This window comes from Anopheles moucheti, chromosome 3 (assembly GCF_943734755.1).
Source record: "Anopheles moucheti chromosome 3, idAnoMoucSN_F20_07, whole genome shotgun sequence".
NCBI lineage: Eukaryota > Metazoa > Arthropoda > Insecta > Diptera > Culicidae > Anopheles > Anopheles moucheti.
Window position 1 is genome coordinate 6,225,400 of NC_069141.1, and position 67,429 is coordinate 6,292,828.

Genomic DNA, 67,429 nt, shown 5'->3' on the forward strand with positions numbered 1-67,429 from the left:
CCAACATCCCAGCTCGAAGTTGCAATTTCCATCCTCGGTACTCGTTGTTATGCATTGCCATATTCATCAAAGTCAGCCAAGATTTACTCAACCGGTTCAGCTTCCAGCGGACAAGGTGCAACAACAATGCGCCACGCTGATTGTGCAAACAGAGGAGTTTCTGTTTGAATTTAATTTTACTTCCATCATATGCAAGCGGGTCGAAGACGGGCTTGTCTAAACAACGATCAGCACTGGCACGTTACGGGCAAGATTTACGACGAGAGTATAAATATGAAGAGCACACTGCAGATGCTTCAGTTCGCAAGATTATTATTAAGATGCAACTAAAACTGGTCTTCACGCTGATTGTCCTCGGAGTCGTCTGTCTACTACAGGTCAGTAGTTCATTCTCTCGCCCTGTATGGGTGCCTTAGAAAATTCATCATTCATGCACTCGGCTTGGGTTAACATTCTCTCCCTAGACAACACCTACCGAGGCAGCCGCGAATCATGTGAAACAGCTAATGAAATTATTCCGAGATTTGGACTTTGATTGGTCGAAGAAACCTTTCTACCTACACCGAGCGAAGTATGGTGTGCAGAACCAGCTGCGAAATCCACTCTGCACGAAGGCAAACTCTTTCCCAAATGAAGCCAAGGTACGTAACGGGACGACCATGTTCTAAATTGCTCAAGTTCATTTTCGAAAATGATCAAAATATATTTTTTTCTGTTCCCATCTTTCGTCCCTTTTCTGTATCTACATAAGCTTTCCGACGAGTGCTTGAAGCAAATGGTCGCCAAGGTAAATGATCTTGAGGATACGTTCTATGCCGGGTTCAGTTATGCCTGCCAGGACCATGACCAATATTCAATGGAGTGTCTCGAAGCGGCCGAACCGGCATATTTGAATGGGTTGCAGGATCTTGCTACAGCGACGGAGAAATGTCTGCTGCAATAGTAGACGACGCAGAAATGGATTATAAATTTATTGAATAAAGGAATTGTTGCTTCAATAAATCGTTCAAGCCTACACGAGTGGTGTATATTCAATATTCGGAAATGATGTATTCTTGCGAGGCGCTTTGATCATAGTTAATTTAGTCGTCATAATCATTTCAATAAGTATCACTTATAGAAGTAATTTGTGATTTTCAATCGTAAAATTGGTCGTGTAAAAGTAAAGTTAAACAATTCTGAAAACTACTCCTATTTTTTAGAAGAAGTGTTCAGGTCTGTATTTGCAATACACAATAAACGAAAGGCATAGAGGTATGCATTTGCCAAATCAAATAAGTTTTTAAAAGGTTTATCAACCACATTTATGAGCAAATTAATGATGGCCAATTTTTCTTTTATTTATTTCATTATTGAGAATTGCGGTTTTTCGCCTAATTGTCAGCCATGGACTGAAAAGTATACTAAAGTATTCACAGGTCAATATTCACAAGACTAAAAAGTATTTTCTTCGAGAAGATTATAATTGCCTACTTTATAAAAATAATCTGTTAAATATTCCAATGGAATCGTGTCATGAAATATTTATTTGTCATAAAAATTAGCAAGGATATACTAGTAGGGCAGTAGTAGCAATAGTAACGATAATGCTCAACGTTTCGCATCGCAACTCAGCGCATCGCACCGTTTGCTCCAGATAAGTTCGCTTAGAATAAACATTTACAGTAATCCTACATATATTACAATGCAGTTGAGCCTATATTTGAGAAACAAAACATTATGCATTGATTACATTATGTTTACACAAGTATTATGTACAAATCTGTCACGAAGGTCATTTAACTTCCTTTACTGCACTTGCGACAACAAACGATACATACAAATAAACTCAGATAAAAATGGTTGTCTCGATGAAGGTCTCTCATTGTATAGTAAAGGCATAGTAAAAAAATGCAAGCTAAACTCATTTGGCTAATTGCTTCCATGGGGCTGATCTGGCTGATTCAGGTGTGCTTAGCTAAATTTTCATTTTGTTCATATTTTCTTACATCATCCATATGCAATTGCTTCTCTTGTTTGTTCAGCTTTCAACAATCGAAGCCACAAGATGGCATGCAACCCAGTTGCTACCCTACTTCCGGCGTTTCAAACTGGACCAGACAAAGAACAGTGTCTACAAGCACAGCGTAAAGGATGCCTTACAGATGCATCTGCGTGCTCCTCTTGTGCAGAAAGCGTTATGTTTGCCTAAAGGCACAAAGGTAAGTACACGTACAGCGTGCATAATATTCCATTCGCATCCGTATCTTAAAATCTCCTTATTCTATTTCATTCAGCTTTCAACAGATTGTTTGAACCGCATGGTTGATAAAGCTAGACAGCACGAGAATAGATTTTACGCCAGATTCACTTACGCTTGCAAGCAACATGCGGAATATTCAGCGGCTTGTTTGGAATCTGGCCGACCGTTGTATTCTCGCGCCCTCCGGAACCTCGTCAAGGAAACGGAGAGCTGTTGGAAAGTGTAAATTTTGAACGAGGTTGTATGCTTCCCAGTCCCAGCCCAGAAAGGAATGATTTAATACCCAAATACCGTTTTACCAATGAGTGGCGGAATAATCGATTTTGGGGAAATATACATTTATTCTTCCCTCTCTCTTGGGACAGGAATGGTTTCGTTTATTTAATTTCTTCTTCACAACGATCCGGTGTCCCGGTTTTTGTGACAGCTTTCCCTCCCGCGACCGATACCGAAAAGAGGTGGAATTATTGAAACAATGCTATGTCAACATGCTGCTTAACGACCCATCTTGAACACGTCACCGAAAAGCTGAAGATTCGCTCGAACCAACTCTCTAATAATACGGTGAAATCCCTTGAGCCTCAACCACCCGGAGCCGGTTGATTTGGGTTTGGGTTGAAGTGCACACAAAAAGGGTTCCTGTTATGTTGTTCTAAGCGACTACGGGTTCTGTTACTAACCGGCTTGATGGTGCACTTAAAAAAAATACTTGCTATAAACCGGTTCAACTTGTGAAGGACAGAGTTCATCCGGCTGGTCCGCTCCCACGGATGGTGGATGAATGCAGGAGAGAAAAAAAAAACATATCTTGGAGTTATTAAAACGTAACGCCACTGTCCCAAACTGTGGAAAGTCCATTACGCCATTGTGATGCCTGCCGCACAACGATCCTTTCTTTTGTTTTTTAGTAAAATGCTTGGATTCAGGCCAAGGGTCAGTTTGCGATCGACGAGCTGGAGCCGTTGGAGTGCGTAAAGTGACGATAAATAAAGCTGCAAAAACAAACTCCGAACATAATAATGGGCGATAAAGGCTTTCATTAAGGGAGTAATGAAACGACATTTATTTACTTTTTTTCCCCGGCTCTCTGCTACAATAAATAGGGTGGTTGGGAAGCTTTACCGACGCACGGAGACGACGTTTGCAGTGAAACAAAAAGTTATTATTTATTTGGGGGGAAAATTCAAATCGACCGTTGGTAATTGGAAGCAGTAGAATATGTTTGGGATAGGATTGAACTGTATTAACAGTTTGAACATAAATTATAAAGAAATTTGAATTTCAACATTTGCACAGCAACAGTACGATCGAGCCGATTTCCATAAACGGAATGTATGTTATCGTAAACACTTAAGGATTAAATTCCGTGCCGGATTATGCGTAGGCGAAAGGATCTTTCCACATTCGTACAGTTCAAACAAACAGAACCAACGTCCCTCCATAATGGAACATCCCAATCCCGAATTGACCACACGTGGTCGAAATTTGATAAGGATCCAACCCTGCCAGCGACACAAACTGTTCCGACGAATCGGAACCGTATTTTATCTCGCATGCGAAGAAGATGGACCCACCCAGGGGGTTGGATCTTTTGAATTTTACATTCGACCATTTACCGGGTACACGTCTCGGGAGTCTTTCGTCCAAACCCACTCCGGCAGCATTCGGTGGAATAGTTCCATTGAGGTTTGATGCTTCTTTTTTTTGCTGCTAGACTACAGAAAATAGGTATAAACACCACGCTGTAATCAAACTCTGGGGCACTTTTGTGGCAGAGAAAAGGATACTTTTGGGATTGGGTAAGCCTCGTGACGGGGATGAGGGAATTTTTGTCCATCCCGGGCTAGCTGTCTTTATCAAAGGGTACTAGTGTGGTCAAGGATGGGCAACAAAAAGTATGAAAGGAAAAAAATCATTTTTCCCTGCAGGAAATGATGTCTTTGATCCAATCATAGCGTCGCCCCGCATTCTTCACCCTTATAGAATCAACTCTTCCCGGTTCACCCTGCCCACGTTTGATGGCATTTTGTGTTTTGCCATTTTTGCTCCAAGAAAGCATTAAATGAGAGCGCACTATTTATAGCTGCAGCCATTTCGTGTCAGTCGTCCGGACATTTCTGTTACATTTGAGGAGAACCGGTTTGATGTAATAATATGATGCTTCCAGGAATGAAACCGTGCGAGAATGGTGCATTTTTTCATAGACTGTACATAAATACGCAACAATTACAATGACAACGACGTTGGTTTGGTGTACAGTTTTAGCAGAACGCGTCAAAAATAGATGTGTGTCTGCTCAACTTCAGCCTCGAGATATGAAAATTGTTAGGATGTTATTCAAAACTATGTTATACTTGAGGGCAAATTTTCCATTTGGAGTTTACTTTTTTCTTATGTTTGAGTTTTTTTGGGTCGAAAACATTTATTTATTCCTAAAATAAATCGTATACTTCTCGAAAACGTGGAAATCATAACTTGTGACACAAAACACAAGAGACGTACAGAGTTATTTCTGTAATTCCACCTCTCCCTTGTGAGCTTTTCCGTATGTCTTATTTGATTGCAAACAAAATTTTGCATTTTCCGATGCCTCTGATCTGCTGTTTACTTTGATAATCTTTTTATTATTTTTAGTGGCAACTTCCGTCCACGATCTCTAATGGACATACGGGAATGCGGGAGAAGTTAAGCAAGATTTATCTTCCGGATCGTTATAAAAATACAAAACCTTCTCCCGGGACAGTAGTCACCGACTATCGCGATGATCACCAGACTGACTCTCAGCCCGTGCTGGCTCGGGTGGCGTTTTCGCGGATCATCATGAACACTCCATGAATAATTCAACGGTTTTTTGATAAACCTCTGTGCTTTTTGCGTTTTTGTCCCACATCCCTTTTCGACACCGGTGGCTAACGTCCCAGGCAGCTTCCACAGGAAGCAAACAAAACTGAAACGAAACAAATTCGCGAACCCGCCAGTCCCGTGCTTCCGGTATGCTTAGCTGCAGGTGGTTTGTAGTTCTGTTCGCTTTGTCATTTGCCCGAGATCGTCGTATCGTGCTGCCGGCCAGGCACACCATGCACTCGGAGACTCGCCGTCGTTCAGGGATAAAAGTTACTGCTGAACTTTGGTGACTTTGGCGTGTTGAAGGAGAGATGGCAGAAGCGGAGATGTGGAAAAAGAGAAAACTCAATCAAAATAATAACTCCAACGCAGTCGAGAAGAAGGTCTAAGTTCTTCGGGGGAGTAAAACATTCTTTTTGATGCGTTTAGCTGATGACAGAGTTTTAATTTACCTAGCATAGGTCTTTCAGCTGTTGGGATATGCATAGGCAATGAATAAGTGAGTGCCGGGATGGTGACGGGAAAGGTTTTCCACGGATGTTTATTCTCCACGAGTGCGGGTTTTAAACAAAATAGTCGTTTGGCAGCACATGACAGGCAGCACGTTCCGAAGTTGTAATAAAAAGTACATGCATGCTAGTATACTTTGAGGCGTTATGAATAACGTGAGCTCTGCGTCTTAGAAGAGTTACAATAAACGAAAAATAAATAATTCTCTTAACAGTAAAACAAACATTTAAAAAAAAACGCCTTTCATCCTTTATCTCTTTCCCTTCCGGTGTACTCAATGTCTCCGAGCAACTCCCAGCCCAGCTCAACTTTTGCGTCAACTCAACGTACACTTCCGCACGAATCCCACGGGACGCAACCCCCGAGTCAGCCTTGCGGTAAATATTTGTTGCCATTTGTGTTTGAAGAAACCGTTGCAATCTTTACGCTCGGTAGCAACTTTTCCCGCCCTCCTCCCACAGCAAGCAACCCAGCGGCCAGCAGGGATCAACAAACAACAAAAATTGTGGACGGAAACTTGCCTCCAGACCCGGCACGTAACTTCGTCTCGCGTTTTTCAAAGAAGTTTATTCTGCGTAAGGAAACTTCGAGCCTTGGGTGCTTCTGTTAAATATCCCGTCCTTGATGAAGTGCGTGATGAGGGAAAAAGATTTCTCTTTCTACACCTTCGGTCCCATCCGCCTGAGTTAATAAACTGGCGTGGAGTAAATGGGCGCACTAGCGGCGTGCGGTGAGAGAACTGTCAGACACTGTATCTTTCAGCGAAAGGGAAACAGCTCATCTGCTGCTGAATTTTGATTTAATTAAAGAAATCGCTTTAAAATGGAATATAAATTGGTTCATTTTCGGTGGGACGAGCGGCACAGATGCTAACAATCAACGCGATAGCTCGATTGCCTGGAAGCTATTTAGCCGATGCGTGACGCAAGTTTAGCATAAACGTAAATAAAATTGTCTAAAATGTTTCCTTATGAATAATTTGTTTTGTGAATTGGCTACATTTAGGGAGCACGAAGTTTTTTTATTTTAAATTACTATGCATTAACAACAATTGCTTGATCAAGTCTAAATTTCACATTGCAAGCAACTAAATAATTGCTACATCTAACTAGTATGTGGGCAAAATAAATAGACACATGACAGGCCCTCCTATTGGGATGTTGTAACTTTCTATCCGCCTGTCGGAATCAAAACTTTTCAACTATCCACAGGTATCGATTTTCTATTAGAACACACACAAAAGAATACACCCCTGTCGCTGAGGAACAAAAATGGCACAACACATCTCCCTTAGAAGCAATCCAGCCCACTAACACTCAGAGGGGATGGAACGAACGAGCGAAGAAATAAGAACAAGAAAATTAAACAAGCGTAAAGAATAAGAAACATGCAGTGGGAGCAATGAAAAAAAAAACAATCTCCAAAAGTCAACTCCATTCGTACCACTACGGGGATCAGTTTTCAGATTATTTTCCACGATTTTTCCATTCCACCTTCTCCACCACCGCAGTGCCGTTGCCGGTGAATGCCAAAGATCGCCCGCAGCGAACGATGTAAAGAATCTTGTCAAATTTTCCATCTTTATTACAACATTCTTAAGCGCGTAACGAGCGAACGCAGCGAATGTTCGGGCACGACCCAGTTGGTGATTTTAATTTCGAGCACGTCCCATGTGTCCAAAGCTCTGGCACACGATCCCTGGAGGATGGTGTGGGTGTTGATGTGTGTTAGTGCATGTGTGTATGTGTGTGTGTGTGTGTTCTGTGTCGTGTGAGTCGTCAAATGAAAAAAGCAGGAGCATTTCTATTGTCAAAGCGTTCCTCCGGGGAAAACGCTGTCGAAAGGAGAGGAGAAGCAGCAAAAAAAAACTCATCATCGAGAAAACTGTTAAGCTCAACAGACAAGTTTCAATTCTGTGTCAACTCGTTTTCGTTTGTCTTCTATTTTTTCGCCGCCTTTCGAATTGATGTTTTGCCTTCAAACTTCTTTGACTTTGGTCAACGGAACAGGACGAATTTGCCAACTCGCCCATGTGTGGGTTGCTGTTTGCGGATAAGGTTTCATGGTTTAACCAACCGGATGACTTCTGATCAACATTTTCGTTTTTTGGCAACTCGTGAAAGAGATGATATCTTCACTTATTTATTCAACAACCGAAACTTTGACACGCACGAGGATTCCAATATCCCGTTTAAGAATGTTATTTATACAAGACTACAATACACGCAAGACACAGAAACAAAATAAAAATACGAGTCGCTTCAGGACTGTCCATAGGCTCACGGTAGCGTGAAGCATCACTCAAACAGCTTGTTTTTCTAATAACAACACTATTATTTCGCTCGAAGCTTTAATGAACTTGAGGGCTCACCCAAGCGTGCGTAAGACGGACTGGACGAAGCACCGTGAAGCAATATTTGCAATCTTCTCTGTACGACAGATTCGATTACTTTCACGTCAGAGAGATCAATTCATATGGAAAGACAGCTGTTTTCCGCATAAATGATCAATTGCGAAATTGAGCTTAATTTCGAAGCATAACAGAAGACGTTGATTACATTTGTAGCGTAGTTTGATCAGCAGCAATATGTTACGTTTCAATCATCGTAATTTATTTCCATTCCAACACAACTTAACCTTGCTACAACTTTCATATGTCTACTTCCATTTGTAGGGAGTTCTTCAAGCATGTCAGCTACTTCAAAGCACTCTCAATAATAACTTGAAGCTACACATTCTACGGTGATGTTTGAAGACCCTTGAACATGTTAGAAGAACTTAAATCGATTAGCTCAATAAAGTATCTTTAATCTTCGCTTGCCATGTTCGCTAGTGGCGGAGTCATGTATATCCTTAGCTACTTTCCCTAAAACCCCTTTAAATAAAGCTTTAATTGAAAAGCATGTGCCTGGAACACTTCAATTATTTGCCACAAAATTCATTAAAACACAAGGAGGTGAAACATCTATCGTTTGCAACGTGCTCGTCCAACTCCACCCAATCAATTTGTAACACAAAGGCCACATCTCCCACCGATAAAATAATGAGATTTTACGCCGTCTGTGAGAAGCACTAAAAATACTTACATCCCAGCAGAAGCCTCGAAAGTGGCTTCGGATCGTTTGTAGATTGCGAGGCAAAAATAAAGGATGGAACATTTACAGGAAAGCAATTTTTCTCCCGAACCGATGGGCACCGGTAGGAACATCGGTCTCTACGGGCGACCCACCGGTCAAACCGCAACCTATCTAATTGGCTTCCACCATTGAAACAGTTGCCTTGAGGTTAACCACATACTCGTTTCTGCTTTGTGCAGGTGTTTGGGACAAATTATAGTCCGGGGCCGCTTACCAGCAGAGGAGACGCGTTCCCGCGACAGGTCGACTAGTGGGAGAAATAATGCCAACCGAAATGAGATCCTAAGGATAATGGTCCTGGTGTGATACGAAGCCAACCTTCCAAGAACACACCGCGAGAATGGAAAGTTCTTTTACCGTTCGGGATTCACACAGCGGCTCACGCTTATTCAACCAACCCTAGGTGGTAAATGGTGCCTGGGAAAACCCGCACAGCAGGCAACAACCACGACCACCGCGAATACACAGCTCCACAGGAAAAAGAAAAGAAATTAATATCCAACCCGATAGCAACTACTGTTGTATGTTGCGGTACGACAGGTTCCAAGACCGTCACCGGGTCATCGTCATGTAAGCGCTTCTGCCCGGGACGCGTAAAAGTATTTGCGATTGTAATGAGAAAAGTTTGCCACATTTTATCGCGAGTCGAAAAGTTTGAACGCCCGTAAGGATGATTCGCGCGTATCAATTCGGCACGGTTTCAAAGAAGAAGTGGGATGGTTGATAGTTGGATGGGGGAAACGCTTTGAAACGTACGAATATTTATTGTTCAAAGCGGTGGAACTGAAGTTGTTTCGAAAATTCTTCGCAGGTGGAAACTTACGCAGTGAACGATTAACGCGCGCAACTGTATCGAACTGAGATAGGGAACTGTTTCAAAATGGATAGGGTTATTTTAAGGTGACAGTTTGGAAACGATGACATTGTTTGAAAGTTAAAATAAAGTTATTGTAAAAGTAATTTTATATCTATGTACCTATGTTAATTAATATTTAAAATTTAAAATTGCCTCAATGACTCATAATAGCATACCTCACACCAGTCCCACCATTTTCTTCTTATTCCATTGCAGTCAATTTTCCATTTTACATTCAACATATTAAGCAAGCAGTCGGTAGAATTTCTACATCAAGAAAGTTGTACGATTCAATCCGAACTCATCATTAACCATTCATGGCATGCGTATAAAATTTTTCATCCAGAATCACTTACACCCCCATCTTCCACGGGCGCAACAAAAAAGAAAACAAAAAGCACAACCAAAGTACACATCCAAAGGCCACGTGCTTCAGTGCTGACATGATGAGAGAAAATTTATTTGCATGTCCATGTACTTTATCTTCGTCACCCATACACTCTATCCAGTATCTCTTTCCGGGTTTTCACCTATTGGCCAATGGGCTCCATCCTTACGGAGAAAAGTGCAAGCACCTATATAAAAGGGAAAGTATCGTTACGTGCGGTACATTATGAAAAACAAAGCAAAAGGAAAAGAAATGAAATGGCGCATTGAGCAAATGTGAAATCATAAACATGCCAGCAGCAAAGGTGGCTTATATTTCATTCAATCTTTCCTTTTTCTTCCAGCTCGCTTCTCACCCACTCTCCCTCAACTGCTCGCCGTCCCATTTCGGAAGGAAAAGTGTCCTCTCGAGAGTGTCCTGCGGATAAACCATCGGGACCAGAAAACCAGCAGAAATGGACCACGAACCTCACGCTCGCTTTTAAAACACGGCTAAGCTCAACCACTATCCTTCCAGTCGCATCCGTATCCGCGAAGCAAAGCGTGGCGCGCTGGGTCCATTTGGGATGGTTGTTGAATTTTTTATAGCTTTAAATAAAAACTTGCCAAAGGGACACCTTCGAAAATGAACGCGTGTCCTAAGGACGGTGGCACTGGAATGTGAATGGTACACGCCCGTTACACTTATTATATCCGGGAAAAGAACGTTAGGAATTTCATCGCAGCTTAGGCGCAAGCTTAGCCTGTTCTCTTCTCCATCCTATCTCCGAACTCGTCTTATCCCGGGCACGTTTGATTCTCGTCCTGGTCCTTGTGAAGCCGTTAAAGCTGGTTCGTTTTTTTGTTTTGTTTTGTTTCATCCCGTCAGGTTCATATTTTCCTTCGCCCATTCCGTCCTAAATGGATCATGCTCGTTGAGCGTGAAGAGCTTTTCCTTCCTTTCAACAGTCGTTAGCTCATTTTTCACTCAGCCTTTGGACGACAATTAGAGGCTTTCAGGGTAAGGCAAGCCAAACATTTAGCAAACTGGACAAAAAAAAACTTGCTCCACATTGTATCGACGGTGGTAAAAATCCGAACCAACAAGCAAACCATTTCGGTTCAATTTCAAAGCAATGATTAAAGAGTGTCGTTTGTGTTTAATCGCCCAACGTTTGTTCCCTTTTTTTCAATACGTTGTCTTGTATTTTTTGTTTTGTAAAATTTTTGTCATGAAACCGTTGGAAGACATAATTCCCGAAGGAATTTTTCTGTCACGGTTAGGTATGCAAGTTGACGATGATTAAAAAACATAAAACATCGGGCTAGCACGGGATGATTGTTAAGCGGTGTCGAAAGGAACGAAATGGGTGGCTGTATCTTTATCATGGAAGAGAAATACGCTGGGAAGGAAAACATCATGCTGGGATACGGTGCTTCTCAAACATCTAAGATGAAAAAAAGGAGGACATCACGCTTCCGTGAACATGGAATTGACAGGCCGAAAAGCATGCTAACGAACGAGCGAAATTAAGCCGCACATCAATCAGACCTGGAGTACCATGTATCGGTGTTGTATGTGTGGTATGTTTTGGTAGGTGTTTGTAAGAACACACCTTTTTTTTGGTGGCTTAACTGTGCCCCGCTTATCCAGCATGTGCCAATAAGCACTGGGGAGAACGCGTGTAAGTAAGATGAAATATTGCAAGCAAACGAATCCAACGAACAGCTGAGTACACGAAGAGAGAGAAAGAGAGTGAGCGACAAAATATGTAGGCACCATCGTTGCAAGGACAAAATCTTCATTCAACGTGAATTGACAAGACGAGCGGAGGAAAAAAAAATACATTTACGCACACAATTCATTTCTATGCTTTTTTGTTCGTTTGTTGGGACCGACCAGGATCTGCTGTTAAGCGACGACGGGCTAAAAACGGATGGCGTGACACTCGTACGTATTATGATGATGCTTCGAAATGATGTGTAACTGTTAAAGGATAGAATTTCATCAGCCGGAACTGGAGCAACACTCTCTATGTCAGTAAACCGATGACACAGTTACTATGCTGGAAGGCCATGTACCGCTTCCTGATTTTCAGAATTTTGTATCTACTTTATCACGGTTTTTTTAGAAAATGCTACAATTTAAACACGTTTAGCACGGAAAGAGTTGATTTTCAATATAAAAAATGCGCCCAAAATGTGTTTAATAACAATATATAACATTTACATACATGCAGGCGTTTAGTAGACAAAACAATGCAATGTCAATTACAAAGATACCTCTATAAGTAATTTCACCATACAAAGGTTGGCTTCAAGTCTAAGAATAGGAGTTAATAATGAACAAAGATGAGGGATAATATTGAGAAAAGATACAAAATATAAAAAATTCAATCAAATGTCAAATTTCTTTCCAGATTTTGTGGTAAAAATTCGATTGGAATAAAATTCAATTGACGAGTCTGTCGATAATACTATTATGAATACATTTCCCGCTTTCGCCAGACCTTTTCAACCGTTGGAAGTATAACTTCTAAATCTCTTATCCTTTTCCTTAACTGTTCCACGACCATAAATAATAATGAATCCACGTCATTACTCCGTTATCAGTACGCAGGCACCAAGCAAAAATTCTCATCATTTTTTAACACCTCGCGAGCTTTCGTCGAACTTTTTCTTCAGCCCTGTGCGCGGGGTTCTAAAAATGAAATCCCCACAAAAAAGGGGTTTACTCGAGACGAAAATCTCGTTTATGGCCGAACGCCATCATTGACGCACGATACCCGCAGGATACCAATGCTTATCGTGGTTCTTTTCCTCCCAAAAAAAACTTCCAATACCCAAAGCTCACCTACCCAAAAAGGATCGACACTTGCTCCGAAGTGGAGCGTTCGCTTCACTCCGCTTTTCGACCAAAAACCACATACACACACGCACTCAGCGCAAAATGGGTGCGAATGATGACGATGGGCGATGATGATAATGCAACTTCCGTTTCTCAATTTGGCTTTTGGGGTTCATTTGCCTCGAAACGGGACCAAGACGAAACAGCCTATCTGGTTTGTGTAATGTCAGAAAAAAGGGAAACAAAAACCATGCTACACGCTCTCTTATGTGCGCGAAAAAATGAATCACATCCTGCGATACCGGTTATCCGCCTCCATTTCCATCCGTTCTTCTACTTGGGATGGGGAAAAGGCGAATATCCTTCGTAGTGTGCGGTCCCAAGCAACACACCACCGCCAAAGTCAATTTGAACGTTCGAGTAGATGGCAGACGGTAAATTGGTTCAGGTATATGCGAGCAACCAGCTCTGATCTGAGCTACAGCCTCCCGACCAGCCCGAAAGCAGCAATCTGATGGAACAATTTAGCACGCTCGTAACGTACGCCTTCCGGGCCGCCAATCAGAACGCGGGTCGCTAATCGACGGAAGCCACGCGATGGGAGTTCATATATATAAACGCACACTGTAGTTGAATACTATCGCCGGGACTGGGGAGATGAATCTTCACCGTGCCTTGCGGCGCTGGCTACGGTTACGTCAGATGAGCTACGAAGTTGCAGTTTTCCATGCGTGACAAGTGTGGAGCACGTGACGATGTCAATTACATGGCCGAATGTGCAAATTATCGATCGCGGGACGGGCAGATTCTTATTGATGAAAGAGAGCCTAAGCAAGGCCAGGGTTGGTAGCAGCTAAGCGTTGGTAAAGGCAATTAAATTTCATGACAATTGGAAAAAGTCGTGAAAGGCGCATGTTCAGTGACTTACTGCGCATTGGAATGTGATTCAGATTGGAAGCAGTGTGCTTTGGAAAATAAATTACACCAAATAGTAGTAAATCTAATAAGTTTTAATAAGGGCATATAAAAACTTATATGCATAACTCAAGACTTTCTTATAAATTGATTGATTCCTTTATCACACAATATCAGCAGCATCATTAATGATATACTAACATCTGACAGCAATCGACATAGTCGATATCGTCAAATTACATCAGCGAAGTTGCTAACAGGGTAATTTACTTATGCAATCACTATTGTACGATTAAAAATTGTTGGAAATGATAATAAATTCAACTCACTAACTGAATAATTCCTGAAGACATTCCCGCACAAGAGTATACAAATTGATATACTTTTGTATAGCAATCTAGTAATTGTAGCTAATAATAAATTATACCTGCTGCTGTATCACCACGATTAAAAGACTCTTGTACCTCATGTTTAACTTAATCCTTCATCCTTAAACTACATGTAGTTAGCACTTTAAACTGCTTTAAAAACATCCCACCTTCCCCAAATATAACCAACGCGTCATTCCAACAATCGATAACTCGACGAAAGCACCTCTAATGCCGGCGCAACTCCCGAATGATTGATGGCGATTATACCGACTGTCACACGGTTTCCAAATTCCATCGCCATCGAACAAAGCACAGCTTGTTCAAAAGCTAGAATCCCATCTACCCCTACGCACCATCTATCGTAGCACCATCCGTCTGCATCTGGCGCACGTGCACGTGGTGTGCCGAAAGGATATCCGTTTTGATCTCGCACTATGTCACTTGGACGAAACATCATCAATCCTACCAAACGATGCACCACAACTGGAATGTGTAGAGCGTTCCAGCAAAACCGGCCAAGTTGTGCAACAGTGCGTCAGTTAGCGTTTAAAACCATTCTGCCGATGCCTCTAACACGCACCGAGCTGAACGTACTGTTCCGGATGCACGTACCAGCAAACGTATCAGCGATGATAAATTATGTTGAGCCACTTGCACAGCGCTCCCTCCAAAAGCCTTCATTTGCCACACCTATTCTCGCACCTCAGATGGCAGAGGACAGTATTATTGGTACTAAACCGAAACCCAACCACCAGGACGCGAGAATTCCAACGTTCCGCACTTTTTTTACGATCCGTAGGCCTGAGCCTGTACGGTATGCAAATTATTTCCATCCTAAAAACCTGAACCTACTGCAGGACTCCGAAACCACTGTACCGAAGTCGAAAAATGTGTGCTCGAACCAACTCTTACCAGCCCTTGAGTTAGGCGGCTTCCGGTAAATTTCAGCCTCACCTCCAAGGCATTGTGTATGCGTGTGCCGCAGAACACGGGAAGGGCGAAAAAGCGAAACAATTTCAGGATCAGGAATTTCGCTCTCACACACCATTCATTTACCGCCCATTCCACTCATTCGATGCAACACGGAAAAGGCGGCAGGGCTCCCGGAAGCGGAACAGGGAATAATCTGGCTCACCTCGGAAGAATCGTTTTGGAAAGCTCACCATATCTTTGCACCTTCCACGGTGTTGAGGCGGAAAACTCGGCTCTACGCCTGGCCGGGAGCAGTGGAAGCGGCAAGGCAAGGATAATGAAATTCCAATTTAGCGCTTTATTCACCACACTCTCATTAAATCGCACCAGGTGAAGGTGTGACGCGCGTTTAAAATCCTTTTTCCAACTCATTTCTTTTGTTGTTCTGGATGCTTCACGCCGGCCCCCTGGTAAAACGGTGGAGCAGTTTGTGATTTTATTTCAAACACAAAAACCAAACGAATCACAACTTCTGGGGTTCGTTGGGGTTCGTTTCGTGGTATACATTTTAGCTTCCAGCCGAAGGCACCAGAAACGACCAGGAAGTGACGACCTAAATGACCCACCACGGTGCCCCAGGTGTTCCGTACCGGAAGCAAACCTCGTAACCTTGTAGGCGCGCTGAAAGTGTTCCACCATTTTGTTTCGTATTTTTTTTTTGGGCTAAACCACACAGTCACTACGAAGACCCGGGAGGTACATTAAGAGGTAAGAGCAAACATTAACCTCCTGCAAAACCTCTAACAGCAATGTTGTTGCGTTCGAAAGAAAGCCACCGTTGAAGGAAATGAACCTTCAAACCAACCTACCCGAGCAGGAAACGATAACCGATCCGAGCGTTGGTGCCGTAAAGATTCACTTTAATTAATCCAACGTATACAGCATGATACGTCCTATGCCACGTGTGTGGCATGTACTCTACCCCAGCCTGGCACAAAGCTGCAAACGGTGTGAAAACTAATCGGAACGATCACACCGTACCAACGTTCGTATCGAATGTGAATTCCGTTGACCAAAGCTCGACTTTTGTCCGGATTCTTAGCCTGCTTCGTACGTGATCCACTTTCACGACAATAACCACACGCACGCAGGATTAAAGGATGTGCCAAACGGCGTAGGCTCATTTCCGACACGTATCGTCGCTTTTTTGGAGAATCGAGCAGGAGCCTCACTTACGGGTCGGATACGCGCCAGGAATTATGTTAATGGGATAATCCAGCAGACAGTATCGCTGTAGAAGCGGTATTTTCCATTTGTTTGCCAACATCGGTTGGGGAGTGAAATCTTTGTTGCGTACGGAAAAATTAAATCTCTTGCTTACTCGGCGTAAATTTTCGGAACTATCGCTTGATTGATACGGAGCAATGATGTTGCATGTGTGGTGATGTTGATTTGAATGTGATGGAAATGAGCGATATATTCATATGGCCAAAAATACAACGTTTAAAGCTATTATATTTGAAGAACCACAAGACCCAAGAAGCTATCAATATTCGTGTGGTTCAATAAATCAAAAAATAGAATAGGGTACAATTTTAGAAACTGGAGACTTTTCATAACATGAAGAATTTTTGAATTCTCAAAGTTCCTCGCAAATAACGATCGTCTGCATCTAATACATATGATAACTTATTTCCAATTCACATGGAAATAGGGCTTATGGCTTGGAAATAAAGATCTCCGGAAACATCCTTTAGGCCTGAGTGAGAAGGGAACCGGTTACAATTAGGATGTGAATAATAAAGACTGAGCCTAAAAATTCCACACTATTGAAAATCTTAAATCTCCAGTATACAATTTTAAGGATTCTTGAGCTATTACCCAACATAAATAACGCCCTTCATGCATTTCTGCATTTTACGATAGACACTATCCTATAAATGCATGAAAATGTAAAAACAATGTAATCGTACTAAAAGTATCATGCCATCTAGTTAGATTCGTAAAATACTACACTTGTTTGCATTCCAACAGACATCTTTTTTCCTTCGCCAGTCAAATTTGGAAGAACTTTGGAATACCATCGCTCAACAAAACTACCAGCACACGATTATCTTCCCCATTTTATTGGTCCAATTTCGGGAATAGTCGTGTTTACATTACGCTGTAAAGAGCTTTTAAAATGGTGCTTTGTTTTTATTACACCCGACGATTGTACGAAGGCAAGCAAAGCACATTTCACTTTCCCGATGTTATTCCATTTCCCGAATGGTGAGAGCGAGAGGGAAATTCCATAAACGTTTTTACATTAAAACAATAAAAAAAACAGCAGAAACTTTTTCACAACAATTCAGAGAATGAGCGTGCATGGGTGTGTTTGGATTTTGCTACACGAATAAATAGTTACATTAGCCACTCGTTTGTCGGCGTTTGGGGCTTTTTCCAGCGATTGGGTTAGTGTAAATGGTTGTAACCTTTACCCTACCCGAAAGCTCCACCCAAACTTCATGGAAACGATAAAAGTTAGGCGCACACAAAAAAAAAAATAAACGCATGTGTCCCTGGAGTGAAGATGAAACGGTTTGCGAAACATGAAGCCAACAAACCAGATCCGTACGAAATGATTCCGGATCAATTTGTATCCATTTTGGATGAGTTCAACTTATCAAACCCATTTTATCGGCCCGCATTCGCTTAACGAGAGGCCAGTGAAAGTTCAAAGATGTGTGCACGGGGCCGACGGCGCACGCACGCTGGCGTTAAATCGCAAATCGTCTCTAATTTATATCAGGTGCCAGCGTGCAGCTTACCGGAAACGATAGTAATAAAATTATCTACTAGCAGGTACAGCCCCTTCTAGGAAAGCCTTAATTCATATACAACCCGGAATCATGATTACGATGATGATATCTACCATGATCCGAGTGGGGCGTTGGGATTTCAACAGGGTAAAGGTAACGATCGTCTCCGATGTCTCCCCGGCTCGTAGCGGTTCTAAAGAAGGTCGTATTAAAATTAATTTTCAACGTAACGAGCCAGTAAATGTATTGAACGTTGTCGCAAACCTGAAGGCGCCCCAATAGCGCACCCGACTCAAATATCCTCCCCTGGAGGGTGTGTGTGTGTGTGTGTGTGTATGTGAGGATGAGACTTATCGAGCCCATTTCCCTCTCCCACACACACACACAAATCGGTCTGAAAACGACCGGACTAAACTTCGCTCCGCGGCCTGGACGTGCCGAGGCGGAGACCTATAAAAAGTGTATTTATTTTATCATTACTCCTGCCAGCATCGTTCAGCCCTGTTTAGCGAACATCGGGGTTGTTATTGGTGGGATTTTGGGCCAACGTGCTGAAATGTGATCCGATCAATAATGCTTTTCGTATGGCGTTAGCGTCCGGGGATTAGTGGACCCATCGTTTCGTGTTATATTTTTTTATTATTTTGTGACGACAGGACTACGGACGCGTTCCTCCGCAAGGACGCAAATGGACGTCCTTACCCATCCATCGTTACGCAACGGCGGTCCACAGTATCGCCCAATTTTCTTCTCTTCCTTTTTATTTCCTGTGTCTCGCCTTTTAGCAAACTCGCTCGCTCGTACGCTGTATTGTCGACTTGAGACGCCTGCCTGGGAAGGTTGGTTCCCTTTCGCCGACCATTCTTCATACAGATCGCTTTATCAAACTGACACGATTGAATTGGAATACATTTGCCACGTATCGATCGGGACGCTTTATAGCGTCCGGGTACGATGGGTCATTCATCCATTCGGCACTCGTTTGTGTCATGAGGTGGAATGCGCATTCCACAGTACAGTGTCTTCCAAGTCCACCATCGTGGCACTGGTACGGATACGGCCTATTTCCTTTGACCCATTCGTACCAGACTCCCCAGTGAAGTCGAAAAGTGAAGTACAAAAAAAAAAGAACTGCGACAAGTCTTGCGGTTCTTGCTGCTTTTTAACCATCCTTTCAATCTACAATTTTCTTCTTCATATATCCAACCTTCTATCGGCGCTTTCCCTTCTGTTTCTTTGCAGGGAAATCACAGCAGAGGAAATCGATCCCGAAGTTCAACTTCGGGCACGTGCACGTTTTCAGTCGAATCCCCTCGTTTTTTTTCAGTATCATTTACATGCCTGTGGCTAGCCTTGGGCGCTGAACTGGATTTTAGGTCCAGCTGTCTGCATCATCCCGCGCCAGACAGTTTGATCGTGCGAAGCTGGAAACTGGAAGGAATTACATAACACCTCGGCACCCGACCCCCCCTTCCACGGCATGTCCATAAACCTTCTGGCTATCCAATTACGATAGCAGATCTAAGATTAAATTAGGCTCGATGCTATCTTCCCGACGTTAGACATCCGACGATTGCTCTCTGTGATGCTCGCTACAGCTTCTTATGCTTTGCACCCATTGCCTTGACTTTTCACGCACAAAAACACACATCATTAACCTAGTTTGCGCTCGTGAACGATTCCATTCTTTTGTAAGCTTTTCTTGAGGCGTTTTTATGCCCAGTTTTTTTTCAAAAGCTCACGAAACAAAACGAGTAACAGCACACATCACCATCATCATCGTTGTTGACGATACTTGGTCATATGTAGCGGCGGCATAATGTTGGACATCGAATCAACACTGTCCCTCGGCTCTACCAACACATGCTAGCGCTCGAATTCCAGTCCAGTGAAAAACGATATCCAATTACCGAGTGGGAAGCAAACCATATCCATCATAATTAATCTTGCCAAGTTGGGTTACCGGTGTGGATTGGACTTCTTTTTTTCTCTTTGATGCCGGCAGGACATGATTGCAATGCACCGTGTCAGCACAACGGTTGGCATCAAACAACAATCATTCGTTTCAACGGCAAATGGATCCACGGATGATGTGGCCTTCCATTGCCTTTTCACACCCGTGCCGATTAATGTGTGTCTGCCATGTGGCCATGGGTTTTCTCGCCTTCTTCCTTGTACGTGACAGCTATGGGAAAAGCGAAAACATGAGCCTGCTCTTGAGTGGAAAACAATACGTCCCACGGATCTGCACTAGCTTTTAGTTGGATTAGATTTCTGTTTGCGAGGGAGTGCGTGGTTTGTGCTTTCGTACGGCTGTTAGTACGGCGATAAACGGACGCTAATGGTTAAACAAATTGGGCGTAGTAGTTGTTATTGCCCCGCCAAAGGACGTTGGAAAATAACGTTGTACAATTTTCCTCAATCTATGTCGATTTAAAATATAAATAAATATTTATTGATATGATACTATCATGAGACTCCTTTAGAGTAGAATTATGTTACACGAATCTATGTTCAGCATCATTAATGTAACGAGGTCATGCTCGCCAATATTGAATTCCCATTTCAAATATCCGATGCTAGGCAAAGATGAATGGACAATTCTCAAGGCCTTTGAATGTCACCTACAATATTTGCCAGAGCGACGATGTTCGTCTATGTCCTCTTCAAACTCGGGACTAGAAGATGTTCAGGAGATAAAAATTCAGGAACTTTAACTTCAATAAGACTAACCAGATCCTGTCGTGCGCTGATTTACTTAGCTACTCTCTAATGTAACAGAAATCCTCCAATCGAAAAGGCGCTTAGCGTACAATTAAAGTGAATCGTCATCCTCCAGAATCATCTTCCAGAATGGACAGAATACACTATTCAAAAATCTTCCAAAGGAACCAGATAAATAACAACAGTTTTTAATAGTTGGTTAGATTCTTGTGTTGGTTCCGTTAGCCACCAAGAAATAAAATTCATATTTCCCTGATATATGAAAAAAATATAAATTATAACGAATTATTTTTTAATTCTACAAAAATAAAACCATTAAAAATTTAAACAGATTCTGATAAACGTAATACAGCTTAGGCAAAGCGATGCCTATTCATAAAAATGTATGAATAATTATAGTACCCAAGAAAATGACGCATGTAAATTGAAACATCACTGAAATACAAGTACCTTTCGATTCCTCTAAAGCTCTGCCACGTTATAGGTGCCCTGAAGTCAATTTTTGAATATTGCAAACCATATATCATGCGTATTATTTTTCTCCATAAAGTTCCATCCATTCCACTGGCATTGTTATTCTAAGCATCATTGGAAATTTTATTCTTTTCACCTTCACTACATCAAATATTTCAATTATTACTGCGAATATTCTAATGCGCATTGTTACCGATGTAAATTATATTTGCTGCTCGAAAAATTCAACATGTGCATTACTCACAAACGATACACATGTATTCCAAGAATTTCTAACGATAACACAATCTCTGATCAAATTTCCTCGAACTGCCAAAATAAACACCACTACCCCACTTCCATAAAGGAAAACCCACGGCAAAACCCGCGAGGAATGGAAAACAGTTGCGAAATTGTCGACATACCTTACTGCTCGCTTCAACAGAAGAATTGGCCGGATTGGGCTCCGATCTGGGAAGATCTCGTGTGTTCGATGTTTCTCGCCTGTATGTTGCCAGTTACCGATTCTTCTCGTACGTATCGCAATCGAGCCAAAGCGGCATTCACATCAACGGAGTGATTTCGTAAAATTTTACCACTTCTTACGAACGAACGCGGCACCGCTAAGCGTAGGATAAGCCTTTCATTTGTACACTCCCCGAACGGGCGGTACGCACAATTTACGCACTCACTCAAGCATATATGTACACACACACACACACATACATACACGTAAACACACACAAACACACCACAAGCACACACGCAAAACGGAGCAATGGTTAAGTGAGGACCCTTTTTCCCTAGAACCCTAGCGAAGGAAATTAATTATTTCGATGAAATTTCAGCCTCCACCCGACAGGCGCGATCAAACGTTAATTGACGAAAAGCGCAAAGCGTTTGCGAGCTGTAATCCGTTAAAACGAAAACCTGTTTGGCGGAAGCGCCACCAAAAACTGATACAACTAGCTAAAGGAACTAGCGATGTATTTACACTGCACATAAACACCGCCCCGTTTCCCTTTTCGAACCTACACACAACCACTTTACTTTGCGTGCGGAATTTTAAAAGCCGTCGCACAAATCACACACGCTTCACCAATTCCGATGGATCACGCGTACGCACCACATATACACAGGCACACACGTACATAATACACACAGAGCACAAATCACTCCCGCGTGTAGTCGTCGCGCTTAAGCACGTAAATTTTGTAATAAGCCGTCTGTGTAATTGAATTCAAACTTTTGCCTGGCACGCTTGTGCGAAAATTAAGGTTATCCGTTTGCAAGCGGCGCGCCGAAAGACGTTTAGTTCTCTGTTCTTTGTCGCGCTTTGGTTGGCGTTGGAATGAGGTTTGAAGGATGCTTCCCAGGCGACGGATGTGGGCCACCTAAAGGCAGTAGGTTCGATCAGCAACATTTAAAATGTTGCCTCCTTCGGTATCGCGCTTTACTCGATTTGGAACTTTCGCTCGAGACGGGAAATTGTCTTGTTTGGCAAACTCAATTATTCCTTAATCACTTCTTTATGTACAGGCACACACAGGCAGGCATGTTTTATGCTGCAGGACAACTGCACTGCTGCAACGGTTTCCGTTTGGGATCCTTTCACTTTCACATCGATCACGCTCGCTGACTCACTGGCCCACTGGCACACTTCGATCGAGTGTCCTTACCCACGCTAAATGCAGCGCCAATTAGCAGCACGAATCACACATACCAACGCACACACATACAGGCGCACGTACCGTATGCCGCACACGCGCGCGCAAACACCTCACCTTAGCCGGACTTGAGCGCGTGAACCAAACTGGGGCACAGTGTGTGTGTTGTGTGCTTCACACGCGTATCCTGCTGCACGACTGACTGGCAAGGACGAATCTTGCTCCACCACAAGGCTCCATGATGCTGCGAAACCGAACGGCTTTCGGACGCCCGTTCGCACCCGTTTCGTGCCTTCCCCACCCGGCAGGGATGCTGTACGAAGGGGCGAAAAGCTTCGCCCCAATCGGTTCGGTACGGAAAAGCTTGCCGGGAAGCTTTTCGAGCAGTTTTGTCTGCTCGAACCGGGCGCACGAAGGAAAATCAGCTGTCGTTGCCCGTAGCAACCGCGTTGCTACTGTGATGGAGACGCACGAAGCATCAAACCCCCGGAGAAACGGGGGTCGGGCACAGCAGCAGTTGCCGTGGCGTTATTCGCTTACGAGCTGGTTAATAATATACTTATGCTGCTGGTGTAGGATTTACGATCGACCCGAACCCATCAGAGCATCATTTGTTCCGCTACCTTCACACATACGATCACACACACCCACACATCCCTTTCCTGGGACAAAAAAAATGAAAAACCATACATGGTGGTGGGTTGTAAAGTTTTTGGAAAGTCAAAATAAAACCTAACCTCAACACGCAGCCGGGGTTGCATACGCCCGGGGGTGTTTTATACCCGGTTTGGCTCTGATTATTACAAACCTTGAAACCGATTGGGTAGCGGAACAGGGCACATTGCCTACATTGCAAAGAGGGAAGACCAAACACACCCGACGTGTACGGAGCGTACCCACAAGCGTGACGGTGTTATTTTTATGAAATTATACTAAAAGCTACAGCCGCATCCCGGTGGGCTGTATGTAACCTCCTGTCCCACCCACTGTGCGAAAACTTCACTTACAACATACGCACACACACACACACACACACACACACACACACACACACACACACACACACCCGCAGAGGGGCACCACAACACGAGGCCTACATGGAAATTTTCTTCATTTTGAGTTTCACTTTCACCTTCGGTGAACGGACGCACTGCCACTTCCTGCAGCCGACAGCGTGTGTCCTGCGCTTCCGGAGCATCATGCAGATGTTTTTCTTTAATTTTCTCGCTCATGTTTTTCTTTCCGGCCGTAGTTTCTTGCAACTTTGAGTATGTCGGCCTGTGCTGCGTAGGTGGAAAATCAGCGTATTGTTTGCCAACCGGTGTGTTTTGTGTGCTCCCGGAAGGAGATCGATTCGATATTCTTACATCACTGCGTGTCTATTGAAGAGTAAATTCTGCCTCATAGAACCATATAGTAATGATGGGTTCGACAGTGACGATGTTATAGATGCAGTTCAATAAATATTTCTTGAGGGCTCTTCGACTCTTCGCGTTCGCACCTGTGTCGTTCGGTTTACTTTAGCAAAATATTAAATTGCAACTAGAGAAGAGTACGGAAAAAAAAATTATGTTGATTTTAATACCAGATAAAAATCTTTTTTTTTGTTTTCCTCTTTAGCTACTTCAGAGTGATACAATATGATTTCAGAACATTGGAATGAAATAGTCGTGAAAGAGTAATCAGATTAGAACATTCATATCACCAGTTCCATCAAAACAGTAATTCACATCTATTCACAATAAAAGTTTCTGTTGAAATGTGCCACTTGTCTCTGTTCACTTGAACGTACTTAAAATTTCCACTTTAAATGTATCCATCGAATAGGTCTCCTTATGTATCATCGATCACACATTATTCAATGACTATTGACAGGAGTGTGTTTTGGAAAGCAATCATTCAAGTCATTGAATACAAATAATACTAATTTTAAGTGTTTTAACTCGCTGTGTATAAAATATTAATGGTTCTATGATAACTCTATGATAAGCAGTCGGAGTGCTTGCTTTTCCGGAGCTACTTTTCTTGCAGCTGATTGCCGGATTCGAAAAAACTTTGAACAGACTTGGGTATCTATAAATAAGAGTTTGCTGTCCTTTTTGACAGCTTTCAATTTATTGCAATGAGCGTGAATTTCCCGCACACCTAGTTTTTTGTACAACGATTGAATCAAAGTAACGATTTAGAAATGGTTGAAATTGAATTTAATTGTATTTATTCATTTAACAAACGTCAGAGTTATAAATAAAATGTTTAATTTTTCTAACCGCACATAATTCCGAGCTACTGCAAACCCTGTAATCATTTCCCCAGTTTGAAATATTTCACTTGGCCCGTTTGAATTGCAGAAACGATTACGGCTACCCGTTTTGTTACGCTGTTTAAATTCCAGTATTTGCTGCCTTTTCAGTGCGATTTTTAATGCTGTCATTACAGCATTTTTCGGACCTGATTTTTTTGTGCGGCACGTCAATTCTATTGTTAAACTTGTGAACTGATTTCCATTCTAATCTTCGTCGGATTTACAGTTTCATGCAAATTGTGAAATGAGTATAACATGCAACGACCCATTAGTACTCGTTGCAGAACCAAACCACCAACCGAGGCAACGCGGACATACGACAACCCAACATACGACAAGAAATTTAGAACTGTTTTATTCTTTAAGGAGCTTCTCCATATTCAGACACCTAGCATTTTTCGGTTATAGAATAGCATTCTCGCAGTTAAATTTCATCAGAATTAGAGTTTTGAAATTCCATACCGATTACCACATGATGCAACAATTGGACACGTGTCGTAGGAAAATTACCGCAACTTATGTCACTTAAAAAAAACTTTTACCACTAAAGCGGTCTTAATCTAAACATGATACTTTGTAGTTCACTAATGACCATCTGTTAAGGGTGTGTTATCAGTTTAAGTATCTATCTGCTTGACAACTTTGTTAATGCTCGCGAGATTAGCGCATTCTTCTATTCTTCTTCTCCAGCCTGAAATATTTCACGAGAAACGTTTGAATTGTTGAAAAGTTTACGCCTAATCATTTTTTGTTGCGCTATTTCAATTCCCAACAGTTCTTGTTGCCATTTCAGCACGATTGTGATGCTGTGATTACAACGTTATTATTATGCAGGCTAATGTTTTTTCTTGTGTATATCCCAAACCAAAATGAACAGCTATAATTTTTATTGTTAAACTTGTAAACAGATTTCCACCACGAGCTTTGTCTGTTGAAGGTAATTTCAAGCGAGTCGAAGAACGAGTATATAATGCTATGACACGCAACCATTTGGTGCGGAACTGTTTGCTTAGTGAAACTACTCATAAGATTAAAATGACCAAACCATTGTTGTTAATCTGTGCTGTTCTCGTTGGTGTGTTGCTTCTTTCTAATAGTCCATCAGTACAAAGTCATCTACAAAATTGCACCAACGTTAACGCAACTACGGTAATTGAATGTGCTTCATGTGTTTTTGCGTTCAGGTTAGGAAACTTCTGATCAATAATGTAATAATTTCACCGGCATAGGTTTATTGCACAGTGAGCAACACTAGCGGATATTCGCACAGACACCGAAACCGAGCAGTTTCCACCATAGTGAAGGTTTTATCCACAGCGCTAGAGAATTCCCAAAATGCTAATGGAATCTAAAGAGTTATCAATCGGCACACACTCAATACGATGAAATCTAATGCTAAACTTCAGCGAGTCTCTCCATCTTCAACCACATACCAGCTTTCGGTGATAGAATAGCATTCTTAAGGTCAAATTTCATCGGAATTGGAGTTTTAGAGCAGCAAGAAAATCGAAATCCCGTGAGAAGATGTACCAATCCAATGCGAGTCTGCATCAACCCAAATCGTAGTCCCACACAAATTCTTGGACCCTCACCAAACGGGGTCCAGGCGTACGGGTGTCGTTTAGCTTCCTGTTCCGCAGTAAACCGATCCGGATCGAATCGTTCCGGATCGGGGAAATGTTCTGGATCGTGATGAAAGCCAAGCACGGGAATCATGACGGATGTTCCAGCTTCTAAGATGGAGTTTGTTCCTGGTACTAGATAATCCTTAGCCGTTATACGAAAATGCACCGATATTGGAGGATACTTCCGAAGACATTCTGTAATATATTAGCAACAAACAGTGTAAAGCTCTGCAATAAAGAGTTTCTATTGTGTTTCTAACCTTTCAATACTCGATCCAAATATTCCATCTCCATTGCAGCTTCGTACGTCAGTTCTCCACCATGTCGCTCAAGGACCTCCTTCACACATTTTCGGGTTCTTTCTTGTATCTCTTGATTCAGCGCCAGCTCGTACAGCGTAAATGCCATCAATGATGAAGACGTTTCGAATCCGGCCAAAAAGAACACAAAAGCTTGTGCAGCAATTTCATTAAACGTCAACGTACCGTCGTCCGATTTCGTTTCCTTATCACTGCGCATCCGGATAAGAATGTCCATAAAATCGTTGCGCTGCACATTGTTCTCCACCCGGTACTTGATCGTGTCCCTCACAACGTTCCTGAAGAAGTCCGACACTTCAGGAACGATTACCTTTATGCCCACCATTTTAGCCACACTAGGAAAAGCATTCATGAGCAACAGCTGTAACTTTCCACGAGGGCGTGTAAAGATCTTTCTTCCCATCACACGGAACTCTGCGTCCGGATCACGCATACTGTTACACTCGATACCGAACGCACACACCCCGATCACATCCGTCGTATAGCGAGCCAATACATCCTTTAGCTCCAGTTCCTCATGCCCTTGGATAGTGTCCTCCATAAAGTCCTTAAATTGCTTCCCAGCAGCCACGATCGCTGGAAACATCATCTTCATCTTGCCGGACGTGAACGTCGGGGAGATCTTGTTGCGTAAATGTTTCCACTTCTGACCCTCCAGATTGAACAGATGCGCGGACAGTGGATCATGCTTCTCGTTGTAGTACGTACCCCGATCGTGAAAGTACTGGAAATCCTTCACAAACACACACTTCAACAGCTCCAGATCGGTGATTAACGCAACTGGCTTGGTGAACATGTATATTCCACCAAACGGATGTCTTCCTTTCAGCTCATTATACAGCTGACGAAACTTTTCTCCCAAGTGGTAAATTTTGTTCACCTCTCGCACATCACCGAATAGCAGTTCCGGCTTTAGCTGTGGTACATTACGCTCCTTCCAGTATAGAAATTTGCGAACGAGTATCAGATACACTATTATGCACAGCATCCCGAAAGTAATTGCGACATCCAAGATTTCCATCTTGATCAGCCTAAGATGCAACAATTTAACACGTTTCACTGGAGTATTATCGTAACATCTATCACTATCAAACACACATTCTCTTCTGAGGAGGGTTTAATCTAACCGTGGCACTTTGTAGTTCGCTTAGGAACATCTTTTGAGGGTGTCGTTATCAGCTGGAATAGCTATCTGCTTACAGATAAATCAAACAGTGCACTACAATATGTTTCACGTCGCAATAAAGGAGGCATGGAAATTGTTAATCGTCTTGTTTACTATTTATTTATGCAGATCGGTCCTTATGGCAACTTTTATTTAAACATATTGTCTTCAACGTCTTTTGGTAGTAGAAAATTCCTTACTGTTGCTAAATATTTAACCATCACGTTATCTGCTCATGTACTTAGCTTTTCCACCTTCAACCACAACCCACCTTGGGGCGACAAAATGAAACTCTTGATATCTAACTTCATCGGCACCATAGTCTTGGAGCTTGGTGTAAATCGGAATCCAGTAAGCAAGTAGGCCAAACCGATCCGTGCCTGCATCATGCCGAACCGTAGTCCCACACAAATTCTCGGACCTTCGCCAAACGGTGTCCAGGCGTATGGATGACGATTCGCTTCCTGTTCTGGAGTAAACCGATCCGGATCGAATCGTTCCGGATCGGGGAAATGTTCCGGATCACGGTGTATTGCGTACACGGGCACCATAACGGATGTGCCTGCGTCGAGTACTGTTTTAGTACCGGGCACTTGATACTCCTTGGATGTTACTCGGAAATGTACTGGAACTGGTGGATACTTTCGAAGGCTCTCTGAATGATATCAAAACTATTGGTTAAAAAGTCGCACTAGAAATGTTTTCACGTGTGTATTAATGTCTTATTGTTACCTTTCAGAATCTGGTCTAAGTAGTGCATCTCCATGACAGCGTCATACGTCAGTTCTCCGTTATGACGCTCCAGTACCTCCTTCACAGAACGTCTTCCTTTTTCTTGCACCTCCTGATTCAACGCCAGCTCGTACAGCGTAAACGTTAACAAGGTGGAAGATGTCTCGAATCCGGCCAAAAAGAACACAAAAGCTTGGGCAGCAATTTCATTGTATGTCAACGTACCGTCGTCCGACTTTGTCTCCTTATCACTGCGCATCCGGATAAGAATGTCCATAAAATCGTTGCGCTGCACATTGTTCTCCACCCGGTACTTGATCGTATCCCGCACAGCCTTCATGAAGAAGTCCGACACATCCGGATCCAGGGTACGCAATCCAATCAGCTTGGCAAGTCGTGGCAGCGAGTTGATCACCAAACTCTTTACTCTACCCCGCGGACGGGCAAAGATTTTCCTTCCCATCACACGGAACTCTGCGTCCGGATCACGCATACTGTTACACTCGATACCGAACGCACACATACCGATCACATCCGTCGTGAAGCGAGCCATTACGTCCTTAAGTTCAAAGTCAACCTGCTCCTTAAAGGTATCCTCCATAAAGTCCTTAAATTGCTTTCCAGCCGCAATGATCGTAGAGAACATCATCTTCATCTTGCCCGACGTGAATGTTGGTGAGAGCTTGTTTCGTAGGTTTTTCCATTTCTGGCCCTCAATGTTGAACAGATGAGCCGTTAGTGGGTCATGCTTCTCGTTGTAGTACGTACCCCGATCGTGAAAGTACTGGAAATCCTTCACAAACACACACTTCAACAGCTCCAGGTCAGTGATCAGGGCTACTGGCTTGAAGAACAGATAGACTCCCACCAACGGGTGTCTTCCCTTCAGCTCGTTGTAAATCTCCCGAAACTTGTCCGCTAGATGAATCGTTCGGCTAACTTCACGAACATTACCATATACTAATTCTGGCTTTGATTGAGGAACATTACGATTGGTCCAGTACTGGAATTGCTTGTCGATCAATAAATACACCCCGAAACACAGCATCACTACCGAGATCAAAATGTCCAACGGCTCCATGATGGCCGACTTTGGTTTTAGCGCTTCGTAGCGTTGAACTTACACTCTGCTACAATAACCGGAAATCTAATTATCGTTCCCCTTTTCCTTTTTTATTGCATCGCCACAACTAACGTACACAACCGAATGATCATCCGGGCCCGATGACAGCTATCTCTCGACTGCTAGACACTCATCCAATTGTTGGTCACTTTATAGCGCATCTCTTGATAGTAATGCGCTATACTCGCGCTCCACCGTGATCAGCATGATTTGTTATCGCGTGCGTGGTGATGCTCAACCGGTTTTATTTGCGCGAGACTTACGCTAGAGTAAACAGAGTAAATGCGGAGAGTATGGTTCTGTATTTGAGTGCCACCATTCACCATGACAATGCAATTCGCAGAAAACAACAGCGATCTAGAGCAACGCGATAGTTAGCATGAGATAAAATAGCTGGAAGATGGTACAGCTTCAGTAAAATAGAAATATAAACCATAAAAATAAATGTTTTCTTATTGTTTAAGTGTTATGATCTATTATGTTTGGTGTTGTTACAGAGAAATTTGACACCAGCTTCATCCCACAATTTGTTAGCCCAAGGCATATATTTGATTAAAATTTTCCCTAGAGCAAAAGGACGGTACCGGAGTTTCCACTTTAAAACGACGGGTATGAGTCACGCTACAGTGCAGCATGTGACCTTAAGCAGATAAGCCCTTCAGGCAGACGGTTACCCCTTGCCAAACAGTACCGATTGTACTTTCCAAATTAAGAAACTATAAAATATTTTACGACCATTTTTATTACCATTATAATTAAAAGCTTTTATTGACCATTTTAATGAAAATGGGCGGTGAAAACATTGAAAATTATAAACAACAAGAGAACTGATGGACAAACCTTCATTTGCTACATCTATTGTAAACGTAGACTCGGTTACTTGCCTAAGTATTGTAGAAATATCACATCATGACCCTGGATAGTATCCGAATGAAATTTCTTATACTACCAAAACAATATTACAGCTTAAGTGCCATTTTATTAACGACTTGCCCATCCTACTAAAGAAATAAGAGGCGATAGTCTGGAATTGTATGACCGAGTATTAAAACGCACCTCAAATGAGATAGCATTCATGACATCGTATCTTAGCGCAAACATTTTACATTTATCAACATTTATCTCGAGCCAGTTTAAATGTGTCAACTGATTACAGTAAGATTGTTGTCACCTAATGGCCTATCAGATGTATGCCGTCTGAAATACCCTTAAGATTAAAACGGTTACAAGCAAGTCATCAAATGTCACTGTGATCGATTGTTGGTATTAGTTTAAAACCGTCATATATAGTTAGTAATCTCTTGCAACAGATTAAACGAAGCCTTATTTCTAAGCAGATCTTAAAACCTAAGCGACTAGAATGTCTTATATCTTATCCACCTTCAGCCACAGTCCTCCCTTCGGTGCCATAATGAAGCTCTCCTTAGAAAGCTCCATCGGTATGACAGTTTTCGAGCTCGCCGCGAACTGGAACCCATCCAGCAGGTACGCCAGCCCAATACGAGCCTGCATCATGCCGAAACGTAACCCCACACATATCCTCGGTCCTTCCCCGAATGGTGTCCAGGCGTATGGATGCCGTTTAGCTTCTTGTTCCGGGCTGAAACGCTCCGGATCGTACCGTTCTGGTTCGGGAAATACGGCCGGGTCGTGATGAATGGCGTGCACGGGAACCATGACAGCTGTACCGGCTTCCAGTACTGTCTTAGTACCGGGCACCTGATAGTCTTTGGATGCAACGCGGAAGTGAACGGGAACCGGTGGGTATTTGCGAAGCGATTCTGGAAAGGAATGAAATAAATCAAGATGAGTCCTTTGAACCAAAATCAAGTTGGGACGTAGGAAAAATGATCAAAACCTACCATTGAGGATCTGATCAAGGTACTTCATATCGACGACAGCATCGTAGGACATTTCGCCGTTGTGTTTCTTCAGCACTTCCCTTACGCACTGACGACCCTTCTCCTGTATTTCAGGGCTCAGCGCCAACTCGTACAGCGTCCAAGTGAGCAACGTAGACGACGTTTCAAATCCGGCCAGGAAGAACACAAACGCTTGGGCAGCAATTTCGTTGAACGTCAGCGACTCATCGTCAGACTTCGATTCGTCCTTGTTCATCATCGTGATTAGCAGGTCCACGAAATCGTTGCGCTTCACCTTGTTCGTAACTCGGTAGTTGATCGTGTCCCGTACGGCGTTCATAAAGAAGTCCGACACATCCGTGTCGGTTTGCTTCATGCGCAGCATCTTCGCCAGGGACGGCATTCCATTCATTAGCATTGTCTTGAAGGTACCTGGAGAGATCTCGAAGATCTTCCTTCCCATCGCACGGAACTCCGCATCCGGGTTGCGCATACTGTTACACTCGATACCGAACGCACACATCCCGATCACATCCGTCGTGAAACGGGCCAGCAAATCTTTAAGCTCGAACACATTCTCCCGCTTCACTGTCTCCTCCATAAAGTCCTTAAACTGCTTGCCGGCTGTCACGATCGTTGGGAACATCATCTTCATCTTGCCGGACGTAAACGTCGGGGAGAGCTTGTTGCGCAGCGAGCGCCACTTTTGTCCCTCCAGATTGAACAGGTGCGCGGACAGTGGATCATCACGCTCGTTATAGAAAGTACCACGATCGTGGAAGTACTGGAAGTCCTTCACAAACACACACTTCAACAGCTCCAGATCGGTGATCAGTGCTACCGGTTTTATAAACTGGTAGATACCAGCAAACGGATGCTTTCCTTTATGTTCATCGTAGATTTTCTTCATCGGCACCGTAATGTGTACCTTCGTGCCGACTGTGCCGAAATTTCCCAACAGCAGCTCTGCCTCTGGACCCGGCACGCCACGATCCTTCCAGTAGGATCGCTTCCTTTCGAGGTAGTAGTACAACCCGGCCGCCAGGGCCGCCACCAGGAATGCAAAATCGAACAAGCTCAACATGGTCACTAGACTTCGACACGTTCGATTGATTAAAGTGTCCACCGTAAACTGATGACTGAGTCTTCCCGAACCGGTTCTCTTTATACACGAATTTAGACGCCGATACAGATTGTCTTGCGTATGAATTGGTATCTCTTGCACCCAAATCTTATCGCCCATTTCTGCGCGTTCGTTCCATTCCGTGAGTGTCAGGATGAGTTGACTATTTCTTACACCGTGGTTGCAGATAAATTTACGCGTGTGTACATTGTAAAGGAAGCATGCCCACCACGAGGCCCCACGAGGTGTATTCCACGGTTGTGATGATTGTTGTTTTCGATAGCAAAAAATAAACGACGATAAGCTTAAAAAGAGCTCGCAAGATAGAGGAGCGCAAAAGACGGGAGACGCGATGACATAAGCATAATCTTACAATGAATCGAAAAAAGTCGCATGTGGGTGAGTAAAGTGGTAGGGATGGTGGAATGTAATGGAATGTGCCAAACAATGCGTAAACAAAACAAACAAAATTTCGTGTTTAGGCGATAGATTTGGCTACGAATATATTGATGGCGAGGGCAGAAACCGGTTTGCGCAAAAATAAACGAATTATACGCACAACAGAGACCCATCCTTATTACACTTTTTAATACAAATACTTATGCTTACGGTAGCTAATACACGGATAGCCTTACGGTCAGATAATTCTTCTAAAACATGAACTAATAAAATAAATTAAATAAATTAGAAAATTTCCTATATCTCAGGCCTACGAAATACTGATTTGTTTGTTGGTAGATATGCTTCCATTAATTCTAATAAAATAAGAAAAGTCAATGACTGCTCAGCAAAAGGGGCTTTCCTATAAAAAGTTTCACTTATTTATGTAAAAAATACGTCAAAATTCGAAATGCGCACTATATAGAGTTAACGTCAGAAAAGGGGCGCGTCTTCTCTGATGTGGAACAATAGTCTATTACAACTAAAATTAAGGGCCTTATTGAGATCTGCTAATTACTAGATGAACTCTTAAAGGAAATTATTACATTGACTTACAAAATCATATACTCCCACCGATACTAGCACCACATAGAACTCCTGCCGAAAAATAGCCATGGTGTACTAGAATAAAATTATCAATTTCATTTATGAACAGCAACAATCTCAACTACACAACGGAATCATGCATCACAAAGGTTCACTTTGCGCCGGCGCGCTCATGCGTCGCAACACGAATGCGCGTGGATACCTGCCATGTGCGTTAATAGGTGTCTGTGGTGTGAATCAATGTTCCCACTTTCCACAACTGCCCGGCTAGCTCAGTCGGTAGAGCATGAGACTCTTAATCTCAGGGTCGTGGGTTCGAGCCCCACGTTGGGCGCTCTCAAATCTATATTTTGTTGCCTCTCTTCTTTCAACTATTACCGCTAAAATGCGTCTCAATGAGAGCTGTGTTTTAATCATCATTCAATTGCATTTCTACTATATCTGAATGATTTTTGTTTTAAATTCATTTCAACACTCCTATCTACTGCCTATAACACTGCTCTCAGCATCTCAGTGATAATATTTCGCTAGCTCACGATTATTCATCGCGACTATGCCGTTGTATTGTCCGAAAATGCAACAGTGTGTATTAACGCTGAACTCTACACGGAATGATTGCCTCCAACAAACATCATCCAACCCGTAGCAGATTAGATAGCTCTAGGAGGGGGAAACATCAGACGCCGCATCTGACAGGAAATCCGTTAAAAAAGACACCTTCGCAGATAATTGCACTGACACTGTACAAGCATTTAATTATACGCCTAATATAACCGAGTCATGCTTGCACCGCGAAAGTGTCGTAGAGCAGGTATTCAATCCACCAACCAGTAGCTCTCCAACAGTCAAGCGTGCATCATCACAAGATGTGGGTTCATTTGCTCGTGTTAGTGCTACTGGCGGCCATCTATTGGGTTCGGCAACGTTTTTCCTACTGGAAGCAGCGCAATGTTCCGTACATTCAACCATCGTTTCCGCAGGGAAACTTGGCCGGCGTAGGCAAGAAGAGCCACATGTCAGAAATTCTGCAAAATTGCTACAAACAGCTGAAAAGCTCCGGAAAACCCTACGGTGGAACTTACTTCTTCATCAATCCCGTGGCGCTTCTCATCGATCCGGATCTTATTAAGGCGGTTCTGGTGAAAGATTTCCCTTACTTTCACGATCGTAACCTTTATCACAACGATCGGGACGATCCACTGTCGCGCCATCTGGTCGCAATGGAGGGTACCAAATGGAGAAACCTGAGAGCGAAGCTCACACCCACCTTCACGTCGGGCAAAATGAAACTGATGTTCTCCACCGTAACGGCCGTTGCGGAAGAGTTCGACAAGTGCATGGCGGCGGAGATCAGACAAGGCTCCGTGGTGGAGATGAAGGATCTGCTGGCACGCTTCACCACGGACGTTATTGGTTCGGTTGCGTTCGGGCTGGAGTGTAACAGCCTGAAAGATCCCGATGCAAAGTTCCGTGTGATGGGTCGTAAAGTGTTCCAAGCGTCCCGGTATCGTGCGATGAAGGTCTTTCTAGCCGCACAATTCCCTCAGATTGCGCGAGCCTTTCACGTGACGCTAACACCTCCGGACATATCGGAATTTTTCATGGGCGTCGTCAAAGACACAATTGAGTTTAGAAGAAATAACAACGTGCAGCGTAACGATTTTATGACCCTGCTAATGAAGGTGATGAAGGAACAGGTGGAGAGTGGAGCAGTTGACGGTGATCAGAAAGATCATCTCACGATGGACGACATTGCGGCGCAGGCGTTTGTGTTTTTCCTCGCCGGGTTTGAAACGTCCTCCACGACGATGTCATTCTGTTTGTACGAGTTGGCTCTTCACCCGGAGCTGCAGGATAAGGCACGACAGAACATTACAGAGGTGCTGAAGAAATATGACACTATTAGCTACGAGGCAATACACGAGATGAAGTACATCGAGATGTGCATCAATGGTAAGTATCTAGAAAAGCAGCAAATTGGTGTCTATTTACGACTTTGGTTACGTGCATCGAATATCATTTCGTTTCAGAGTCTCTTCGAAAGTATCCACCGGCAACTACCCTTACCCGTAGAGTCGAGAAGGACTATCGAGTGTTCGGTACCGATCAAGTACTACAAAAGGGCATCATGGTTGCTATTCCGGTCTACGCACTTCATCACGATCCGGAACATTTCCCCAATCCGGACCGTTTCGATCCGGAACGATTTTCCGCGGAGCAGAGCGAAAAGCGGCATCCGTTCGCCTTTCTTCCCTTTGGCGAGGGACCACGCATATGTATCGGGCTTCGATTTGGCATGATGCAGGCCCGTATCGGGCTGGTATATCTTCTGAAGCACTTCCGTTTTACGCTCGCAAAGGACAGAATGAGCGTACCGTTGAAGATTTCACCCGCCAGCTCCATTCTGACCATCGACGGGGGACTTTGGTTAAATGTGGAGAAGCTGTAAATGGGTTGCAAAGCTGCGAGATGTAGTGAAACTTTTTTAAGGTCATTATTCATTGAAAAATAAAGATCTTTAGCGAAGAAACGAAAGGATAAACAATAGTGTTAAATTACTTTAAAATGTCTGCTCTTTAAATCGTATTTTTAGAAAAGGCAGGGTTTCTAACGTAGTTTCGTTTCGACAATTATTGTAGAAACTGTTGTACTCATATAATAGAGTTTATCAGATTTAAGAATCAATACTCCAAAAGATATGCAATCGATGTCAGTATTAATTGGGCTATAGAAATGTATGAAGAAAAGAAAATGCAAAAAAATAGAATTATTAATATACATAATGTTTGCAATGAGGTTGCACAAACCTGACATTTTGTTGCTTTCCTTTTCATTTGCGTGGAGTAGTGGAAACCACAGCAACGAACGGAGAGCTCGATGACGTAATTTCTTCCCCTATATTATTCCCCTTCCATTCAAGCTCACACCCTGAACAAATTGTTTACTAAATCAATGCGAATGTATATGTGCCACTGGTACATTACAGTGCTGTACAAAAAATGACAAGCTAGCGATTTTCAGCTACAACCCTTGTAAAGAACATTTCCTAGTCAAGCGGTAAAAAGATTTGTGTATAAACAACGTTCAACGACGAGAAAAAATTTGTGTATGGGCTTATCTGATTATTGCATTTCGTAAAATGTCATCATATAATGTAGCTAATAATCACCATGCAATCCTATATACAGCTTACCGTTTACATATAGATCAAATGACTGCAATGTACTAGGGGGAAATAAACCCTATAATGCCGTAAAATATAATCATTTTTGTTTAAAAATCAAAACAAAACTGTATTTGAGTTTCTTTGCAACAATATTCACATTGAAGACTATAAAATAATTTCCATTGACAAAATTAATACTGTGTTTCATCTGTTATCAAGAGGATGAAGTGTTTTGTTTGACTAGTTTAATCCACGACTGGTTTATTCAATACAAAATGTGAACGTTTAAAACATACCATATATCCATACCATACATCTTTTCCACAAAAATTATAAAATTTGCCGTTCTAAGATTTTACACGCAGAGCTGCAAGAAAATATCCGTTATAGTTTATTCACCTTCAACCACAAACCATCTTTCGGAGCTGGGATAAAAGAGTTGATAATGAATTTCATCGGGACGGAAGTTTTTTCGTACGGGGAAAAGCTAAAGCCCTGCAGCATATATGCCAATCCGATCCGTGCCTGCATCATGCCGAATCGTAACCCTATGCATACCCTCGGACCCTCGCCAAACGGTGTCCAAGCAAACGGGTGGCGTTTCGCTTCCTCTTCAGGGCTGAATCGCTCTGGGTTGAACTTTTCCGGCTCGGGAAATATATCCGGATCACGTTGGATGGCGAAGATGGGAATCATAATCATTGTACCGGCCTCTATGACGGAATCTGTTTTCGGTACGGGATAATCTTGAGCCGTCATTCGGAAATGCATCGGAACTGGCGGGTATTTGCGTAAAGACTCTGAAAATGAAATTTAACTCGTCAGTTGCCAGTAAACTTGAAAGATAAAAAACGTGGCTTTCATGCCTTTCAAGATTTGATCCAAGTATTTCATGTCCAGGATAGCCTCGTACGTCATCTCCCCGTTGTGTTTCTCCAGAACCTCCTTCACACACTGACGACCCTTTTCCTGGACGTCGGGATTCAGTGCCAGCTCGTACAATGTCCAGGTCAGCAGAGTAGAGGACGTTTCAAAGCCGGCGAAGAAGAATACAAACGCTTGTGCTGCCACTTCGTTGAATGTGAGCGATTCCTCTGGATTGTCCTTGTTCTGAAGCATGCGAATCATTAGGTCCATAAAGTCGTTGCGCACTATGCCGTTCTTCACTCGATAATCGATGGTATCTCGAACCACCTTCAGGAAGAAGGTCGACACTTCCTTATCAATAAGCCTGATGCCCAACAGCTTGCTAAGCTTCGGCGAAAACTGAACCAACAAATTGACGAAATGCGATGGAGGACGATCTACAAACAATTTTCCCATCGCTCGGAACTCTGCATTCGGATCACGCATACTGTTACACTCGATACCGAATGCACACGTCCCGATTACATCCGTCGTAAACCGGGCCATAATGTCCTTCATTTCCAGTTCACTGTTTTTCTCGACGTTTTTGTCCATAAAATCCTTCAACTGTTTTCCGGCTGCAACTACCGTAGGAAACATCGTTTTCATCTTTCCGGACGTGAATGTGGGCGTTAGCTTATTGCGAAGATTCTTCCATTTTTGACCCTCCAAATTGAACAGATGAGCTGTCAGCGGATCGTGTTTCTCATTGTAGTACAAGCCACGATCGTGGAAGTAATTGAAGTCCCTGACTAAGATTGATTTTATCAGCTCCAGATCCGTAGGTAACACAACTGGTGATATCAACATGTACACACCCATGAATGGATGTTTACCCTTGTACATGCTGTAATACTGTTCCACAGGTTCTGTAAAATGAACCTTTGTTCCGGCGTCTTTAAAACTGCCGAGGAAAAACGTCGGGCTTGGATGAGGTACATTGCGATCTTTCCAATAGGATTGCTTCCGTATTACGTAATACACTAGTCCACCCAACAACGCCAACAACGCAACAAGAGCTTCGATAGAGAGGAACCACATTTCAACCACCTTTCTTCACAACGTTCAATGCAAGACTAGTTGCGAATACGGAAAAAGACGCAGATTATTCCATTTGTGAACATCGCGATCTTTGTGTTGGTGTGTTCAGACGGTGGAGACGCGTTATTAGCCGTGTTTGTAGCGTGTTATTCCATCCGCCGAAGGCACGGAAAAGCGAGCATCAAACGCGTTAATACATTGATAAGATTAATTGAATCGATGATACTTCCACCACTGCACGTATACATTCAAATGTGTCTGGTTCTAACGCAGATTTTACGTTCAAAGGAGTACTCTCGAGAGGGCAAGTTTGTTTGATCTGTTTCCTACACTTATCCCCTTCTCCTCAACAGAAACTGTTGCAATGTTTGTGTTATCTTTCAAAAAGAAAAAATCAAAATGTTTTATTGGGAGTCAGTGTGCCACAGAATGCTGTACTGTACTCACCATCGAAAACGATAACTGAACCAGAGAATATCAAGTCACCGCTAGGTCTATATAACATTGCACTGACATCACTAATAGAGATGTCAAGCAATTGAACACTCTCGACGGAAACCAGTCACACCTTAAAAGGCAACGAGTATAAAGTGGAGCTTAACTATACAACAGCTATATCTCATCAACATTACACAACTACTTCGTTAAACAATCAACTTCCAAGTCAATGTTATTAGGGTATATTCTCATCAACTACGGGTCAAATTATAACGAATGGGCCAATGCAATATGTGTTTCATAGTACAGATCTCTATTTTAATGTTTTACTTTGTTCGATGTATTGATAGTTTTGGTAATCAACGTTAATTCGCGTTTATTACCTAACCTTACTGACTCACAAATTATTGCGAAATTACATGACTAACTTCAGCTACAACTTATTTACCTTCAACCACAAACCATCCTGGGGAGATAGGAAAATGTTGTTCGTAATGAACTTCTTGGGAATGGAAGTTTTTTCGTACGGGGAAAAGCTAAAGCCCTGCAACAGATATGCCAATCCGATCCGTGCCTGCGTCATGCCGAATCGTAGCCCTATGCATACCCTCGGACCCTCGCCAAACGGTGTCCAAGCGAACGGGTGGCGTTTCGCTTCCTCTTCAGGGCTGAATCGCTCTGGGTCGAACTTTTCCGGTTCGGGAAATATATCCGGATCACGTTGGATGGCGAAGATGGGAATCATAATCATTGTACCGGCCTCGATGACGGAATCCGTGTTCGGTACGGGATAATCTTGAGCCGTCATTCGGAAGTGCATCGGAAGTGGAGGGTACTTGCGCAAGGTTTCTGGAATGTTATTAAACAAATCAGTTGAAATTATGATTTTCAGATGTTTTAATCGCGTTTATACCCTTCAGAATTTGGTCTACATATTTCATGTCCAGGATAGCCTCGTACGTCATCTCCCCGTTGTGTTTCTCCAGAACCTCCTTCACACACTGACGACCCTTTTCCTGGACGTCGGGGTTCAGTGCCAGCTCGTACAATGTCCAGGTCAGCAGAGTAGAGGACGTTTCAAAGCCGGCGAAGAAGAACACAAACGCTTGTGCTGCCACTTCGTTGAATGTGAGCGATTCCTCTGGATTGTCCTTGTTTTGAAGCATGCGAATCATGAGGTCCATAAAGTCGTTGCGCACTATGCCGTTCTTCACTCGATAATCGATGGTATCTCGAACCACCTTCAGGAAGAAGGTCGACACTTCCTTATCAATAAGCCTGATGCCCAACATTCGACTGAGCTTCGGGGAAACCTGAATCATAAAGTTAACAAACTGCGATGGAGGACGATCTACAAACAATTTTCCCATCGCTCGGAACTCTGCGTCAGGATCACGCATACTGTTACACTCGATACCGAACGCACACGTTCCGATTACATCCGTCGTAAACCGGGCCATAATGTCCTTCATTTCCAGTTCACTGTTTTTCTCGACGTTTTTGTCCATAAAATCCTTCAACTGTTTTCCGGCTGCAGCTACCGTAGGAAACATCGTTTTCATCTTACCGGACGTGAACGTGGGCGTTAGCTTGTTGCGAAGATTCTTCCATTTTTGACCCTCCAAGTTGGACAAATGAGCTGTCAGCGGATCGTGTTTCTCGTTGTAGTAGGTGCCCCGATCGTGAAAGTACTGGAAGTCTCTTACTAAGATTGATTTCACCAATTCCAAATCAGTTACAAGGACAACTGGTGATACTAGCATGTACATGCCCACAAACGGATGTTGTCCCTTGTACGTGTTGTAATATTTAACTAGATATTCCGAGAAGTGTACCTTGGAGAACGCATCTTTAAAACTGCCGATAAAAAACGTAGGAGTTGGATGAGGTACATTGCGATCTTTCCAATAGGTTTGTTTACGTATGACGTAGTATACTAGTGTTCCTAGAAGCGTCAAAAGGGCAAAAAGAGTTGCCACACAGAAGAACCACATCCCGGCTACCTTAATTGACACCGCTCGGCGCAAGACTAACGAACGATGGCGGCAAGAGTTACCAGATATTTTATAGATTAACATCTCCAAATTTGTATTGGTGTACTCCATTTACACGATATCAAAGCGATGTTGATTAAGTACAGGTTCGTTTTACACCGAATATGGTAAAAGAGAGGCATCGGATGCGTTAGTACGGCGATAAGATATGTTAGTACACTGCCGTACCAAAAAAGGTGCTAAGGTAAAGAAGCGACTGAAGCGACACAATAACCATTTTCCCGGGGAAGGGGTGGATTAAATATAGATTTTTGGAATGTATAACGTCTGGAATATATGTCATTTGATCTAAAAAATGTCGGTTAATCGGCGAAACACTGGGTTCAGATTTTCTAATACCATCGCACCATTATCGATGGTCATCTTAACTGAGTTCACCACTTGATGAATGCAATAGAGAGAGCGACTCAGATCATCAGTGTTTTGATGCGCATTTGAATTACTCATGGCTTACTCAGTTGTGTGTATGAGTAACACAATCCAAGCAACATTATACTCAAATCGATTGTTGAACGCCACCCCTAAATTACTCCTACACTCCACTCCCTTTTCTATTTTTCATTCATATCTACCCTCAGGCACATATTTATTTACGTTTCGCATATGGTAGTGTTTGTGGGGTATTCAACGGACGCGAATAAGTTTGGTTGTAAATGACAGTGCCTCACAGAAAAATACGTGAATCTCTATGGTATTTCCGTTACAGGTCTAGCACTTCTACGAGTTTTTTGTATGAGTTCACAATTCTTAAGAGCACGAATACAACGAGTTCGTAAGTCTTTCAATTTGTAAGATAACATTTATTGTTAGCTGTGTACCTAACATTTCTGTCGCTTTAATAAGGATATTATGCCCCCGGATGTGAAGGAGCTTATTTACTGCTATAGATTAAATGAATGGATTTGGACACGACGAATGATGTTCTGCAAATAGGTATGCTATCAAATTGATCAGATCTCATGTCTTCTCATACCTGGGTGGCCTTGTTCGTTACTAGATCAAAATTTGAAACCAGATGTCATACCCAGTACTCAGAATATTATTATGCTCAAGATGGGTATACAAAATTAATAAGTTGAACTTTCATTTCATGACTACATTTAGTTGGTTCTGTAATATTTAATTTTGTTGCCGAATAAACAGGCGAATATACAAGGAGTATTCAACATAAAATTAAGTGCATTTCACAATCCCAATAGTTCCCAAATACTGGCGTGCCATACACACCTGATCTGCAGTAGTTCATTAGACTTACTTTAATATTCATAGTTTGTTCACCTTCAACCACAAACCATCCTTAGGAGATAATATAATGTTATTTGAAACAAACTTCATCGGGACGGAAGTTTTTTCGTACGGGGAAAAGCTAAAGCCCTGCAGCAGATATGCCAATCCGATCCGTGCCTGCGTCATGCCGAATCGTAACCCTATGCATACCCTCGGACCCTCGCCAAACGGTGTCCAAGCGAACGGGTGGCGTTTCGCTTCCTCTTCAGGGCTGAATCGGTCTGGGTCGAACTTTTCCGGCTCGGGAAATATATCCGGATCACGTTGGATGGCGAAGATGGGAATCATAATCATTGTACCGGCCTCGATGACGGAATCCGTGTTCGGTACGGGATAATCTTGAGCCGTCATTCGGAAGTGCATCGGAAGTGGAGGGTACTTGCGCAAGGTTTCTGGAATGTTATTAAACAAATCAGTTGAAATTATAATTTTCAGATGTTTTAATCGTGTTTATACCCTTCAGAATTTGGTCTAAATATTTCATGTCCAGGATAGCCTCGTACGTCATCTCCCCGTTGTGTTTCTCCAGAACCTCCTTCACACACTGACGACCCTTTTCCTGGACGTCGGGATTCAGTGCCAGCTCGTACAATGTCCAGGTCAGCAGAGTAGAGGACGTTTCAAAGCCGGCAAAGTAGAATACAAACGCTTGAGCTGCCACTTCGTTGAATGTGAGCGATTCCTCTGGATTTTCTTTGTTCTGAAGCATGCGAATCATGAGGTCCATAAAGTCGTTGCGCACTATTCCGTTCTTCACTCGATAATCGATGGTATCTCGAACCACCTTCAGGAAGAAGGTCGACACTTCCTTATCAATAAGCCTGATGCCCAACAGCTTGCTAAGCTTCGGCGAAAACTGAACCAACAAATTGACGAAATGCGATGGTTGCTTATCTACAAACAATTTTCCCACCGCTCTGAATTCTGCGTCAGGATCACGCATACTATTACACTCGATACCGAACGCACATGTCCCGATTACATCCGTCGTAAACCGGGCCATAATGTCCTTCATTTCCAGTTCACTGTTTTTCTCGACGTTTTTGTCCATAAAATCCTTCAACTGTTTTCCGGCTGCAACTACCGTAGGAAACATCGTTTTCATCTTTCCGGACGTGAACGTGGGTGTTAGTTTGTTGCGAAGATTCTTCCACTTTTGACCCTCCAAATTGACCAGATGAGCTGTCAGCGGATCGTGTTTCTCATTGTAGTACAAGCCACGATCGTGGAAGTAATTGAAGTCCCTGACTAAGATTGATTTTATCAGCTCCAGATCCGTAGGTAACACAACTGGTGATATCAACATGTACACACCCATGAATGGATGTTTACCCTTGTACATGCTGTAATACTTTTCCAGATATTCCGAGAAGTGGGTCTTCGTTCCGGCGTCTTTAAAACTGCCAAGGAAAAACGTCGGACTTGGATGAGGTACATTGCGATCTTTCCAATAGGATTGCTTCCGTATGACGTAATAAACTAGTCCACCCAACAGCGCCAATAACGCAACAAGAGCTTCTATAGAGAGGAACCACATTTCAACCACCTTCACCAACACTTTCCAGGGCAAGACTAATGGTTAATCCGGCAAGAGTCCCAGGTAATTCAACAAAAACAACCACCGACATTTCAATCATAGTGTTGGTGCGATTGGCTCACATGATGACGAAGCGAAAAAATCATATTTAAGGGTTGCTGTTCCGGTTGTCGAGTTAGAAAAAAAAATGAAAAGATAAATTGAAACAGTGCTGTGCAAAAAGAAAGCGACACCCGGAATTTTACAATTTAATTGATGCCAACAATTTTCGTTGTTTGAAAACAATTTTATAATATCACATAACTGTACGACTGACTATGTTATACAAAAATATTATACTCTAAAAATCACATTATTCTATAACGACAGCTTCTAGCAGTAGAGTTCCTGATGAATTCTTTAAAAAGAATAACTGCTAACTGCCCAAAGGTGGAGCATGTAACCGGTTTCACATGGAAGCTAATATGTCAAGTCAAAGAAGCTATCAAACAAGGTCATTCATAAGACCCACTACGCAACCTCAATTGTCCGAGTACTCTCACAGATCCATCCGCTTATCTCGCGTACCCGTGAGAATCTGCGAACTATTCGCTCTTTTATTACCCCTGCGCGCTCATTCTTCAAGATGGCGAAGAACGCGCAAAGGGTTGCTCTCAAACCAACATGCGACTGACGATGACTGACGGAGAGTTTCAGTTTCGTTTCACACTTAAGCCCGTCCAGAAGCATGTACCTTCAAGTGGTGGGCATCCTGTGTGCGATCGTGTTTGCTTGTTTCGCATGGATTAAGCGCCGGTACCAATTTTGGAAGGAACGCTCCGTCGCCTATATCGCACCGGCGTTTCCGTATGGGAATTTTGGTACGCTCGGAAAGGTGGAACACATTGCACCGATCACCCAACGGCATTACAATCATTTCCGGCAGTTAAACGTCCCGTACGGTGGTGTGTTTATGCTAACCTCGCCACTGCTCTACATCTTCGACACGAAGCTGATCAAGACGCTGCTGGTGAAAGATTTCCACTACTTCCCGAACCGTGGCGTGTACTTTAACGAGCGAGATGATCCACTGTCGGCGCACATGTTCGCCATCGAGGGACAGAAATGGCGCACACTGCGCGCTAAACTGTCCCCTACCTTTACTTCCGGGCGCATCAAGATGACGCTACCGCTAGTGATGGAAGTGTGCCAGCGGTTCTGTGATCATCTGCACCAGTCAGTGCAAACTTCCAGCGAGGTCGAGGTCCACGATCTACTTTCGCGCTACACGATCGATGTCATCGGGGCGTGCGCGTTTGGCATCGAGTGTAACAGCTTTCGGGAACCTGATAACGAGTTCCGACGGTACGGTAAGATCGCGTTCGATAAGCTCCGCCATTCGCCGCTGGTTGTGTACTTGATGAAAGCTTTCCGGAGGCACGCGAACGCGTTGGGCATGAAGCAGCTACACGATGACGTTTCCAGCTTCTTCATGCGCGTAGTCAAGGACACGGTAGAATATCGCGAACGCGAACAGATCGTGCGGAACGATTTCATGGATCTGCTTCTGAAGCTAAAAAACACCGGACGGCTGGAAAGTGGAGGTGAAGAAATTGGACGGATAACGTTCGAGGAGATAGCCGCCCAGGCGTTTATTTTCTTCACCGCTGGCTATGACACTTCCTCCACGGCCATGACTTACACGCTGTACGAGCTGGCGTTAAAGCAGGAGGTGCAGGAAAAGGCTCGACAGTGCGTAAAGGAGACGCTGCAGAAATATGACGGAGAGCTAACCTACGAGGCTGTGTCCGATATGAGCTATCTCGACCAGTGCATTAATGGTAGGTGAGAAGCTATCTGTGACTCGAATTTGTTTTAGTGACCACCAAATCAACAACTTTTGTATCTCTTGTGCTTGTGTACCATTGCAGAAACGCTGCGCAAACATCCACCTGTCGCGATACTGGAGCGTAACGCCGATAAGGACTACCGGATGCCAGACAGTGGCTTGGTACTGCGTCGTGGACAGAAGATCATGATACCGATCTACGCGATGCAACACGATCCGACCCACTTTCCCGACCCGGAACAGTATCGACCGGAACGATTTTCGCCGGAAGAGGTCGCCCAACGCGATCCCTACTGCTATCTGCCATTTGGCGAAGGGCCACGCCTCTGTATTGGTATGCGATTTGGTTCGCTTCAGGCAAAGATGGGTCTGGCAAGTTTGCTTGATCGCTTCCGGTTTAGTACCTGTGAAAGGACGCAAATACCGGTACAGTACTCGCGTACCAACTTTATTCTTGGACCGGCAAATGGTGTTTGGTTGCGGGCAGAAGTACTATAGGAGAAGTCTAAGAAGTCTCTGCATATTGGGGAGTGGGTTACCACCGAGATTCTGCCATAATTTATCCTAAGTACCCTACTTCTAGGAATGAAGCTTGAATGATTTAAACAAAATAAACTTAACAATCGAAACCAATTTCGTTAAATTTCTACCTTTCGAGGAGTAGTTGTTTATACAAATCGATAATTGTTGCCAACGACTCGTAGAAAATTAATCTTTACAATTTTAAGGAACAATTGAGGACGAACCTCGGGACTAATTTTGGCTAGAGATTTGAGATTCGAACGAAGAGCACTGTAAAGTTGCTAGCCTTAGCAACTCACCTGAGATGAAGATCTATGACGCTCTGGGAGGGTCTGAATGATAAGGATGATGATTCTTCTCGCGGTGGTTATCATCACAGTTCTCGTACACATGTGTTTGTTTGGCATGCGTACGGTGGAGTTTCATCAAGTATAATGAATTCTTTTCAATTCCACTATTAACAGGCCCTCTTTCTCTCATTCTCCAATATTCTACAACAATGGTTTTACAAGTGTCTCGCACTAGGTAATAATATCCCAACGAACAACGCGAACAAACAGATCCGATCGTCGCAACGCCAGTTGAAAATAAATCATAGCACTCGATGGGGGGAGAACATACATAATTCAAACCACATCGTGTCCCCCATTACATTACAAAACACCAGTCGGTAGTCAGCGCGTCTCGTTCTAGAGTCTCATCGCATCGTGGCGCGCATGCTAACCGATGATAAGTGTCTGTAAACGGAGTTCGTCGCTAAACCAGGTCTCGGTAGTTGCCATTTCTAGTGGCAGTTCGCCCCTCGGCAATACGCCCATTGTAAGTAGGTTCCACTCCATGCATGATTGTACCGTGCGATAATAGTACGGACCTGTCCATGGCTGGGGTCGACGCGTCGCGATAAAGCTCGACGTTAGTACAGCACCAATGGAGCTCGTGCTAGCATCGGTTGTCAGTTTGGGCGCGTGTCTTGCGACGTTCTGTCTGGGTGTGTACATTTTCGTAGTGCGCAGGTATTCCTTCTGGCGCGACCGTCATGTACCGTACGTGGAACCGGAGTTACCGTACGGGAACTTCAAAGAGATGGGCAAATCGATCCATCCGGCCCATCTAAGTCAGCAGTTCTACGAACAGTACAAAAGTGTCGATGGTCCCGGTTTCGTTGGGTTGTACATTTTCGTGAATCCGGTGCTGCTCGTCACCAATCTACGGTTGGCGAAGCGCATTCTGATCGAAGACTTCCATCACTTTCCTGACCGGGGTGTGTACTTCAACGAGAAGGATGATCCGCTCTCGGCTCATCTGTTTGCGATCGAGGGTCAACGGTGGAAGGATTTGCGGGCGAAGATCACCCCCACGTTCACGAGTGGTCGCATGAAGGCAGCATTCCCGCTGGTGCTCGGTATAGCTGAGCAGTTCTGTGACTTCCTACGGGAACGGTACACCTCCGGCGACGTGGTGGAGGTGCGCGATCTTATGGCACGCTTCACAACGGACGTGATCGGTTCGTACGCGTTTGGTTTGGAGTGTAACAGCTTCCGGGATCCTCAGAACGAGTTCCGCCGGATTGGTCGCAAGCACTTCGACACACCACGCAATCACCCGCTCAAGGTGTTCATCATGAAGACGTTCCGTGGCTTGGCGAACCGACTCGGGCTGAAGTTGCTGCATGACGATGTGGCCAGCTTCTTTCAAAGTGTCATCCGGCAGACGATCGAACATCGCGAACGGCACGGTGCACAGAGAAGCGATTTTCTGGACCTGCTGATAAGACTAAAGAACACGGGATCGCTGGAAGGCTCCAACGAGATAGTGGGCCGGCTTTCGACGAACGAAATTGCCGCTCAAGCGTTCATCTTTTTTACGGCCGGTTTCGAGACGTCGTCCAGTGCGATGACCTACACGCTGTACGAGCTGGCACTGAACCAAGACCTGCAGCAGAGGGCCAGGGACTGTGTCATGGAAGCGCTGAAAAAACACGATGGAGTCCTGTCCTACGAATCTTCGAAGAATATGCTATACTTAGATCAATGCATTTATGGTAAGTCGGCAAGGCCACTGTGAATATCGTGGACTGCTCTACAAAGCATATCTATATTCCAGAAACTCTTCGCAAGTACCCACCCGTGGCGATATTGGAGCGAACGGTTGCCAAACCTTACAGGCTCTCAGACACCAACATCGTTCTGCATCCGGGAATGAAGATCATGATTCCGGCCTACGCCATCCACCACGATCCGGAACACTATCCCGATCCGGCCGCGTACGATCCGGACCGGTTCACTCCCGATCGGATGGCCAGACGTGATCCGTGTGCATATCTACCGTTCGGTGAAGGTCCGCGCATATGTATCGGGTTGCGGTTCGGTATGATGCAGGCACGTATCGGGTTGGCGCTACTGTTGAAGCATTTCCAAGTGTTACCCTGTAGGGAGACGGACGTGCCCTTGACCTACTCTCCCCATGCATTCGTACTGACGCCCGTCAATGGCGTGCGGTTGCGGTTGGCTAAATATGATCTACACGAGTCGCCGCAAAAGAGTTACCCGCGTACGGAATTTTAGTTCTGTAGAAGTCCTGTTTGAATCTGCACGTGAAGGAATGGAATGAGAATGTTGTTAGGACTCGTTTATTTTGAAAATGTTTCGAATAAGACTGAAGCCAGTTGTAAACCTGAAACACTAATAAATTATTAAGCGTAAAGCCCGTTGTTGTAATTGAATGAAATAAACATCAATGGTTAATTTTATATAAATAATTAGGAAAATAAAAGTTTTGTAGGTTTTTTTTCAAAACAAACGCAGCACATAACAAACCACCCTTTACCAAAATGACCTTGACCGAGCGTGCGAATCTCACTACCACTACCTGCTCAACCATGGCATCAAAACAAAGCAACCGTTGTGCGTGCGTACCGAATACACCGAGTACCGGTGCTTGGTAGTGTATGTGTACGCACGCAAATGCCCTTTTTCATTTCCCGTCAACATTACGCACACCAGCTGACAGATAATCGTAGACAACAATCAGAACAGTTTCATCTGGAACACTGGTTGGTTTGTTGAAGCGTTGCAGTGAAGAAAACGAGCATAGCGCAGAAAAAAGAGAGGGATAAGGGCGCAGATAAGTATAATTTACAATCACATAATTGACTCATGTGGCACTTGTGCGCGACGTGATCATAATTATACGTAGCAGCGGAAAGCAGGCTACTGCGAAGATCGTTTTCCAGTCCAGTGCAAGATGCTGATCTATCTGCTGCTAATCGCTGTGACAGCTGCGGTTTGGAATGTCCGACGAAAGTATTCATTTTGGGCGGATCGTGATGTACCGTACGTGCAACCCCGATTCCCATTCGGCAACATTCAAGGCATCGGAAGACGGATGCATTCATCCCAACTGATGACAAAGTTCTACCACGAGATGAAATCTTCCGGGAGGACATTCGGTGGTATTTACTTCTTTACCAATCCGGTCGCTTTGGCACTCGAGCTGGACTTTGTGAAGAACGTGCTGGTGCGTGATTTCGCCCACTTCCACGACCGTGGCGTGTACTACAACGAGAAGGATGATCCCATATCGGGCCATTTGTTCAACATCGAGGGTTCCAAGTGGACCAATCTGCGAAAGAAGTTGATCCCAACTTTTTCTTCCGGCAAGATGAAAATGATGTGTCCAACGATCGTGTCCGTTGGTGGACGGTTCCGGGAGTGTTTGGAGCGATGCATCGCGATTGAAGGCGTGGTAGAGATGAAGGAACTGCTGGCCCGGTTTACCACGGACGTGATCGGGACGTGCGCGTTCGGCATCGACTGCAACAGTCTGAACGATCCGAATGCCGAATTCTTACGGATGGGTCGCAAAGTGTTCGAAGTGCCCCGGGGTCGCATACTGAAGTTCTTCTTCATGGCCACCTTCAAGGACTTTTCGCGGCGCATCCACATCAAGGGCACTAGCGAGGACGTGTCGCAGTTCTTCTTCAAGGTGGTACGGGAAACGATCGAGTATCGCGAGCAGCACAACGTCCAGCGGAACGACTTTATGAATCTGTTGATGCAGTTGAAGAACAGTGGCCAGTTGGATGATAGCGGCGAGACGGTCGGGACGCTCAACCTGAACGAGATCGTTGCACAGGCGTTCGTGTTTTTCCTCGGCGGCTTTGAGACGTCCTCGACGACGATGTCCTACTGCCTGTACGAGCTTGCCTTGAACGAGCATTTACAGCAGCGGGCACGACAGTGTGTGCTGGATGCTGTTAAAAAGCACGGAGGTCTTTCATACGATGCACTCATGGATATGCCCTACATCGATCAGTGTATTAACGGTAAGAAACATCCGTGTGTTGAAGTTTACACTTAATAAATCCATTCTTTCTTTTCGTTAGAATCGCTTCGAAAATACCCCCCGGGGGCAAATCTCATACGGCAGGTCAGTCAAGATTATCGTGTACCGGGCACGGGTGTTACCTTTCCGAAGGGTATGAACGTGATGATTCCGGTGTACGCCATCCATCACGATCCGGAACACTATCCCGACCCGGAACGGTACGATCCGGACCGATTTGCGCCGGAAGCAAGCGAAACAAGGAAACCGTACAGCTTCATCCCGTTCGGGGAAGGTCCAAGGATTTGCATAGCAGCTCGATTTGGAATGCTGGAAGCACGGGTTGGGCTATCGGTGCTGTTGATGCACTTTAGCTTTTCCAGATGTGCTAAGACAAGTGTGCCGTTGGTCATTTCTTCCCGACATGCTGTACTGACGCCGGAAGGTGGACTGTGGCTGAAGGTGGAAAAGCTGCAAGCTTAGAGGAATAAGCGATTGTTATTCTGGCCGTTAAGAGTCGCGCCAGAAATTTGGTAAGTGATATGCAGTCGAATGTATATGTGATGGATTTAATTTTATCTTATCAAACGGTAGAATAAACTTGAATCGATATTTGTTTTCAAAGAAAATATAAGTATCTCTATCTTACCTATTAGCGCCGCTGCACCCAAAAATGGGTGATGTGCTATACAAAAAGCCAAGTAAGTTTCGATAGCTCCACGGTAACTGTGGCGATTTATGACACGGCGTTTAACGCGCCCGATCCCGAAGTTTTCTATAACTATTTATGTACAGTTGGAATAGGAGACCCAATTTTATGTATACTATCAGCAAACAGCCATATATGTGTTAATTAAGGTTGGTTAAATATCTAGTTCTAGCGGTTAGCGAATCCGGTTTGTTCTTTGTCATGAACTGAACGAACTTTTTCATCCTTTATCACGTTCATATAGTTCGCTCAACGTGCCGTCTCATTAACTCTAATGTTAATCCTTGCGTTTCGGAAAATTATTTTTAGTTTAATATCTATCACTAGCTCCCAATCTATCCCAAAAATTTCCAACTCGAAGCTCTTTAGCGCTAGGTTGAATAGGTTACCGCAGATCCTTGGAGGTAGTAATGAGCCCTTAGAGTTTTTTTCTAACATCACCTAGCATGTGACGTTGAGCATTGTCATTCGTACAAGTCTGTAAAGGCGGGTCTTTTATCATAGACGTTGAAGTCTAGAAAGAGATGGAATGGAGTGATCTGTCGCATGATGATCTGATCGGTGGTTCCCCTCGGAGTAATTAAACACAATGGTACGCACTAGGAGTAATTAAATATCGCATAAGAATAACAAAAACACCTGTTCTGTCTGGATGTCACCTGCGTCTTGCTCAGATCTTTTACGACCAAAACCCCGTAACGGTGGTAGAGCTAAATAAGAACTTGCTACTACAAGAAAAGATAACAAGCAAGGCTAACAAGGAACACTTGTATCCTACAAGGTTCACCTTGTAGCAATGTTTCGTGCATAAGTGGTAATGTTACAAGGTTGCAGGTGGCAGAACCTTGTATAAATGCACTTTGATTCAAGTTTGATCTGCGTCACATTAAGTTTGTCATCCGGTGGACCCAGACCGCTAGCTGGCTCGTGCAATCATGGTGGTGTGGCTTCTTTTAGCAGTGTCATTCCTGCTTGCCGTTGTACTGTGCGTTAAACACATTCGAAACAAATATGCCTTTTGGGCGGATTTGGGTATTCCTTACCTACCGGCACGCTTTCCGCTTGGAAACATTCAGCACACATCTTATCTAATGCAAGAACTCTACCGGGAACTGAAAGGAAAGCATCCTTTCGGCGGACTGTTCCAATTCACCGAACCAGTCGCACTGTGTACCGATCCGGACATGGTGAGGCTTGTGTTGATGCGTGACTTTCGTTACTTCTACGATCGTGGCGGATATAGTGATGGGAAACACGATCCCCTATCAGGCCACATGGTGAACAGTGAAGGTAAACGGTGGTCCGTCTTACGGCGCGCAGCAACTCCAATCTTTTCCACCGGAAGCTTAAAATCATTCTTCCCTGTGATGTTACAAATGCTTGATCAGTTTCGGGAATATTTGAACGTCCAACTAGAAGAAGGTGCGAAAGTGGAACTGAAGAGTTTGCTCGGACAACTGAATACGGATATTGCGATGCGTTTTGTGATGGGAATCGAAGGTAACAATCTAATCTCACCGGAAAGCGGTCTTTATGAGGCACTTCTTCGCGAAGCGTTCGTATTGCCCAATATATGGAAGCAGTTCCTGACCACGTGCCATCGGTCGGTTGCGAGAAAACTACGCTTGAAAATGTATTCTCGTCAATTTACGCAACTGTTTCATCAAGTGGTACGAGAAACGATAAACCATCGGAAAGAATTTTCTTACGTTGGTCGCAGAACTGATCTTATCGATCATCTTCTTAAGATGCCCGGATTTGATGGCAAAACCACACTAACGTTGGCCGAAATTACTGCTCAAGTGTTTTTCTTTCTGGGAGCTTATGAAGCGACGAGTATTACTCTGATTTACTGTTTGTTCGAGTTGGCCCAATGTCCCGATGTACAAGAACGCGCTCGAGCATGTGTCCTTGAGACGTTAGAAAAACATGGCGGAATAACGTATGATGCGCTTACTGATATGCCCTTTATCGACCAGTGCCTGAACGGTAGTAGATTCGTAGATACTGTTTCCCATTCTCCTTTGGTAAAGCATACAGCATTATTTTGTCTTTTTCAGAAACTCTCCGAAAGTATCCGCCCGCCATTAATCTAGTACGAGTCGTCACGGAAGATTATCCCGTGCCCGATTCGTCCGGTATCGTGCTACCCAAAGGACTGAACATTATCGTACCGATGTACGCTATACATTACGATCCGGAGTATTATCCTGAGCCGGAACGATTCGATCCGGATCGGTTTGCACCGCAAGCATGTAAGCAGCGTACGCCAAGCACATTTCTACCGTTCGGCGTGGGTCCAAAAAGTTGTATTGCCTACCGTCAGGCGAAGCTTCAGTTACGTCTCATATTGGTTGTGCTGTTGAGTAACTACCAGTTTACTAAATGTACCGAAATCAGGCTAGGAACACAATCAAAAGCTCACTCCGTTATGAAGGTGAAGAGCGATCTGTGGTTAAATGTGAAACGAATCAACAGAACGAACGATATTTAAACTGCTTTATTCAGTTTTGTAGAGGATAAGTTTAGCTTTGATTAGATACCTGAGGTAGTTAAGCTGAAATCTAATGGCAAATATGTGAGCCAAGTAGACGTAGGAATGTTTTACATGCTTAAATGTCAACGATACGTTGTACGTTCAACCATACTTCCCCGGCTGGACCATGCAATAGATTGATCGGATCGATACGGAGCGGACGGTCTGCTTCGGACGGGTCGATATTGAACTTATAATTCTTCACGAGCATTGCCAACCCAAGGCGCGTCTGGAGCAATCCGAAACGCATTCCAATGCAGATACGAGGACCCTCCCCGAACGGAAGGTAGTTAAAATTGTTCTTAAAATCATTCTTCATCGCAAATCGTTCCGGTTTGAAGTCGAGTGGGTTTGGGAAGTAATCCGGATCGTTTTGAAACGCGAGGTTTGGTAAAATCACTCCGATTCCTTCCGGCAAAACCGCCCCATTAGGTAGCTGGTACGGTTGCGTGGTGATTCGGTGAAGCGTTGCCACCGGAGGATACATACGAAGTGTTTCTAAAATTGAAAACGAAAATTATTGACTGTTGACAAACATTTCTTTGCAAATCCTACCGTTGATAATCCACCCAATGTATTCCATCTCCATGACGGCATCGTACGATAGTTTGTTATCGTGTTTCATTAGCACTTCATGAATACATTTCCGTGCTTCGTTTTGTACTTCCGGGCGTTTGGCCAGCAAATGTAGGGCGCAAGTGATTGTGGTCGTGGAGGTTTCAAACCCGGCAAAGAAAAACACAAACGCTTGGGCGGCGATTTCTTCGAATGTTAAACATTCTCCAGAACCGGCACCATCTTGCTTCATCATGTCGATCAGGAGCTGCATAAAGTCATCCCTACGGACGTTGTTCTCCTCTCGATAGCGGATCGTATCGCGGACAACGGCGAGGAAGAAATCTGACACATCTTTATCGTTGAAACGTATGCCTAGGGCGCGCGCTTGCTTCCGGAACATCATGGCAAAGAACACTTTGAGTGCTTTAAGCTTTGGTAGATTTATCATGCGTTTCCCCATCACCCGAAACTGGGAGTTGGGATTTTGCAAACTGTTACACTCGATCCCGAAGGCACACGAACCAATCACATCGGTGAGGAACCGTGCAAGTAGTTCCTTGATATCGATCCGTTGCTCCTGGTTACATCTTTCAGCGAGATATTGATCCAAACGATTGCCCACATCCACTATCGTGTGGAACATGGCCTTCAACTTTCCGGATGTAAAGGTTGGTGCTAGTTTTGATCTTAGTTTTCGCCACCGATTGCCCTCCATGAAGAAAAGATTGGCCGAGAGAGGATCAACCTCTTCATTGCTATACACTCCACGATCAACGAAGTAGTTGAAATCCTTCACAAGAATCGTCCGGGCAAAGTCGGGTGAAAGGACCAACAGCACAGGATCCCGAAAGAAGTAGATGCCGACATATTCACCTCGTCCTTTTAACCGCTTGTACAGCTTCTCAATTATATGCGCAAAGTGTATAGTTGGCTTCAGCGTATCTGCAACGTTTCCAACCGGGAAAGCAGGCTCCATATAAGGCACATTATGTTCCGCCCAGAATCGGTAACGTTGCTTAAAGTGCAGATAAATCCACAGCAAGCCGAAGCTGACCAATAGCAGCAGATGTACGAACATGACTAGATCGAATACAGCACTGAAACTTAATCGGCTGAGGATTATTATTAGGCACTGATTGAGGTAGAGAACTCATTGAAAGTTATTTGTAATCGATTGTTTCGCATTTTATCAGCGATAAACGTTACTGATTGTCTCATAACCGCCGGCTATGACGAATAGAAAGCAGATAAACAAAGCCCAACTGCTTTTGACAGTTGTTTGTTTACGTTCGCGCACACCAAGGGTGCATCGGCCATTTTGTGTGAAATATTCGATACAAATATTTAAAATGTTCGTTTTCACAAGTTCATCTGTGGTAATGCCGTTAGAATATAAACTTATATAATAATTAACATTATTGGCGGAATAACTATAGTTACAATAAGTAGGAAAACAGAAAACAATTCCCCAAGATTCATTTTACTATTTACTGGTACTGGATTTACTCAACAATTTTCACAAATAAGTCCAATGCAACTTCAACACATTTTTATTTGGTCTCCATTGTACGTTCCACATTTAGCCAAACAGAACCCGCCGGTCCATGCATCATGTTGATCGGATCAATAGCCAACGGACGGTCAATATCACAATCGTCAATCGTGAAGTTATAGTTCCTCAATAACATTGCCAATCCCAATCGTGTTTGAAGCTGTCCGAAACGCATTGCTATACACATCCGTGGACCATCCCCAAAGGGCAGATAGCTTGGGTTGTTTTTCCCAAACGTTTTGTCTTCAAATCGTTCCGGTTTGAAGGCGTATGGGTCGGGAAAGAACGTGGGATCATGATGGAAGGCAAGGTTTGAGATGATCACTCCAACACCGACCGGCAGGACTTTCCCGTTTGGCAGTTGATAGGGCCGTGAAGTCATTCGATGAATTGTGGCCACCGGTGGATATAGGCGAAGAGTTTCTGGAAAGAAAGCAGATGCCTTGCAAGAGATGGTTGAGCGACATTATTTGAAGTTGAATTCTTACCGTTAATAACACACTCAATGTAGTCCATGTCCGTAATAGCTTCGTACGTTAACTCATTACCATGCTTAGCCAACACACTTCGCACACACTTTCGTGCCTTCCGCTGTGCTTTCGGATGTTTTGACAGCAAATGCAATGCGCAGGTGAGCGTAGTCGTGGAGGTCTCAAACCCTCCGAAAAAGAACACAAACGCTTGGGCGGCAATCTCCTCAAACGTTAGGGCCTCGTCTGGGCGGGCACCATTTTCCTTCATCATGTCGATCAGGAGCTGCATAAAATCATCTCTGCGGACACACTTTTCTTCGCGATAGCGAATCGTATCGCGGACGATTTTCATGAAAAATTCTGACACATCCCTATCGTTATAGCGTATTCCTAGTGCATGCGCTTGTTTCCGGAACATCATGGCAAAGAACACTTTGAGGGCTTTAAGTTTCGGTAGATTTATCATACGTTTGCCCATAACCCGAAACTGGGAGTTGGGGTTTTCCAAACTGTTACACTCGATCCCGAAAGCACACGATCCTATAACGTCAGTCATGAAGCGCGCCAGAAGCTCCTTGATGTCTATCCGTTGTAACCGAATGCATCGCTCGCCAAGATATTGATCCAAACGATTGCCCACATCCACTATCGTGTGGAACATGGCCTTCAACTTTCCAGACGTAAAGGTTGGTGCTAATTTCGATCGAAGTTTTCGCCACCGATTACCATCCATGAAGAAGAGATTGACCGAGAGAGGATCAACCTCTTCATTGCTATACACTCCACGATCAACGAAGTAGTTGAAATCCTTCACAAGAATCGTCCGGGCAAAGTCGGGTGAAAGGACCAACAGCACAGGATCCCGAAAGAAGAAGATGCCAGCATAATCACCTCGTCCTTTGCACCGCTTGTACAGCTTCTCGATTAGGTGCGCAAAGTGAATGGTTGTACTGAAAATATCCACCACGTTGCCAACCGGGAAGGTCGGTTCCAGGTACGGCACATCACGCTTCAACCAAAACTGATAACGTCGCTTAAAATGAAGGTATATCCACAACAGCCCAAAACAGGCCACAAAAACGACAGAAATTAGCATGCTTGCAGGTACCACGGCACTGAAACCGAATCAATAGACGAGTGCAGCATTTAAGGTGATGTCGAACTCGTTTGTTTCGGCATTATTATCGGTAACGGCCGTAGCTGATTGCGACATGATGCGTGTGAAATCGCTGGTTCCTGTGATGTACGTGCACAGCCCGATTTCTAATAATGCACTGCCGAGGTGGATACATTTTACTATTCGACCGTTGAAATTTGGTTCGTTTAGAACACAATGGGCTAAGTCCAATAGGTTATAGATTCAGGAAACAAATGTCAGGGTTGTTCTTTGATTGCATACATTTAGGCTCTTGTAGAAAAATAGAGGTAAACGCACTAAAGTTTGGCGTAAAAAGTTATTTTTGGTTCGGATAGGATTTTTTAATTCAACAAGATGTGGTTGAAAGTGACCACCTATTCAGCCTCGCGCTGCATCATGTTTGCTGAGGAATTTCACTTTAACATCATGCAGTTAAACGAAGCAGAATAATTTCTTATTTCAACCTGTACAACCTCTCGATTGATGTTTTGTTGTACTTTGGACATCATTTCATCTGTTTCGGTGTGATTTAATTGGGATCCGCCCAAGCGAATCTTAGCTTATCTTTCTTCTTTCCTTCGAAGATTCGTCACTAAATTTGACCTTCGAAATTCGTAAAACAAATAAAAGCAAACTTCAGTCTCGGTCCAGACGCGTATTTTAGCAGGACATGAAGTTTTTTCTTCACCGAAAGCTTGTTCAAACACTACCGAACTTGCAACCATAATCGTTTTGTGGAACCATTTCTTATCAAATGTGCTGACTTTTACGACCGTGGACTAAAACCGTAGCCAAAAAGTCTTGGGAGTAAAAGCTTTCATCTGTTTTCCGGAAATTGGGTTAATCCTCGCTCTTTAGCAGCGGTAGCAGGCGAACACAACAACAGCTGTCGATATAGAGAGGCGGTAGAGACATAAAAAGAGACACGTGTTTGACGCTTCACTTTGCTGTCCCTGTTATCATCCAGCACATTGCCCACTTGTAGACACCTTTCGCCACCACATGACAGAAACGCTCCATCCTGAAGTGCACACTCAAGCAGCCGTGCCTTCCTTACCGATGTGCACGCGAATGGAAAGTGAAAATTGTTTATCACATACCCGGTTTGCAGGACAACCTTCACGGTTAGACGGTACCTCCGTTTAACCTAATTTATATTCCGGCGCACCTTTTATGCCCCATCCGAACGGCGAAAAACGGAAGCGTTAGTTCACATTTATTTACCGTCCTGTCGATAACGGAATCGGTTTTCGATGAGGAATCGGGTTTTGGTTGGACCTGGTTGGAGCCCAGGTGAGTCCCCTGGCGCCCAATTTCCCCAGGTCGCCGGCAATCCGTTTGTTATTGATGTATTTTAGCGAGAAAACAGTAGCTAAACCGTACCGTTGGGGTGTTTATTCTTATGGTTAGTCCCGGTGCGCCCTTCGGAAAACACGGGGATCACAGCAACGCAGGCACTCGATAAATTTCTGTCTCAAGTGTTCCACAAAACCCTCCCAAACGTGCAACGGGGTGGTAGTGGGCCGTTTGCGGGGCAAGGTAAAGCAAAATTTAAGATGTTGTCGCTTTTGCCAATGCTTTACGGTGGCTGATTACACGGCAACTGTCCGGTTCTCTAGGGAGCAGTGTACGTGCCCTCGCAAAGGTTCCGGTTACCGGAGCTGGATGCGCACCAGTGACAGCGAATGTTTTGTGGTGGCGATAAAGTGAAGGTAATTTATTCTCCATGATAGCAACTAGACCACTCCGACAGAAGAAAAAGAGAGAAAAAAATATCCTAAAGTCAGACAGGCTTTAGGAGATTTGTGACTCCGGGAATGATCGATTGAAAGCGGGATTGGACAGATTTGTCAAAATGGGCCCAGTTGATAAACTGGGTGTGATGGGAGTGTGTGATGGATTAAATGAATTGACGGTATCGGAAGTCGAGCGAATGAATTTCCTTTTATCGCTGGTCATTGAACGAGCGAGAGCGCTGCAATTGGACTGAATGCTGATTAAGTTAATCGTAAATCATGTCTTCAAACAGAGGGACGTGACGCTGATACTGTCTATGGCTTACGTGTCGCTAAAAGATTACATCGGCCAAAAGAAATGATCGTGATGAATGGTTTTATTCGTGATCGTTCAAGTGTATTTGATTATGAAAATAGTTTTGAAACAGTAACTTATTTGATGATCAGTATGGTACGTGAGAACGTCAGAATTTTGCTGTTTGTCAACTCCGCACTGCTCTTGACGTTTGGTTGGGTAAAATATTTACGAGTTCTTCGAACATTGATACTGAGACCAATCAGAACTTATGGCCATTGGACATTAGCATTCCTGGACATTACTGTAGGGTTCAATACGTATTGATGAACATGTGGTATCTAGTTTAGGGTCAAATATAATTATTCCATTGCGTCGATTTTTAACGAAGTCCATTCCGTAATCAACTCTAATCAACTGTTTAATACAATGCTTCAAAACTCGACTATTATGTTTATTGTAACACTTACATTTATATCCACATTCGTTCTGTTCCATTTAGCGGTACACCAGCATGAGAGGCAATCTAATTAATTTCCATTAAACTGCCATCGCTTTTGGCAGTAGCATAATCGCACCTGCAGTTTAAGCATACGCAAGCAACGCAGATAACGGATGCACTCGGTGGATAAGCATTGGCCTGCGGCTAATCCATGTGTATGTCAGCCCAAACCGAGACCCACAGCTTGTTGAGTGGTCAGTTACTCGCTTCGAGCCATTGTAGCCGGTCACTACGGTCAGATACAGTGCAGGCGTTGATGCAAAAGAAACGTTGCAGCTGAACGCACTTGCACCGAGCGATCGTAATTGAAAGTACACCACGATGAGATGCACCCACAGACACCGACTCAGTGCGCTCTGTTCTATTCTTTTCCTCCCCTTTTGGGGGACGGGGTGGTGGAGAGGTTGTGGGCAGACGTAGAGAAATGAGTCCGGTCACCGGTCGTTTTCCGGAGGCTGGTTCAGGTCCTATTTCAAAGGTGGTGTAACAAAAACGGGTAACGCTACGTTACAACGGTGCTCATGGCGTGGACGGTTGCATCCCGTCGGAGTGTCGGTGTATGCCGCAGTAATTAGCTTTTAGCCCACCGACACTGTCCCTGCGGATGACAAGGTTCGGTGGCGAATGAAATGGTAATTCTGTCTGCTGGCATCAGCTGGTGGAATGACACGGAATCTAGCTGGAACTCCCTTTTTGCTGGACTTTTGATGGAAGCAATTTAGACGACTTTTCACCAGAGGGAAAAATGCTGTAACATGTACTTTCTCTTAGATTAAACAAGTTGTGCTATATGGTAAAATCTTACTGTGTAGAAGTTTACTTTTCAATTTGTTTGAGCTTAACCTCCGCAAGCGAACCTTTTTCCATGCTCACGTTGCGATCTTACCGTTTGAACAGTCGCTTGGGGGTAATCATCCACCGCCAATCTTCCGCCGGTATGGCACAACAAACATAAACTCTGCTCACCTCTGGCGAAGATAATAGCGCTTCAAACTGGGAAAAGAAGTGAGAATGGGTACAAAAAGAAACAAAATCCCACCCATCAAGCACCATGTGCTGGTTTATCTGGTGTTGCCCGGTGAGCTCAGAACCGAAACAAATGTTGTTATTCGCTAAACAACATTGCACCTCTTTCCGGAAGATAAGTTTACTTCTGTTGGCCATGCACAAAACGGTCAGGTGATGGTGTTTATGTGCAACAGGCCAACCGCGGAATCAAAACCCTAGCGTGAGCCTCATGCGGCTGGGTTGGTTTTGATGCTGCTCAACTAATGCAGAAGAAACCATGGGGCAGGTAGAATCATTTTTCCGCAAAAACGTTCTTCATTGCTTCATTGCAAAGGTACGCTCGGCACGCAATGCAATCGCAACTTTTTATTTTAGAGAAAAAAAACCCTTCGTATACGGTCGGGGGTGGATAGTTAGCCGTACAAAGCAATGGCATCAGCAATGGAACAAAGGATGCTCCTACGGTACGGTACGCTAAACCCTTTCGACGATGGTAAAGTTTCATCCAGACACGTGGTTTTTTGTATCTTGCATCGGATGTTTCTCATTTTCGCTTGTGAATGCAGGTGCTAAACACTGGTTTATTATAGTAGCGACGGTTTTGCTTCCCGTGGCGAGTGAAGATGCCGTGGCATCTGGTAAAGAATTATGGGCTTGAATGTGATTTTGTATTTCTTAAGTCAATTTAGCTGCTTGGGGTGGTGGTGGAACAAACAAAGCTTAAGTGTATAGCTTAAAAGTAAACACGATGTAAAGTTGTGTTGTGTTCAGTTGGAAGATTATTATAAACTACTTAAGTTAATAAATGGAGTGCGTTTAAGCTGTTGAAGAAGTTTTAAATCAAACAGCAATTTTAACAGCTTGTCGCCTGAAAGTAGGCAATATTTAAATGTGACGCCTAAAGCTATGCAACCAGTATAATGAAATCGGCGAAGGATATTTTTAGTGATTAATCCGTTTCTTAACCGTTCTAACTAGTATGTGAAGTATGGTATGTATTGCGTAATTTAACAACTATCAAAAGGCCTCCTTCTCGAATACTCACCTAACAGTTAACATGACAGCAATGAATTTTTCGTTGGGCAGGGCGTTCTATTGTATGAAACGAATGAATTTTAATCAGACGGCAATAAACATTCCGAATGCAGAACGGACAAATCCAACCTGATGTAAGAAATTTCGTATCCTTCTTATCTGACCTGAAATTGGAATTTGCTATCACAATCATGTTGTACATGGCGTTGAGAAAAATAGGGACAGATATAGCAGGATAAATTGAACATATAGAAGGTTAAAGCCTGCATAATAAAGGGAATGAAATATAGAGGGATATTATGGGAAGAAGATGATAGACGATCATTTGTTAGTTTTGGTTATTTTTATATGCGGTCATAATGTGGAAATAGTAGGCATTAGTCATGAGTAGTCGTATAAATTTTTTCGTCTACGATGTTTGAACAGTTTATGACTAATCTTTCTATTATTTTATGTAGAATTTTAGCTCAATGTACGAGAAACAACAAAAATTTTCGCGTTCATTACGTTTCGCTGTGTCAAAAGATTTAACCTGATATCTGTTTAAAGAAGTGATTGGCAGGTTTGATACATTCGCTTTTTTACATTCTTATGTACACACGTCATAGCAATGGAAACCTTTCCCCATTCCAATTGCCCAAGGATTATTGTATCGTTCCGTTGCAATGTACGATGGAATCAACAACAGCACTGTAAAGGATATCATTTTGAATGCCATCGTCAGCGACTCGTTCGTTATCATGATGGCAATCATGAAGGCAACTCCCACTTCATCTGACATTTGACACCCACCGGGAGGTACCCGATACTCGTATATGTGGAGTGTACAGTTACAATAAATCATCATAGTGGGTGAAAGCAGCCGGTGGGAAGGGAAGAAGGATATACAAATCATGTCCGGAGTATGGTCGTTCATGAGTGGGCTTCTCGTGTAAGTTGTTCCGGTGGAACAAATGGTGTTTAAGACGCCATTGCTACAACCAACCAATATGAAGGTGGGAGACACACTCTTAACCTCCCGAATGTCACCAGCGTGGCTTACAGCTACAATAGCTGTAATCCCGGATGAAAAGTGTAGTTCCGTTTTTACTTGTCTGATGAAGTTTTCTTCCACTTCATGGTTGGTTGAGCTCTTATGCGGTGGATTTTTTTTTGTTTGGAAGGAAAAACTTTCACGAGCATGGTTTGTGGAAACTTGGAAGGTACACTGTGGAGAAAAAAGTAAAGTAGATATGAACGTCCTTTGCATGATCATTTGTTGGCAGTAGAAGTTTTCCTAGAATTATGTAGAGAAAAGTAGGTTTTGCACTATATAAATTTAATAAATGATAAACATTAATTTCACTGTTTTGTGACAAAGGAACTACCGATGAAATGATCTACTGTATTAACACAATAAATCAATTTAACAATCACATATAGAAAGAATAGTGGAAAGGTGATCAATAAAATATAACTATTAAACAAGTTTAAGTAAGTTTTACAAAAAATATAATTAATGAAGGATAAAGATAGAGATGGAGAAGCAAAAACAAAATTGTAACATTTATTTTTCTGAAACGAAATAAATACTAAAAAAATAAACTTCTGTTCCAAACTTGTGTTTCTTGAAGAAAAAAGCTAAGAGATGCTTTTAAATATAAACAAATCCACCGGAGTGAAAGAAACTTAAGTATATCATCACAAAACATCTGTTTTTCGACAAAAAGAACAAGGCACTATCAACAAGATATTTTCCAGTACTAGCAGAGTGCCAGACAGAACCGGCGAGTTCGATCCGAACGTCTATTACTTCCCCATTGTACACTTAAGCGCACCTCTTTATCGCAACTTCCGCTTTGTGGCGAGAATTGCAAGAGTGTCGAAGGGTTCCTTCGTACGTACCTGCACACCGGATGTACGTTCTTATTTTCTTCCCTACTGTAGGAAAAACCAATCGGATGCAGCAGCAACAGAAGCCTTTTCTCAACGACAACGACAGCGATGATGATGATGATGATGATGATGACGGTGAACGGCATTGTGCAGTATCCAAACAATCTTCGGGGCAATAGCAGTGTCGCTTCCGGGGCACCAGCTTAACGAAGGATAGGAAAGCGGCTTAACAATTATTGTCGCCAACAGGTTGCTCTGGCGGTGAGTTGATCCTTTCAGGGTGCAAAACATTCGCCGGGAATGTGCTTTACACCCAAAATGCCAGAAAAGGAATTTGCACTTGATTTGGTGCTCCACCATTCTCGTTGAGCTGACAGGCGGTTGAGCAATCGGCGGGCATGTTGTTAGCGCGTTCGCTGTGCACATATCATTTTGGGCGATCGATTTTTGTGTAGATGCTCAAGAAAACAGCCACGAAACGAATCGATTCGATTGCAGTTTCGTACCGTTGCTATTTTTCCTCCCCGCATAAGCTTTTTACCGTTTCGGCACGGGGAGCGTTAAAGTGCAACCCATCACTCTAGGGCGGTTGTGCTAGAACTGGAACTGCTCTGAAGCGAAAATAGGGAAACAGCAATATTTAAATTTTTAATACCACCCACCGAGAACCGACCATACTTGGGGCATGGTTTGTAATGTGTTTTCCACCTTGGGCGCAGCGGAAATTGGACGCTTTCCTAGGAACGGTGCAACAAACCGACCGAGACTCCGTTAGTCTCGTATGAGAGCCCGGTTCCGGTTCAATTTGTGGATTCATTACTCTCCGTCGAAGTGCTTGCCGGGAAGCGTACTACGAGTGCTTCGAAACAAACCGAAGGAAAAACTCCCACCGTGGTTGTTCAGGACCGATATTTCAGGATAAGCAAAAAAAGGCTTCCTTTATACTGCTTATACGCTTTACGCTCTCCCATCGCGCTGGATGGTAATTTGTTTAGGCGTTTTGTTGCTGTGTCTTCATTTATTTCCGTACCGTGACGTCAACGCGGGACCGCTCGGCTGGCGGCTTACGGTGGGAAATTCGTTTGCAACAGCTTCCGCACGGGGAAGGTGTACGATTGGCATGGTTGGTGTGAATCGGAAATGGCAACGTCAGGCTGGAAACGGCGCCTGCAGAATGATTAGGTATTGAATGGTTCGATGGCACCATGCCGGCAACACACATTGGAATGTGTCTTTGTGTCAAGTGCAATAAATTACCGCCCGTTGCTGATGGTGCCGGATGTGTGACTACCAAATTGATTCTAATTCGCATCGTCACAACGTTGGTTTTAGCTGAGCTTTGCTAAGATTGTCTCACATGTTGCTTATTAGCAACTACTGCGGTAAGCTTCTGGTTCCGGTTGGCTCTTTATTTTAGTGCCAGATTGTTGAAAGCTCCGATATAACTTCTTAATTTTGAATGTGTAATGAGCATGCTTTACAAGTAGGATATTATTATTCATTTGTTTATTATCAACAAAGTTCGCACCAGGAACACGATAGGCAAAAGACGATAAGATTATGGTCGGTCAGCGGAACCAGATAAATCCTTGCAAAATTCTTTCGGGGCGGTGTTCTGATATTCAGATTTTTCTATCGAACGACATGTTTATGCAGCAAAATAGACCTGACCGAACGGAAGTAAATCAAGAACGACCGAAGATTATAAATTACCATTCTGTTAGTAAGTAAGTAGGAACAACTCATTGCCATTGGTATTGCCTACATTCAGGCGTTACACTATTTCAGTAGGAAATGCAAATTGCCTACATTGAGGCGTATTTTTGTTGACAGAATCAATGCCTTTATACATTGTTTGCATTCATGGTAAAAATCGTAAATTGTACTTCTATTTCACCTTTCAAATAATACATTTACACAATTCGTATACGTCTAGGCAGGTTATACCAATACCTACCAATATCCAATACACCACACGCGACCAAGAGAATGAAATTATCACAAACAAAGCGAGCCTAATCGCTACGCTCGATAAGAATTGAATAATCACGCGTCGAAACTGGTACAAAGTATCGCCGCTGACCACGTTCGGCCTGACCCGTAATGGAATGCACAGGCGCTGCAACGAATGCGCCCGGCATGCCAACGATAGAGCAGCGAGGAAAAAAGAAACTCCGGCCACAAGCGGGAAACAAATCGATTTGGTCTGTGGTAAATATAAACAACTGCGAAAGTACTACCTCACGTACGTAACACACATCGCACCTGGAAGTGGACCATACCGGAACGGAAGTGGCACAGTGTGTATGTATGTGTTTCATCAATATTCAACACGTGTCTTTGGAGTCATGGGATGGGCAGGTTGGGAAAAACAACCGTACGGCCATCGTATCGTGGATAATCCACTGTGGAAGACCAGACGTGGATTTTTTTTCTTCTCGCCTGGCATGAATCGAACTATTCCCTGATGGGGTGTATAAAAGGCCGAACTGAAGCTGAGCACGTCCCAGGACTAGAAAAAGTGCGATTCTCCTGCTTTCTTCTTCAAACGGCAGTGCGGCACATGCCGATGTCGCTTTTATATCGCCATTTGCCAAAAGAACAACGCTTGACGGACAGTCCGGCAGCATGGACGTTTGATGCAATTTTTACGCTTGATCTTCTCTGAACTAAGTCTGTTGTAGAAAAATGTTCTACCGTTCTATCTTTTTCTTTCTTGTGCGGATGGTGTGTCGGAAGTGGAAAGCGTAGACATTGGGAAAAAGATAGAACAAAACAAAACTCCCCCTGCCTCCCCTTTGGAAAGTCAAGCCACACATTTCGTTTGATCTTTTGTTTGGATGACGGAAAGCGCGTCTCTCCGTTTGCCACATTTTCTTCTTGACACGCTGGAAAAAAGAGCACAGCGTACGGGAGCAAAAAAGGAAAATGGCCAAAGATGACGGACGGTACTACTCGAAACGCTGAAGAGAAATGTAAACAACGGTGCGAGCAATCAACAGTTTTCCGTTCCGAATCGTGTGGC

The 67,429-nt window shown here is 43.7% G+C and overlaps 15 protein-coding genes and 1 non-coding gene across 16 annotated transcripts; 8 read left to right on the plus strand and 8 right to left on the minus strand.

The window, feature by feature from the left end:
• Positions 1-251: 251 nt before the first annotated feature.
• Positions 252-1,013, plus strand: LOC128305208 (uncharacterized). The gene is made up of 3 exons (XM_053042548.1): positions 252-377; positions 465-641; positions 752-1,013. Exons 1-3 carry the CDS (start codon positions 321-323, stop codon positions 941-943), a joined length of 426 nt encoding a protein of 141 aa, XP_052898508.1. The 5' UTR covers positions 252-320; the 3' UTR covers positions 944-1,013.
• An 863-nt stretch (positions 1,014-1,876) lies between these two features.
• Positions 1,877-2,604, plus strand: LOC128305209 (uncharacterized). The gene is made up of 3 exons (XM_053042550.1): positions 1,877-1,947; positions 2,025-2,201; positions 2,277-2,604. Exons 1-3 carry the CDS (start codon positions 1,891-1,893, stop codon positions 2,466-2,468), a joined length of 426 nt encoding a protein of 141 aa, XP_052898510.1. The 5' UTR covers positions 1,877-1,890; the 3' UTR covers positions 2,469-2,604.
• Positions 2,605-26,173: 23,569 nt separating this feature from the next.
• Positions 26,174-27,914, minus strand: LOC128305203 (probable cytochrome P450 6a23). The gene is made up of 2 exons (XM_053042543.1): positions 26,834-27,914; positions 26,174-26,768 (listed from the first exon to the last, which is right to left on the minus strand). Exons 1-2 carry the CDS (start codon positions 27,912-27,914, stop codon positions 26,344-26,346), a joined length of 1,506 nt encoding a protein of 501 aa, XP_052898503.1. The 3' UTR covers positions 26,174-26,343.
• A 369-nt stretch (positions 27,915-28,283) lies between these two features.
• Positions 28,284-29,936, minus strand: LOC128305204 (probable cytochrome P450 6a14). Its single transcript, XM_053042544.1, has 2 exons — positions 28,791-29,936; positions 28,284-28,713 (listed from the first exon to the last, which is right to left on the minus strand). Exons 1-2 carry the CDS (start codon positions 29,869-29,871, stop codon positions 28,292-28,294), a joined length of 1,503 nt encoding a protein of 500 aa, XP_052898504.1. The 5' UTR covers positions 29,872-29,936; the 3' UTR covers positions 28,284-28,291.
• Positions 29,937-31,278: 1,342 nt separating this feature from the next.
• Positions 31,279-32,894, minus strand: LOC128305205 (probable cytochrome P450 6a14). The gene is made up of 2 exons (XM_053042545.1): positions 31,776-32,894; positions 31,279-31,694 (listed from the first exon to the last, which is right to left on the minus strand). The coding sequence occupies exons 1-2, from the start codon at positions 32,857-32,859 to the stop codon at positions 31,279-31,281; spliced, it is 1,500 nt and encodes a 499-aa protein (XP_052898505.1). The 5' UTR covers positions 32,860-32,894.
• A 1,252-nt stretch (positions 32,895-34,146) lies between these two features.
• Positions 34,147-34,219, plus strand: Trnak-cuu (transfer RNA lysine (anticodon CUU)). Its single transcript has one exon. It is a non-coding gene; the product is annotated as a tRNA-Lys (tRNA).
• Positions 34,220-34,751: 532 nt separating this feature from the next.
• Positions 34,752-36,334, plus strand: LOC128305202 (probable cytochrome P450 6a14). Its single transcript, XM_053042541.1, has 2 exons — positions 34,752-35,838; positions 35,916-36,334. The coding sequence occupies exons 1-2, from the start codon at positions 34,752-34,754 to the stop codon at positions 36,332-36,334; spliced, it is 1,506 nt and encodes a 501-aa protein (XP_052898501.1).
• A 957-nt stretch (positions 36,335-37,291) lies between these two features.
• On the minus strand, positions 37,292-39,014 carry LOC128305039 (probable cytochrome P450 6a23). Its single transcript, XM_053042318.1, has 2 exons — positions 37,918-39,014; positions 37,292-37,851 (listed from the first exon to the last, which is right to left on the minus strand). The coding sequence occupies exons 1-2, from the start codon at positions 38,996-38,998 to the stop codon at positions 37,436-37,438; spliced, it is 1,497 nt and encodes a 498-aa protein (XP_052898278.1). The 5' UTR covers positions 38,999-39,014; the 3' UTR covers positions 37,292-37,435.
• Positions 39,015-39,869: 855 nt separating this feature from the next.
• Positions 39,870-41,793, minus strand: LOC128305292 (probable cytochrome P450 6a23). The gene is made up of 2 exons (XM_053042666.1): positions 40,350-41,793; positions 39,870-40,285 (listed from the first exon to the last, which is right to left on the minus strand). The coding sequence occupies exons 1-2, from the start codon at positions 41,539-41,541 to the stop codon at positions 39,870-39,872; spliced, it is 1,608 nt and encodes a 535-aa protein (XP_052898626.1). The 5' UTR covers positions 41,542-41,793.
• Positions 41,794-42,113: 320 nt separating this feature from the next.
• LOC128305440 (probable cytochrome P450 6a17) lies at positions 42,114-44,314 on the minus strand. Its single transcript, XM_053042886.1, has 2 exons — positions 43,234-44,314; positions 42,114-43,169 (listed from the first exon to the last, which is right to left on the minus strand). Exons 1-2 carry the CDS (start codon positions 44,312-44,314, stop codon positions 42,754-42,756), a joined length of 1,497 nt encoding a protein of 498 aa, XP_052898846.1. The 3' UTR covers positions 42,114-42,753.
• Positions 44,315-45,041: 727 nt separating this feature from the next.
• LOC128300856 (cytochrome P450 6a8-like) lies at positions 45,042-46,665 on the plus strand. The gene is made up of 2 exons (XM_053037080.1): positions 45,042-46,134; positions 46,225-46,665. The coding sequence occupies exons 1-2, from the start codon at positions 45,042-45,044 to the stop codon at positions 46,638-46,640; spliced, it is 1,509 nt and encodes a 502-aa protein (XP_052893040.1). The 3' UTR covers positions 46,641-46,665.
• Positions 46,666-47,591: 926 nt separating this feature from the next.
• Positions 47,592-49,334, plus strand: LOC128305541 (probable cytochrome P450 6a18). Its single transcript, XM_053043037.1, has 2 exons — positions 47,592-48,705; positions 48,768-49,334. Exons 1-2 carry the CDS (start codon positions 47,592-47,594, stop codon positions 49,226-49,228), a joined length of 1,575 nt encoding a protein of 524 aa, XP_052898997.1. The 3' UTR covers positions 49,229-49,334.
• A 444-nt stretch (positions 49,335-49,778) lies between these two features.
• LOC128305400 (cytochrome P450 6A1-like) lies at positions 49,779-51,546 on the plus strand. The gene is made up of 2 exons (XM_053042825.1): positions 49,779-50,988; positions 51,049-51,546. Exons 1-2 carry the CDS (start codon positions 49,908-49,910, stop codon positions 51,468-51,470), a joined length of 1,503 nt encoding a protein of 500 aa, XP_052898785.1. The 5' UTR covers positions 49,779-49,907; the 3' UTR covers positions 51,471-51,546.
• Positions 51,547-52,631: 1,085 nt separating this feature from the next.
• On the plus strand, positions 52,632-54,190 carry LOC128305867 (cytochrome P450 6A1-like). The gene is made up of 2 exons (XM_053043493.1): positions 52,632-53,685; positions 53,757-54,190. The coding sequence occupies exons 1-2, from the start codon at positions 52,632-52,634 to the stop codon at positions 54,188-54,190; spliced, it is 1,488 nt and encodes a 495-aa protein (XP_052899453.1).
• A 26-nt stretch (positions 54,191-54,216) lies between these two features.
• On the minus strand, positions 54,217-56,000 carry LOC128305358 (cytochrome P450 6A1-like). Its single transcript, XM_053042755.1, has 2 exons — positions 54,788-56,000; positions 54,217-54,730 (listed from the first exon to the last, which is right to left on the minus strand). Exons 1-2 carry the CDS (start codon positions 55,866-55,868, stop codon positions 54,309-54,311), a joined length of 1,503 nt encoding a protein of 500 aa, XP_052898715.1. The 5' UTR covers positions 55,869-56,000; the 3' UTR covers positions 54,217-54,308.
• A 340-nt stretch (positions 56,001-56,340) lies between these two features.
• Positions 56,341-57,911, minus strand: LOC128305876 (cytochrome P450 6a8-like). The gene is made up of 2 exons (XM_053043505.1): positions 56,831-57,911; positions 56,341-56,765 (listed from the first exon to the last, which is right to left on the minus strand). Exons 1-2 carry the CDS (start codon positions 57,909-57,911, stop codon positions 56,341-56,343), a joined length of 1,506 nt encoding a protein of 501 aa, XP_052899465.1.
• Positions 57,912-67,429: the final 9,518 nt, after the last annotated feature.

Excerpts from the sequence above, each read along its gene's own strand:
- LOC128305400 (XM_053042825.1), top strand. The coding sequence starts at position 49,908 with ATGCTGATCTATCTGCTGCTAATCGCTGTGACAGCTGCGGTTTGGAAT. Across the intron at positions 50,989-51,048 it reads CATCGATCAGTGTATTAACG|AATCGCTTCGAAAATACCCC; the intron begins GTAAGAAACATC and ends TCTTTTCGTTAG.
- LOC128305205 (XM_053042545.1), bottom strand. The coding sequence starts at position 32,859 with ATGTTGAGCTTGTTCGATTTTGCATTCCTGGTGGCGGCCCTGGCGGCC. Across the intron at positions 31,695-31,775 it reads CCTTGATCAGATCCTCAATG|AATCGCTTCGCAAATACCCA; the intron begins GTAGGTTTTGAT and ends ATTCCTTTCCAG.
- LOC128305440 (XM_053042886.1), bottom strand. The coding sequence starts at position 44,314 with ATGTGGTTCCTCTCTATAGAAGCTCTTGTTGCGTTATTGGCGCTGTTG. Across the intron at positions 43,170-43,233 it reads TTTAGACCAAATTCTGAAGG|AAACCTTGCGCAAGTACCCT; the intron begins GTATAAACACGA and ends ATAACATTCCAG.
- LOC128305209 (XM_053042550.1), top strand. The coding sequence starts at position 1,891 with ATGCAAGCTAAACTCATTTGGCTAATTGCTTCCATGGGGCTGATCTGG. Across the intron at positions 1,948-2,024 it reads GGCTGATCTGGCTGATTCAG|CTTTCAACAATCGAAGCCAC; the intron begins GTGTGCTTAGCT and ends TTGTTTGTTCAG. Across the intron at positions 2,202-2,276 it reads GTTTGCCTAAAGGCACAAAG|CTTTCAACAGATTGTTTGAA; the intron begins GTAAGTACACGT and ends TATTTCATTCAG.
- LOC128305203 (XM_053042543.1), bottom strand. The coding sequence starts at position 27,914 with ATGGAAATCTTGGATGTCGCAATTACTTTCGGGATGCTGTGCATAATA. Across the intron at positions 26,769-26,833 it reads TTTGGATCGAGTATTGAAAG|AATGTCTTCGGAAGTATCCT; the intron begins GTTAGAAACACA and ends AATATATTACAG.
- LOC128300856 (XM_053037080.1), top strand. The coding sequence starts at position 45,042 with ATGTACCTTCAAGTGGTGGGCATCCTGTGTGCGATCGTGTTTGCTTGT. Across the intron at positions 46,135-46,224 it reads TCTCGACCAGTGCATTAATG|AAACGCTGCGCAAACATCCA; the intron begins GTAGGTGAGAAG and ends GTACCATTGCAG.
- LOC128305039 (XM_053042318.1), bottom strand. The coding sequence starts at position 38,998 with ATGTGGTTCCTCTCTATCGAAGCTCTTGTTGCGTTGTTGGCGTTGTTG. Across the intron at positions 37,852-37,917 it reads CTTGGATCAAATCTTGAAAG|AGTCTTTACGCAAATACCCG; the intron begins GCATGAAAGCCA and ends TTTCATTTTCAG.
- LOC128305876 (XM_053043505.1), bottom strand. The coding sequence starts at position 57,911 with ATGCTAATTTCTGTCGTTTTTGTGGCCTGTTTTGGGCTGTTGTGGATA. Across the intron at positions 56,766-56,830 it reads CATTGAGTGTGTTATTAACG|AAACTCTTCGCCTATATCCA; the intron begins GTAAGAATTCAA and ends CTTTCTTTCCAG.
- LOC128305541 (XM_053043037.1), top strand. The coding sequence starts at position 47,592 with ATGGAGCTCGTGCTAGCATCGGTTGTCAGTTTGGGCGCGTGTCTTGCG. Across the intron at positions 48,706-48,767 it reads CTTAGATCAATGCATTTATG|AAACTCTTCGCAAGTACCCA; the intron begins GTAAGTCGGCAA and ends TCTATATTCCAG.
- LOC128305292 (XM_053042666.1), bottom strand. The coding sequence starts at position 41,541 with ATGGAGTACACCAATACAAATTTGGAGATGTTAATCTATAAAATATCT. Across the intron at positions 40,286-40,349 it reads TGTAGACCAAATTCTGAAGG|AAACCTTGCGCAAGTACCCT; the intron begins GTATAAACGCGA and ends ATAACATTCCAG.
- LOC128305208 (XM_053042548.1), top strand. The coding sequence starts at position 321 with ATGCAACTAAAACTGGTCTTCACGCTGATTGTCCTCGGAGTCGTCTGT. Across the intron at positions 378-464 it reads GAGTCGTCTGTCTACTACAG|ACAACACCTACCGAGGCAGC; the intron begins GTCAGTAGTTCA and ends TTCTCTCCCTAG. Across the intron at positions 642-751 it reads CTTTCCCAAATGAAGCCAAG|CTTTCCGACGAGTGCTTGAA; the intron begins GTACGTAACGGG and ends TATCTACATAAG.
- LOC128305204 (XM_053042544.1), bottom strand. The coding sequence starts at position 29,871 with ATGGAGCCGTTGGACATTTTGATCTCGGTAGTGATGCTGTGTTTCGGG. Across the intron at positions 28,714-28,790 it reads CTTAGACCAGATTCTGAAAG|AGAGCCTTCGAAAGTATCCA; the intron begins GTAACAATAAGA and ends GATATCATTCAG.
- LOC128305358 (XM_053042755.1), bottom strand. The coding sequence starts at position 55,868 with ATGTTCGTACATCTGCTGCTATTGGTCAGCTTCGGCTTGCTGTGGATT. Across the intron at positions 54,731-54,787 it reads CATTGGGTGGATTATCAACG|AAACACTTCGTATGTATCCT; the intron begins GTAGGATTTGCA and ends TTTCAATTTTAG.
- LOC128305867 (XM_053043493.1), top strand. The coding sequence starts at position 52,632 with ATGGTGGTGTGGCTTCTTTTAGCAGTGTCATTCCTGCTTGCCGTTGTA. Across the intron at positions 53,686-53,756 it reads TATCGACCAGTGCCTGAACG|AAACTCTCCGAAAGTATCCG; the intron begins GTAGTAGATTCG and ends TGTCTTTTTCAG.
- LOC128305202 (XM_053042541.1), top strand. The coding sequence starts at position 34,752 with ATGTGGGTTCATTTGCTCGTGTTAGTGCTACTGGCGGCCATCTATTGG. Across the intron at positions 35,839-35,915 it reads CATCGAGATGTGCATCAATG|AGTCTCTTCGAAAGTATCCA; the intron begins GTAAGTATCTAG and ends ATTTCGTTTCAG.